Here is a 72,089-nt window from a genome sequence, read left to right on the forward strand (position 1 = left end):
TCAGGAGTTAAAATCATGAAGACATAAATAAAAACTATCAAGTATTATTTCTGTCAGAGTACCTTTTTTATCACATCAAGTGTAATTCAGTGTTTCTGAGGTGAAAATATATGTCACATTGAATACCTGGGAAAGCATGGTCTAGAGATAGATACTGAAACTGAGAGTGAGGTTTGTGTTTGTCTTAATAAAGGGTATGAAGTGCAAGACAATATAACAGGAAAAAGGTTAACATGTTCTTGTCATACTGACAGGTAAGATACAGCAACTTAAAATAAATGCGAGTTTGTATTGGATGTGTATGTTTAAGAGGTTTTAGGTGTGTATGTATAATGGATGTGTATAGTGTTTTGAGTGTGTATGTATAATGGAGCAGAAGTCTCATTAGCCCCATGAGTGCTTTCAGACTGTAAGACACCTGTTATGTATTAATGAACTTAGAATATCTAGGCTTTGAGCTGTCTTCTTTGCCTACCTCTGAGGGCAACTTCGATTTGTTATCTCCACATCTCTCTACATGTCACTGCAATCCTAACTCCAGCTCTTCCCCTGGGAAGTGTTCCCCAAAGCAATTATATTTATCTCCTTGTATTTGCTGATGCTTGTAGCTTCCAACCCTGATCATAATTTCCTTTTTTGTTTTGGTTTTCTGGAAACTGGGTAAAGTTTAGACTTGTCTGGTGGTCTATTGGAGGCAAGAATCTGAAGTGTTGCCTTTTTGTTAGCCAGTCTCATTTTCTGAAAGAATTAAAAATCTTTAATCATCTTCTCTCTCTCTTAGATTCTTCATTTTTCAGAAGCAATTGGGTGTTGCAAACAATAAAAGGTGTTGTATGCAAACCCACATCACTTCAATCACTTAAATCTGCAGCTCAGAATCCCAGTTAAGAAGAATACGCAAATATTTGCTTGGAGTCCTTTTGAGACCTTCTCTGATGTTAAGGCTTTTTCCTCCACCTGCATTTTGTAGGCCAGCCTTAACTGACACTGAATACATATGAGGAGAAAGCATGCATCTTATCTCAGGAAAGAAAATTTCAGAAATTCATGATAGCAAATGTAAAGAGTATGCAATCAACAAGATAAATAAAAGTAAATAAATAAAATTGAATTAATTTGCCCCAAGGAAGGTATCTAGTTTGGAAGTTACATTTTCTAATGGTTAATCCATTTGAGAAACAATTCTGAGTTCCTAAATTCAAATAGAACTTCTAGATCTATTTTTTTTAAACTTAGAAATGAAGACATATAAATATTATCTTTAAGGCAGCATTGTTGCCTAGAAAGTGCTTAACCTTGTCTCAGGCACATAGGCTGGAATTGAGGTTTTGTATGAAAAAGAACAGCTAAAATGTCACAGACTTTCAGTAATAAAAATAACAATTTATTTCATTAGTATTCAAAAACTAACAACAGGATTTTCTATAATGAGTGCTGAATTTAACAGCAAAAACATACATAGTTTCAAAAAAATTCTTGTATCCTATGTAGTCATGACATTTTAATGATATGCCAGAGGTTTGTGTTGCCATCCAAAAGGACCTCAAAAGTCTGGAGAAATAGGCTGTCAGGAAACTTAGGAAGTTCAGCAAAGGAAAGGGTAAACTCCCATACCTGGGGAGGGAAAACCCCATGCATCAACAAATGCTGGGAGCTAACCAGCTAGAAAGCAGTTTTGCAGAAAGTGACCTAGAGAGTCCTGGTGGAGAGCAAACTGAACACAAGCCAACCATGTGACCTTGTGGCTTTATCTGGTTGATGTGGCAAGGTTTCTGGTAGTGGGGTGTGGGGAAGGGCTGCAAGGGTGGCTTCTGTACAAAGACAACAAAAGCTGCTCTTTTGTCAGACATAGCCATTTTCAACTGGTTCCAGGATGGACCCATAGCTGGGAAAAGCTGAGACAGACAGTAATAATGGTGGAGCCTTTGTGATAACAAAGTTAAGAAGGGGGAAATAAAAACACTGAACAACTGCAGCAGAAGAGAAGAGTGAGAAAATGTGAGAGAAACAGCTCTGCAGATGACAAGGTCAGTGGCAGGAGGTGATCCAGGTGCTGGAGCAGAGATTCCCCTGCAGCCTGTGGTGTCAACTGTGGTGAAGTATGCTGTTCCCTGCATTCCATGGAGGTCCACAATGGAACGGGTATCCACTCTTCATGCTGTAGGGGACCAATTGTTAGAGCATTTGAATCTGATTTGAAAAAAGCTACAGTCTGTGGAGAGCCTACACCAGAGCAGGGTCCAAAGCAGGAACTGTGGCCCATGGAAAGGAGCCCACGCTGGAGCAGGTTTGCTGGCCAGATCTGTGGCCCATGCGGGACACATGACAGAGCAGTCTGTTTCTAAAAGCCTACCCTGTGGAAAGGACCCCCACTGGAGCTGTTCTTCAAGAGCGACAGCCTGTTGGAAGGACCCACATTTGAGAAGCTCACGAAGGACTATCCTGTGGGAGGAGCACCACACTGGAGCCAAGGGAAAAGCATCAGGCTGAAGGAACAGCAGAGGTGAAGTGTTATGAACTGACCCTGATGCACCATCTCCCTGTGCCACTCAGGATGAGTAGAAGTGTTAGGAGTGCAGGTAAGCCTGGAAAGAAGGGGAAAAATTTCACTAAGAGAGTCATCAGACACTGTAACAGGGTGCCCAGAGATGCTGTGGAGTCTGTATCCTTAGAGATACTCTTCAACCAGACATGGTGCTGAACAACTGCCCTAACTGGATTTGCTTCAAGCAGGGATTTTGGACTAGATGACCTGCAGGGTCCCATTCCAGCACAAATTATTCTGTGATTCTATGCTTATTTCTGATCATTATAATATTACACTGAATATTGTATAATACTATTATTACATTATGCAAGGAAAGTATAGATGAGTTGAAATGTAGCACTGAATCACACAACAATTCTGTTAAGTCTTTTATGCCTCCTACAACTCTCATCCACCCCATCCTAAATTACTACTTTTTCCAACATAAAGAGGAAGGAATTCTGCAGCCAGGAGCCAGTGAGTACATGCTACCACTCAGGAATGATTACTGTTCTGTGAATTATTTCTTGAAGATGTGTATTTTAATCCAAACATACATTTTCTTAACAAAGATCTATCAGCTTATAATTTTCATCTGTATTAAAAGATGAATGCTATTAGCTTATTTCTCATGTCTGGAAGGAAAATATTAATTTGGTTTGTCCAGATAGATTTGAAACAATTTTACCACACCAATTAAGATTTTTGTCTGCTTCAGACAGAGTGCGTAGGGGATGGATTATGATTTCATGTTCACAAAAAAAGACTGTAAACATAATTCCTCCCCAAACAGATCAAAATAGCTAAACATAGATGCTGCTCTAACCTTAAACATGTACACACACACCCCCCACCCCCCCCCCCATTATATGTGTTTCGTTCTTTTTCCTTTCAAATCTCTTTATCTTCAGTTGATAGTTGTAAGGAAAAAGATGTGCACTATAGCAGTTGTTTATGCCTTCTACCAGGAAGGCACATTCTGTAACTTAGTATTCCTGAACTGCTGTGGGGCATTTCATTATAGTGTATTTACTAACCCTTTAAAACAAATTTTATGTGCGCTAGCTATGTGCTCTTAGTGGTTTTTGTACTGCAGTAAGAAGGTTTCCTGGGACATGGTAGAGAAACCTACCATAAGTAATAATTACGATCTCAAAGATACCATAGAGTAAGCATTTGTGTGATTAAAAAAAAAAAAAAAAAAGGGTAGACTACAGTTAAATGGAAAACCGAAGCATTACTCTACACAGAAAGTAAAGGCAGAGAATGGTTCATTTGCTCTCTTTCCATTTGCACAATAGTAATAAAAATGCCAAACAGACTGATTTTCAGGCAAACTCTACATTACAGTAAAGTCAAGATTACAAGAGAAGATGTATTATTACAGCATAGTTTTCTTGCAATACTGCATTTTTACTTCTCTTTCAAGGATATGCGTGTGTGTGTGTTCCGTTTAGTTATAATTGGGTACTGCCATTTAGTTTTTAATATTTATGAAATGACATGCCTTTCTGTGGGATAGCTGCACAGAATTTGCATTTCAAAATTTTATGTATTAAGCATCCTTTCCGGAGTGGTTCAGAATTTACTGTTAAAAAAAATATCAACACTGCTGATGAAGGGAAAAAATACCTATTCCACTGAACTGGTCAATGGATGCCTTCTTTATGTTTTTTAAAGCTGTTATAGATCATTTATATATTCTGAAGCTGTTACAGATTCAAGTCCTCTTGGAAAGAGAACATAGCAGAAAATGTCACTGACTGTTTTTGTTTTTTTTCCCAGATTCATTTTATCGTTATCTTAACTAAAATTTGATTGACAAATCTAAAAGGAAACCATTTCTCCTTAAAGATGTCACAAACACTTTTTTCCCAAAAAATGAAGGGGGAAAAAAGAAGAAAACAAAGAAACAAAACCAGGCAAAAAGCCCCATAGACCAACCTTCCTCCCTCCCCCAACAATCCAAACAGCTCCTATAGGATAACAAAAATCAAAGCACAGAAGAGTTACAAGGCCAAAGACAGAGGGAGAAAGAGACAAAATGTAAAAGGCGGCATTCTAGGTATGTGAGGAAAGGATCTTCCCTGTGGGAACTCCTCCTGGAGTCTGAGAATTGCTTAAACATATTCTGTTTAAGAAAAAAAAATATCATTATATGTGTTTGAAGTAAGGAACATGGGATCCTCCTAATCATCATTTTACAGAATCGCATCCTTTCTTGCTTGCTCCCCTAAGCTACATAAACTGTGCATCCTTATGTTCACAACTGCAAACCACAGCAGGAGAATGGGCTTTTCCTTGGCTACTAAGGCGTAGAGAGTGGCGTATTGGAAAACTGAAGTCTGGATACAGCCAGTCCTCCCTCTCCTTACCACCTCACCCGTCAAAAGTTCCCCTCGTTAAAATCTAAAGCTTCTGATGTTCTAAAGTTTCTTGACCTGAAGCTCAAGTTTTCTGTTTTTCAAGTAGATGCAGTAACTGTCATGCAAACAGATCCAATGGTAACCCAGTGTAGCTAATGAGATAGCAGAGGCTGCATTTCAGAAGAAATTCAGGAATCCTGGGTCCCAGCTGGGTGAGAGGGTAAAGGTCAATGTGAAGCCAAGGACCTCTCATTAGTTGGCTTCGCAGTCATTACAGAGTTGAGAACACACATTTCCTAATAATTTATACTAAATAGCCCTGTAGAGGCACATAGTCGATGGAAAATAGGTGTTTCAGTTGTGGCCTCTGAATTGCTCCTTAGAGGCACTTCCTTCACTGTTGACTTAAGCCTAGGAAGCCCGTAGGTCTTACGTTCTGAGTCACTGTGTTGAAACCAAGTACCTGTCTTCCAGGCATTGTGAGACACTACACATGGAGCCTTGAGATGGTCACAATCTGCCCCATGGTATCTGCCCCGTCATCTCTTTTTTGGGTGATGTGGTGGAGTCTTATGTGAGAAATGGTATTTTTTACAATGTTTTTATTAATATCACCACATCACTCTGCTTAGGGTCTGGCTATGTCCTTACTCATTTTGACTAGTACCTGATTTCAGTAGTCCAATTAAAATAAACAAAATCACATGGTTATTTGCAAAAGCCAGGCTGCAGACAACTTCTGTTATTAAACAGCTGGAATAAATGCTTCCAGATGCAAGACCCTCATTCTGGTTTTATGTCTATCCTTTTGTACTCTTCTTTCTAGCTACTGCTCGCAGTGTTACTAAACAACTTTTTATGCAAGGGCATCCATTCTAGAAAACGGTAGCCAGATACTTCTGCCATAATTGTCCAGAAATGAGCACCTTATTGATGAGAAACAGCTAATAGGACAGACTGCTCATCTCATTCCCAAGAATGGAATGCCAGAGTCCTGAATATTTGCAGAAATGGAGGAAACACCAGGAAACAAGACCTGATGTTATAAGGTATACCTGATGAGTATATTTGCGTGAACACAGTCTCAGCACAGCATATATTATGACATTAACACATTTTATCTAATACTGTGAATCAAATGAAATACTGTAAGGTATTGAACAATGGCAAATTCATATTAATACACATAAAGATGTGTAACCAAGGCTTTAGTTTTAAAACTGCATTACATTTGAGCATTGATTAATCTGCACAATCTGCACTTTTTTATGTTACTTTAATCAGATAGCAAAATACTAACTCGGGAAATTTAAAATTGCTAAATAACTGCTTGTTTTCCTTTGGGTAAGAATAGTATTGAAATCCCTGAGATACTTTAAATTGGCAGTTTTCCTTGAGATAAATCTCTGAACAGTATAACTTTGTTTCATGGAACCTGACGAGCATACATTCACATTTTCACATTTTCCTCTTACTGGAGGCAGAGAATTTAATTGCACGAGCCAGAGTCTCTTAATGGGGTAAGGTTGCATAGTCAAGGAGAGAAATTATAGCTGGTTATGAAAAAAAAAATGCTGTGTGTTTAAACCAAATTGAGTTACGTAATGAACAGCTTTAGAAAAATGGATGGTACCCTATCACGCCACTTAAGCATACCGAGTAGCTCAAGGGGAAAATGTTGTGTGTAAGCTTTAATTAATTTCCACTTTCAAATCCTCAGAGACACCAACAAAAAAAAGTCTGACACATGCTGTTGACAGTATATGCAGGTTCCAAGGTCATTTGATGGAATACAGCTATTACAATCACGAGAACATGTTTATCAGAAACTTCATTTCACGTTCTATTGTGTGCATATTAACCAATGATTTTATAGTCTTTTCATTAGTATAAACAAATAAAGGGTTTTTTTGAATTTATTCTCCTCAGTCAGTACAATTTGATTACGGTAGCTCAAGTTTTACCTCATTATGTATCTGTGAGTTTTGGAACTGTTCCACCTCTTTTTTATATTGGAGCACACAGAGTGTTTAGTCTCTAAGGCTGGATTTTACTGGAACACAAAATAATACATTAGAAGAGAGAACCTCTTTATGTAAGGAAATCTCAGATAAGCTTTGTGAGCAGAACTGAATAAAACAGATGAAAACAAATCTCACCACTGCCAGCTCTCTCCTTGCAGGGTAATCTTTTCCACTAAACTCAATCTCTGTCCAGCTAACTTTAGAAGTTCCATTGGTTACAAAGATCTCACAGTCCCCTCACATTAAAGATACATTAGTTTTAGTTTCTGAACAAGCAAATTGCTCATGTGCTAGCTGATGTTTCCTTATGATGTTCTCTGAAAAGAGGACAACAGTTTCAGTGGATGAGGAGAATAGATTCATACTAGCAAGTAGTTCAGTAGCAATACCAGTACACTAAAACTGCTCAGTTTCTCCTTCTCTGTCCTTCCATCCTAAGTCTCAGAAGCCTCTTCTTCCTTTGAAGGCAACATACATCAATGGACTTCACATTTGTCTTCAGTAGTTTTGAAATTCCTGTCACTTCAGCACAGATTTGAGGGGCAGATTATGGAGAAGGCAAAGAGATTCCCACCATTTTTCATTTTCTTGTGGATTCAAGGGGTGTGCTTCTTCACAATGTCTGGGAAAGTCCTTTAGCTCCAGAAGAGTGCACCCCCCATTCCTGCAACTCTGCTGCATTCAAAAGATCGGAGTGGTTTTTGAGGAGGTGTTGATCTTTGGGTTATCCTCTTCAGAAGAGGGGCTTCCTGAATGTCAAATGACTTGGTCTTTGCAGCACGTTCTGAAGACCAAGGTACACCCTGAGCTGCATCCAGTGGAGAACATAATATTTCTCCTTACCTTTTAACATAAGGGAGAATTTCCAGTGCTAGCAAAGCACTTTGCTGACTTATGGCTAGGGTACACAGAGCCTTAAAGGGTAAAGACCTTCTGGTCTTTACCAATGGTTTGAACCCTCTCCCTTGCATTTGATTCAGAAAGAGAACAGCAAAATAATTGGCACGTTACATATTCTGGCACATTACATATTCTTATTGCAATAGAGAGATTAAAAAAGATAATCTTATGCACATCATGGAAATTTCAGTATGTTAGCTCCCAGCATTAACACTTAATGAAAGAAACAGCTACAGAAACAGATAGGAAGATGAAATGGTGCTGAAAGGATCAACCTTGTATGTTTATATAAAACACTTTTATCAAAATCCTGACACCCCATGGCACTTTTCACACAAGCCTATTTTTTACAGAACGTCGTACCTAATACTTCCGCTATCCTCCAGACTTTTATCTTAAAAACAGAGCTCAGAATCAGCTAGTATGCATTCAAGTATCAGTTGTACGGGTATCATTCAGAGCCTTCCTATCACAGTACAGGCAAACACTTTCCTGGCCATTAAATACATGCATGTATTTGTGTATATTATTCCTTTTTTTTTTTTTTTTTTAATCAAGATTTGCATGAGTAGAAGTTTGCAGATTTTGGACCACAAAATCCCTGAATGCTTAAGATCAAATACCTTTAAGTTACAAAGTATGTTGCTCGTCAAGCAGCAACTTCCTACTTTTAGTTTTATTATGATTCATTCTACTAAAGGGAATTTAAGCATAACTACAACAAACACTGTTTTATCCATTTCTGCTTGTTGTCAGAAAAAGCATGTTTTCCCCAAAATATTGGAGCAACATACTTTTTTTGTGCACCTGGCACTGAAAAATACTATTGCGTCCAAATTACTAAACTTCTATAATATCAGTTAAATTTCTATGTAAACTGTGAGCAGTCTAAATATTCTAAGATTTAGAAAATGTCTGTTACACAGCAACTGAGAATTTTTCTCTGAATAAGTTCAGAATTATTTATATTCATCATAAACTTGTAGTGATAAAAGAAAATTAATTGGCTTGTCAGGTAAAATTTTATTATGGAGTTACTGCAAAATTCTGATCCGCGGCAGTTGTTAGGAAAAAAATACACCCTTGTGAATCTTTAATTCTGCTACTGAATATAATTTTCAGTTTGTGTGAAGTTGACTGCTGTGGCTTAGTCTGATTCCATAAAAGAAGGTAAGTATTTTGAGGAAGAAATGAGAGTGACGACTATGAAGGAATGCTACTAGTTCAGATGATGTCTAATCCTGTGAAAGGAAGAGCACCCTCAAACTCCTTGATAAGACCTGACAATTTTAGGCAGAATTGTCAATAGCTGGCAGAATTTTGCTCAAGAAAGGAAACAAGAATATGCCTCTGCTTGACAGTGAAATTAATTTAACGACATGACTTGTAGAGTAATGAAGAGTAATTCAGAAAAGAGTAAAAAATTGTGAAACATTATCTGTTAAACAAATGATGATCTTATATTCAAACAATATTTCGATATATGGCAAATTTCTCTGTGCACTCTAAATAGCTGAAAAATTAGCTACAGATTTTAGTGTATTGTTTCCATATCACAGAATTAATATGTTTCATCCAGAGAGGATATTTAGAATCATTGAACAACCCAGGACCTGAAAGATCACCTGGGCTAACCTTTTATTAGATAGAATGAGATTATCTAGCACCCTGACCACATCCCTGGGCAGGTTATTCCAGTGAATGCTTGTTCTTACTGTAAAAAACTTCTTTCTTATGTCAACATAAAATTTCTCCTGGTGCAACTTGTACCTGTGGGCACTTGTTTTCTCCATGTGACTCTTTGTGAAGAGAGAGTCTCTGGCCGTTTTGCTGTCACCTTTTAAGTACTGGGATATTGTGATGAGGTTGCCCCAAGCTTTCTCTTCTCCAGGGAGAAAAGGCCTGCGAACATACAGACGTTACATCCAATAAGGATATCAGATAGAGATCACAAAAGGGCTAGGACCAAGGCTTTAGCCTTCACAAAAGGTTTACTTAATTGCTTTCACAAGTATGATGAACAAAAATCTGTGACATATAAAAATGTCTCTGTACTCAGTGCTTTTTTAGACAGTATTTTATTGGTGTTAAAGTTTAAGAAATTAGAAGTGTGATGCCTCTCTTACTTTCCACAAGGTTCTTGAAAAGAGATCAAAGTCCATGAAGACTAATAACTCTGGACACTGCACATTAAAATAATTCATAAAGGGCATAGGCCAAGCTAACACCTACAATTTCAGGGAAGCAGTGTATGAAGCAGTCATCCTTGAAATGCACAAAACATTGAGGTAAAAGGCTGATCAGCTACAAACCAAACCCAAAATATGATCCAGGGGAACATATGAAGAACAGATGCCCCTCCAGCAAAACAGTAGATGTATTATAGGTAAAAACACATCATTGTCCACATCTGTGTAAATCCAAAAGAATGGATGACATTAATGAAGAGTGCAAATTATGTTTCAGAAGAAGCAGTCAGTATATTAACAAATTCAGCAATAGGCAAGCTGGCTATGTCAGCAGGTCATAGACATGATCCATGGGGAGAGATGTCAACAAGTTAAGATTAATTACACATGAATATGCAAATTACTGTAATCCAACACAATATATACGAAAGTATAGAGGTAGGCAAACATCAACAAACACTGTCCTGCCTGTCCTTATGTACTGATTGCATGCACTGCTATGAATAACGCTGAAAATGTATGTAAGCATGCTCATAGTAAGTGCAAATGTAGAGCAATACCAGAACTTCTGTGTACGCACTGGGGGAAGTATCACTTTGTACTTGCCCTGTATTTGTGTCACATACTTCAAACCATTACAAACTGATGCTCTCAGAACTAGTACATAGGTCTGTAGATCTTGGATCACGTCATTCTGTAGGTATTTTTGTCTTTTACAAATCTATTCTCTAATGCTTCAGTTTCAAAGAACATCTACTTCAGGATCCGTCAGGTTCATCAGCATAGTACAAAATATGCCCCATATGGGAGCTTCGTAAGTCTACAGCAATTAGATGGAGAGGATATGAAAAAGAGAGATGTATTTCTGCAGCATAGAAAACAAATATCTATAGAATAAAAAGGCAGCACTAAGGATTCTTTAGAGGGTTGTCCCCTATTGTAATTACACAGCAAGCTAAATGATAACTTAGTTATTTAGGTTTCAAGCTCCAGTTCTTAAAGTGCAGTGATTACATATGACTTTTACTTTATTTGTTGGTTTGTTTTGGTTGTTTGTTTTTCCTGTTTGGGTCTTTTTAGTAAAGTGTAATTCTAATTCTCCTGGTTTTAAACAAATGCACAAAAATGTAACTGTAGTGTCATAGGCTTAAATGCTAATTAAGCAAATAAAGTGATGCATCGTGCATTTTAAAGAAGGAGTTAGTGTTCTAGTTTAGAAGTAGCCTCCATGATTTCAGTTCAGATTTCTTATATTTGAAATCTATGGTATTTGAAAAAAATCTTCACTTATCTGAGAAAATGTTTAATACTAGGGACTAATACTAGCCAAGAAGCTTCTTTTCTAAGCTTTTATTTCAGGCAGGGATATTGCAAATTGTTTAACCACAAGCCATATTTTGTTCAGTCACAGACTACATTTGGCTGATTTGGCATCAGGTCTCGTGCATACTGATAAGAGTAAGAAATTTGTACATACATCATAATCGTTCATGTTTCTGATTTTATTTTTTAATTAAAAATATATTTTCATTCAAAAAATTGAATACTAATATTGGATGTCATCAGAGGTTAAAATTCAAAATAACAATTTGAGAAATACTTTTTATAACTGTGGTATAGATGTTTTTAGACTTTGAGAAAGTTTATTTTGTGAAGTGACTCTATAAGGGCAATTACTTTGTACAGCTCATGCCAATATTTTACACCCCTTGAATCAAATAAAACATTAGATGGTTTACTTTACTATTACAAAGCATGCAGTGATCATCGCCATGAACGGATTAGAGTTGTTTTTTTTTTTTAATTTACATGGAGAAGGAAATAATACCTATCAATTGCTTTGTTTAATTTTGACAACTACAGGGAAATAAGGCAAATAAAAAAAAAACAAACAAACCAAATACCAGTGATTGCAAGCCTAGCTTCATCCACATATAGCTGGAAATAACCAGGGGGGATACTGACACATAGAAAAATGCATTCAGTCTTCCCATGGGCAAAAAATCTCATCATGTACCTCTCCCGTGAAATGTCAGAAAATAATGATACCTCCATTGTCTCCTAAAGCAGGCCTGGGGTCCAAATTCAAGGGAAAGCAGTGCATCAGCAAACCCAGAAGGAATTTGAACTCATAATAACTGTGACAATATTGTGCAAAATGGGAGCTACTTCTCTATCATCATGAATAATTTATTTAAGTATTGGTCAGTAAGTACAGGACAGTACCTCACAGAGTGTGCACTGAGGGATGAACAATCTAGCTGGTATTGGAGTCTCTTGAACAGTTGTGCTGTACACCATTCCCAGGTAAATTGAACCTCCTCACATGTGTCAGTAACTGAAGTAGCTAAGTGTACAAATGGATTCACAGTTCTGCTTCTTGAGTTTGGTCTGACCAGTTTTATTAACTACCTTTCCCCTCTTGTCCTGAGTTTAGCAGTAGCAGTCAATTTTCTCCTTCTTAGTAGCTGGTGCAGCGTTGTGTTTTGACTTTCAGCCTGGGAACAGAGCTGATAACACTGATGTTTTTAGTTGTTGCTAAGTAATGCTTACTCTGACCAAGGACTTTCTGAGTCTCATGCTCTGCCAGGGAGGAGGGGAGGCCTGGAGGAAGCAGAGACAGGACACCTGACCCAAGCTAGCCAAAGAAGTATTCCATACTACAGCACATCATGCCCAGGGGGGTAAGGGGAGTTACCTGGAAGGGCACTCGTTCTTCTGGGTTGGGATTGTTTTGGAAGGTGGTATCGTATTCTCTTCCCTTGTTATTTTCTCTAACCATTATTATTACTGGTGGTAGCAGTAGTGATTTGTGCTATACCTTAGCTACTGGACTGTTCTTAACCCGTGGGAGTTACATTCTTTCAATTCTCCCCCTCATCACTCCAGGAGCAGGGGGGAAGAGGGGGGGCTAGGAAAGGAAAGAAAGCCGGGGGGGGGGGGGGGTAGAAACTGTGTGGCTGACTAGTTTTAAATTACACCTCTGTATCAGTCCTTTTGCCTTGAGGAGCAACCCAGCAATCCTTCTTCAGAAGAGCCCAACAGGTTTGGTTCCTGCAGGTTCAGGGAAACCACTTGCAACCTAGACAGCTGGAGCCCCGCAAACAAGTTCACCAAAGGTGGGTCCCAGGTGGAACTGCAGGAGGTGGGAAAGGGTGTAAGTAGGCACAGTTCCAGTTTATGCATCTGTGAAGTAGCTTTTATTCGAAACATTGGAATATCTTTTTCTTTTCTTGGTCTTTCTTTGCTCTCTCTTTCAAGTCCCTCTTATTTCTTTTGGTTTTTTTTCTTTTCAGACTTTTTTTTTTGAGTCTTATATCTTCCTCAACAATGCACTTTTCCAGCCGACTGACATCATAATTTCTAACTTGGTTTTTTTTCTGCTTTAGGACATAGCAATTAGGGTTATGTATTGTGTGTTCAGATAGAAGAAATGTGAAGGGTGCATACACTCAAAGTTGGTGAAGCATTTAATTATAAAACATAAAATCAGCCTGAAATGAAGCATTTCTTTTAGGGCAACCCCACAAATACTCTTCTTGCTCCCTAATAAAATTTTGGTGTGACAGAGAAGAGTGATATCCAATTTGTCCAATTGCTCTTAATACCAGTCTCTGCTAATAAACAAGACTGCTACAGAAAACTCCGTTTTGCCTTAGACAGGCATGACACACAGTTGTATCACAGAAAACTGCTTGTGCAATTTCATTTTATTATAGCATTCATAATGCCATGTCAGAAAAACCCTTTACACTACACAATGGTAGTAATGGGATATTGTGGGGACCAACTGTAATCAGGAAATGCTACTCCAATTTCTATCATTTGTCGAGCACTTATATCTGCTTTTCTGCAAGTAGTGTTTCAGAAATATACAATATGCTCTGCTATTGAAGTCTTTAATTTAGGGATGGACAAACCAAACAATAGATTTGCAGAAGAATATGAATTTTAATGGCTTACCATCAGATAAATGCTGCCAGATAGAAAAAGTCATATGGTACATTTAGGAAGGAAATGTAAAAGCTGAATAAATCAGAATGACACTTAACTGTAATGACTCAATCGTTCTAGAAATAACTGAAGGAAAATAAATGTTCACAATGCAGACATGGAATGAAAAGGCTTATGGGTTCTTGACCAAAGCCTATAAATTATTTCAAGGTGACTATAACAAGGAAAGGGAGAAAGAGTCACTGAAACTATATGGGACTGCCAAAACATAAGCAAAATGCAAAAAGAAAACAAAACCGAAGTAATTCATGCAGCAAGCAGGTAGATAGTAAGTGCAGGTTAAATGCAAGTATCAATATGGTTTTACTTGTACAACTTTTAACTAAAAGTCCCTATAACCCTTCTATAAACAGGTAAAATTAAGTCTAGAATAAAGCAAAAAAATCTTAAGGAGAGACTTGTTCTCATTATAGAAGTAAACAAATTAATAAATTATCCTAATTCAGATGGTGAGCAATAACTAGTATTTCATGTAATGAGTCTATTTTTCTTATACAATCAAGACAATATTTTGATTCTTTTAAGAAGCTGTACCTGTGAACGTAAACATAATCTTCAGCCATATTTTTCTGCATATATGTTTTAATGGTTTGCTTGTTAAGACTTTTTTCTATTTTATGAAAAATACTGAATTTTGGATCTAAAGATTCTGCTTCATCTTACAGAATAAGAAAACAATTGATCACTTTGATACCTCAACAATGATTATGATTTGAGGTAAAAGCATAATTAACCTGCTCAATTTTCTTCCCATTCCATTCTACATTGTCCTCTGTATCCAGTATCATAAGGACTAGGAGTTCAAAAACTTCAATTCTGAAAAAAAGCTTTGTGACCACTACTGAGCTGGCCATAAATCATCTCTCCATGATCTAATTAAAAATACATTCTTTTTGAAGACCTTAACTATGTCCATTGTTATTCACAATACTGTTCTAAGTTCTGTGTGACTAAACATAGAGTATGGTGATACTAGGAAGCGCTAATAATTTCTGGCATTAGTAATGTAATGTTTAGAACTAATATGGTAAACTTCATTGTCAGGCAAAACATTATCATCCAAAAGAGAGGCTTTTTTTCCTTTCTACAGTAAAACTGATACTTGTAATTATCAACTGCTTTGCGCTTTCGGACAAAAATATGCTTCTCAGATTCTTTTTTCCTTCATTTCTTCAAAACATATTTGACGCTAAGCATTGAAATTCTTTTATGTCCACTCTTAGGACTACACATTTTATAACAGTGGCAAAACATGTCCAATAAGAGGCATTTTGAAACATTTCACTTAATGAAATAAAAAAAAAAAAGTTAAAAATATCACTTGACAGCTAACATTTTCACACAAATTGGACAGTTTACAAATGTTTGGTCTCCAGATCTGGAAGAGAAAAATAACAGAGCTGAGCTTGAAGCTGAGCCATTTGGTGTAAATGCTTGTTATGAATACCCATACAGAGGATTTTACTCCCTATAGGTATTTTGCCAGTCTTTCAAAAAATCTCGCTTTTTGCCAGTGATAGTTCTTCTCCTTGAAAATGCTTTGAAACACAGGCATCAGTGTTTCACATGAATGAGTTGTTACATTTATATTTTGGAACTGGGGGATAAAGATGGGTGAAATTATTTAAGTTCTACCAAAACATCCGTAAAGACTACTCGGGAAATTAATTTTTATTCAGGTATTTTTATAACCTTCCCATGAATTGCAACCATGATAACGTAAGAAAATACATATAGCAATAGCAAAAATATTCATAACATAAGCAAACAAGATGTTGATATTGGTAAATTGAGACAAACACCCCTTTTTGTCAGTTTGTGGGGGTTTTTTTGCCATCTCTTTTTCTGTCATACCGGTGCAGTGATAAAAATATGAACAATGACTATTAAAATGGTCACTAGTTGCTTTTTCTCAAAATTCGCAAAATAATTGCCACAGACAGTGCAAGATACGGGAGTAGACAGGTTCACGCATCGGAAAATGTCTACAGATACTTGTATCTTGCTCTTTGCATTAAAAAAAAAATCTACAGCTGTTCTTATCTTACTCTTTGATCCTCAGTGAACTATCCCTACATCCTGCCAACATTTGCTGTTGAAATAAATGCATTTCTGGTTCATACTTGTTAACTTCTTGCTGTCTTGGGAGCGGAAGTAGATTATAAAATCCGTTGTTCTAAGCTGATTATAATACCTTGTGTCACAAAACTTCAGCAACCAAACTGATGTACCAGTTTTTAGGAGAAAATAAAATGCAAATAATCTTGATTTTAGAGTGTTCCCTGAAGAAAGATCTAACACCAAATTGACAATATGTTCCAATGATTTGCACTCCTAAAAATTTGTCTTTCTTCGTAGTCTGATTTAGTCTAATTTTAGCTTCTATTATCTTGTTATATGACACTGCCTACTAGATTTGAGAAGCATTTTATTACAGAGATACAGTTCAATCAACTTTTTCTTTGATAAATTAAGAAGATTGAGCTCCCTTAGTTTCCCAAAACTTTAATTATTCTGCTGGACTTCTGAGCTATCTTCAGTATTTCAAAATTCCAATTGAACTGTGAGCATTTGCAGGCTTGTAACAGTTACACCGTTGTCAAAGATGAAGAAAGCACATTGTTTCCATGTTTCATCTTTTCTACTTTCTATGAGGGTTGCTGTAGCACAGAAAAATAAGTTCCACAAATGAGGCATCCTGACTTTTATGTTTGGTTGTGGGGGATACAAGGTACTTTACAGCATTTTCTAAGTATGTCCAGGTTTCCTTGCTCTGACAAAGAATTGATCAAGCATTTAAAAGCTATATTAAAAAAAAAAAAAAAAAAAAAAAAAAAGCACCAAAAAACACCTTCCAAAGCTGAAACCATACATTATAACTATTTAACAATTTATTATTTCTCCTTTAAGTGTTGTCAGTCTGACATAGAATTTTAGGCCCTTAAAGGAGATGTGCATCAGTAACCTTGTTTTCACACTACCCAAAATTAAAAAAAAAATCCAGTGTCTATTCCCTGCTCCACTTCCTTCAAAAGCCAACTTAAGCAAGAACACCACAAAAATAGCCATAAAGATATTTTATCACAGCATTTGTATTAAATCTTTAACGTCTACATAGAAATGGACCTAAACTTATGCAAAGCTTTTTGATTCTAACATCTGTTGCTTTTATCCTTCTTTTTCTTTTTTTTTTTTTTTTTTTTTTTCCCTCGACTTCCCTATTTCCAGGTCTTGTTTTTTTCAGCAGTTTCAAATCTTAATTATGATTGCCATCAACCTCATTCCCGCTTCCCATTTGTAGTATCTACATGGGTGGCATAAATATTCGTGCTAAGTATGACCCAAAAGACTACATGCTAATAGTTTTAGGTTAATGTTGTAGAAGAAAGTCTTTATTTCTGTGTTTGTAATTTTAGGTCATTTTGAATATATTATTATTGCAGAACAAATTTCTCCTAGTTCATGCCTTCTCCTAGTATTTTTAAATGCCAGTACTGAATGTGACATCAAGGCATTAATGACAAGAGATGAGATATAAACATACTGTTGTAGAAAGTATGCTAGATGACATGAAATTCCTATGTCAAACAATATTTGTACTTGAATTCACCAAGATAGCCTCATTTTTTTTCACTTTGTGAATAATGAGTGTCTCAAGATAATGGATATTTCTAATATTATTTCTAGATTAATCATAACAGATACCAAAATATATTTTTGAAGACTTCTATAAAGAGATTCTCTTAGATCACTGAATATTTTTCCTGATTTTTTCTTAAATTCTTGACTGAAATAGCTATTTTAATTTTAATTTTTAAGTAGTATAAATGTATAATCTAGCCTGTTGCAGTGTATCTTAGAATCATAGAATAGTTAGGATTGGAAAAGACCTTAAGATCATCAAGTTCCAACCCCCCTGCCATGGGCTGGGGCACCTCACACTAAACCATGCCACCCAAGGCTTCATCCAAACTGGCTTTGAACACTGCCAGGGATGGAGCATTCACAGCTTCCCTGGGCAACCCATTCCAGTGCCTCACCACCATTACAGTAGAGAACTTCTTCCTTATATTGAATCTAAACTTCCCCTGTTTAAGTTTGAACCCATTACCCCTTGTCCTATCACTACAGTCCCTAACAAAGAGGCCATCCCCCACATCCCTACAGACCCACCTCAGATACTGGAAGGCTGCTATGAGGTCTCCATGCAGCCTTCTCTTCTCCAGGCTGAACAGCCCCAACTTTCTCAGCCTGTCTTCATACGGGAGGTGCTTCAGTCCCCTGATCATTCTCGTGACCCTCCTCTGGACTTGTTCCAACAGTTCCATGTCCTTTTTCTGGTGAGGACACCAGAACTCTGCACAATACACCAGGTGAAGTCTCACCAGAGCAGAGTAGTGTTGCAGGATCATGTCCTTCAACCTGCTGGTCACGCTCCTTTTCATGCAGCCCAGCATACAGTTGGCTTTCTGGGCTGCAAGCACACACTGCCGGCTCATGTTCATTTTCTCATCGACCAACACCCCCAAGTCCTTCTCCGCAGGGCTGCTCTGAATTTCTTCTTTGCCCTACCTGTAGCTGTGCCTGGAATTGTGCTGACCCGGGCGTAGGACCTTGTATCACCTTCTTAGTATTCAGTATGATATGGGTGCCTAACTCCTGGAATTTTTATTCCCAAGTCAGAATTTTATGAGTGAATGCAGCCTCATCTGACCTGGTCAGTGATATATTGAATTAATTCTATCATTTGTAATGTATAAGCTCAGTAGCATTTTTTTCTACCTCTCTTTATACAAGAGAATTATAATTTTTACTAATCTCATTGAATTTCATGAAAGCGTAAATGGTGTAATGTCCTTAAAAAAAAAAAAAAAAAAATAGAATTGCTAAGAATTTCCATTATATACCTTCCAAAGTACAGAAGTGATGACCATGCTGGGAACGCAGGCCAGATCAGTTTCATGATCAATGATTCTATTGTATTACAAGTCATTACAGTGACAGAACACTGGAACAGGCTGCCCAGGGAGGTTGTGGAGTCTCTTTCTCTGGAGACATTCAAAACCCACCTGGACACGTTCCTGTGTAACCTTATCTAGGTGTTCCTGCTCCTGCAGGGGGATTGGACTAGATGATCTTTTGAGGTCCCTTCCAACCTTTAACATACTGTGATACTGTGATTACCATGAAGTACAGTGAAACAAGATCCCTAGCCTAGGCCACTCAGTTGATAAGCACTAACACAGCAAATACCAACTGTAAGTAAGGTACGACATGTTGAAACTCCAAGATCAAGAACAACATCTTTGAGAGCCAATAAATCAGCGTTGTGACAAGTGACTATTAATCCAAAATAATGAATGCTTATCACAAATATGATTAGACACACTCAGGTCAGATCTGTCATCTCAAACCTTTGTGCCTCACCTTGGGCACCACGAATTGCTGTCACCACTAATTAAGCCCAGCCGGAGTGAGCCGCTCACTCACTTCCCCCCCCCCCCCCCCCCCCCGCTCCCGGAGGGATGGGGCAGAGAATCAAAAGAATGTAACTCCCACGGGTTGAGATAAGAACAGTCCAGTAACTAAGGTAGAAGACAAAACCACTGCTGCTGCCACCAATAATAATAATGATAAGGGAAATAACAAGGGACGAGAATACAACCACTGACCACTCACCAACTGATACGCAGCGCAACCCGAGCAGCAATCTGGGACTTCTGGGTAGCTCCCCCTAGTTTATATAGTGGGCATGACGTGCTGTGGTATGGAATACCCCTTTGGTTAGTTTGGGCCAGGTGTTCTGTCTCTGCTTCCTCCCAGCTTCTTGAGCACCACCCCCCCTCACTGGCAGAGCATGAGATTGAGAAAGTCTTTGAGTGGATTAAATATTGCTCAGCAACAGCTAAAAACATCTGTGTGTTATCAATACTGTTCCCAGACTATAGTCGAAAACACTGCACCAGGTGCCACAGCTGAACCCAGAACGTATAAGACAGTGTAAAACTGGGAGAATTCAATAGTTAAATCATAGTTAAACAAACATATCAAAGTAATTTGAAGATAATAAAGTAATTGTGTGCTCTTTATTAACCTAAAATGCTGGTATTTTCAGTTTACAGTGTAGTTTTAGACTTTTTTCTTAAGTGTAGTGGGGATAAGCAAGTACATTATTGTGCTCTTTCCATAAAATAAAATAATAAAAAAAAAAAAGAAATGCATAACGTATACATAAAATGTTAATTTTGCCTTTAAAGGCAGCTATATATTATGGCTTCAGTTATTTTATTATTTGCTATCACTGTGTAGAGGGTGAAAGGCTAGCACAAACGTGCGCATGTGCGCATAGATTGCTTATTCACTGAAGGTGTACAAGCACCTAGATGTACATGGATGACTTGCTAGCAAAGAACAAACACCCCCAAAGTAACATTTTTTATGCAACATGAAACCCAAAGCTACACTTAATAACAAGAATCTCCTAATAGCAATGTTGTGTAAAAATGGGGAATTTCAACTTCCAACCACAAAGTTAGTTTTTAAACAGAACACAAACTGGTTTACTTACCCCTGAGAAGCACCTTAGTTTTTAAATAGATCACAAACTGGTTTACTTACCACTGAGAAGCATCAGAAATGGCAAGAAAGGTAGTCAAGAATGTCTGGAAAGACATGAACATGACAAATGCTCTGAACTATGCTTATTAAGTAGCTGTAAGGAACCAACAGAGTGTTACAGAATTTCACCTCGTAATGAGCAACTTGTGCTTATTATGAAAGATAATTGTAGTCATATTTAAAGCCATTAATATTAAGACTTGTCAGTGGTAGTCTGCTTCAGCATGTATTGCTATGCATATGTGCTTATATTTCTTTATAATCTCGAAGTAAAGAAACAAAAATGCATTACAATATCTACTTTATTATTTCATAGTACTGTCAGAGTTGCCACAATTTAAATGAGCTTCATGGGATACAAAAGAAATAAATCCACTCATTAAGGGGTCAAACCCATTTGATTTTTTTTAAATTCATGGAAGTCTCTGTTACTTTATCCCAGGAGACAGATTTTCTTTCTAAATAAATTAACCCCCCTTGAGAAAGAGGTGTCAAGCATAGCTTACTCAATAGGGTCTGGCAAAAAATGCAAAGGGTTGTAATTTTAATCAGGAGGGCTTTTAATGATGGGGGTTTAACTCAGCTTAGAAGATAACATCTGACACCAGGCTGATTCCTATCCACTGCCCTTACCCCACTAACCCCCCAAAATGACAAAATATTATACTGTTGGTTCTTGAATTTAAGAACTCCTGCTACTAATATAAGGCAGCTTATGAGAAAGAGTATGAGATTAATGGCAAGCCATTAAGGAAATGCATTGGAGCTTACACAGGTATGTGCTGAAGTATGGACGAGTGAAACATGAAATAGTTGTTTCAACTACTGTCACTGTGTTTGGGCTGGGTACAGGTGCTGAATGCACATGGTGTTTTCATAGAAACCTACAATCATAGAATGGTTTGGGTTGTATGGGACCTTTAAAATCATCTAGTCAATAGCCTCCCAATATGGAGAGGGACACCTTCCACTAGACAAGGTTGCTCAAAGCCCTGTCCAACCTGGCACTGAGCACTTCCAAGGATGGGGCTTCCACAACTTCTCTAGGCAACCTGTTCTATTGTCTCACTATCCACCCTCATCATAACATATTTCTTCCTTGTATCTAATCTAAATCTACCCTCTTTCAGGTTAATACGATTGTCCCTTGTCCTGTCACTAGAGGCCAATACCACTATTGCATTGGTAAAGATTAAACAGCACCAATTCCAGTACAGACCCTTGAGGGATACAACTTCTCACTGGGTTTTTAAGAGTGAAGGCACTACTCTTTAGCTCAGGTCCAAGCATGATCAGAACACTCCTGTTCCAGTGGAGTGGCAGAGGAATGTGCCATACCTTCCTAGGGGATTGCAGGAGTCATATCTAAAGCTGACTCTTTAAGTAAGCATACAAAAGAATTTTCCAGAAAGTTGCACTCAGTGAAATGTCATTTCTAAAACACATTGTTGAGAAATTCTGCTTTCTTTTTCCAGGTTGTAGATCACAAAATAGGGAGTCATGGTCAAATTTGTCAGAGCAGTTAACATTTCTTCAAGCATTATGATAATCCCTGAAATTATAAATACATTAAGATTACTAAAATGCTTCTGTTACTTCATCTAAGTCTGCACAAAAAATGTGGGAAGGGTTATAATGGAGTTCGCTGTCAGAATGAGGGAAGGAAGACAACTTGATTTCGTGCTGAATACCTAGCTTTTTGAAGTCCATTTTAAGATTGCAAACCTTCCTAGCCACGATCTTCAGGTAGATCATAAAGCTAGAACAGGCCATTGCAGTATTGGAGAGAAAAGACCAGAGGGGTTTGACAATCTCTACTCTGGCATGTACAAAATATATATATTTTCTCATGAAGCTGTCAGAACAGCTGGATATTTCTTGACATTTACGTGAGAAAATACAGGTTTTTCCATTAATTCAAAATCCAGGTCAGCTCACCATGTCAGATTCCTTTTTTATATCAGGAAGAGTTACGCATTTTGCTTCCAATCCTTGACTTGGATTTAATGAGCTGCAAAAACAGTTCAGGAATCAACATGGCCTAAACAAAGAGTTCTGCCCCAAATATGCATAGAAAATGCTTAATATAAATGAGGATAGTTAGTTTATTTTTGCTTTGAGTGTTGCAAGTTATTGAAAAGGCTATGTATATTCAAACATGTATTAGCTAGGAACTTTTCAATTGCCAAGTAAAGTAAAAATGACTGTGATGACTTATGAAGTGAAAGAGAGAAAAAAAAAAGACAATGACACATAGAGGTTTTCATTTTGTTACAGTCTGAAATGGAGTTCAGCCAGAGGCATTCCCTAAATTGGCACTAGATCATGAGAAAAGCAAAGAGTTAGAACTCCCAGTACCCACTAAGGAAACAAGAGCGGCTGTTAAATACCTTAAAGCTCAAGAAAGGCTCCTGGGATTGACAGTCTTCTTCCTGTTTTGCATTTTCTATAAAGCTATTATTTCTACTAAACTCCTAAGATAAAACTCAGATTTTTAGTATAAAGCCCCACTTGGCTTGTACATTGAATAAATTAATTGTTTATTGAATATAAACAGCCTGAACACATTTAGCAGAATGAAAAAAATAAAAAAAACCCATAAATACAACTTTTATAAAAAGATATATACTGTGTTTTTGCAGTGATGTTAGATGCTATAATGCAGAGTATTTAATTTTAAAATAAGTTTATTTTAATGTATAATTCTGTGACTCTGAATCTGAATTCATAAAGGCAGTTTAAGCTAGAAAGGCTTTTTGCTATGCTATAATGGCAAAACCACCATATTTTCAAATGTTTTGACTGGAAGCAAAATTTCACTGATTCCTATGTTGTATAGTTACAGTAGAACAACAACTGATGCATGAGACTTATCTTCACAGGATACTTACCAATTATTCTGTCTTTCAGATTTCCCATTTACTTGTGTGGTACTGGATTTGGCAATCTCTTGTAATATGGCTGATTAGGAGAGACTTGTTTGTTGGTCTGCTTTTTTTCACTGATTGTGTTCAAGTACACCTTGCTGCTTTGGTGCATCCATATATCAAGTGAGTAAGCTGTCTTTGTACAACCCTGTTTCTCTTCTCTGTGTACCAGTCCAGCTGCAGGTACCACAAAAGATGACAGATAACAGTCAGTTAGAAATCAGGGTCATGAACTCAGTGTTGAAAATAAATACGGAAAGGGAGCTGGCAGGACTGTGGTCAAATAAAATGTCACAGGTCCATCTTGAACCATTCCAGTGGGTTTCAGTTTCTTATTAGTGTTTGTCTCAAATTCTTAGAAAATCAGCAAAAAAATGGTGAATGCTTCCAGTTATTAATATGCAGGAGTTCAAAACGACTTAAAACTTACAAAAAAAAAAAAGTATTTATTCTGGAACATAAAAATCCAAACTTTGCCTTGCTTTTTCCTGAAGATGATCTGCTCATCTCTGGACAGGAGATCTGTATTATCAGAGGAATGTGTTTTCCATTTATACACCTGGGAAACTGAGATGATTTCTATCACATGTTCCAAATTACATTAATAAGACTAATAATGTTTTGCAGCATTATTTGATATAAAAATATCCCCCCTTAGGAACAAAATAAATATTGTTCCTGCCTAAACACCACTGAGAAGGTTGTAATAATTTCTGAGAAATTCATATTTCTACATTCTGAATCTATTAAAATGTGATACCTTTCAGCTGAATTAATTACATTTTTACAGTGTAATGTATAAATATATGTATATGATGTAAAATTATTTTTACAATAAATTACTTGTGCCATTATTGACTTTAAAAAATATATGTGAAGTTTTTCTAGAAAAGTTTCTTCCAGTTTTACACCTGCTCTATCTCTCTGATGTGCAAATTAATACATCTTAGATTCAAATAACAAACACATTTTTGGCCTTGAAATGCATTTTTGTGCCTAAAGTAAGTAAGAAGATGTCTTTGTGCACTGTTAAACCAATCAGAGCAACAAGGATAAAATAAATAAAAAAAGTACCAATAATATCACATAATATGCTTCTTCATTGTACCTACCAGCATTTTTTCAAGAGCAATTTGATTATTTACTTTATTTAATCACGAGTTCTATCATTTCATCTTAATTAGCATGTCTCCACTAGGAAAATGTGCAATACTTAGTGCTAAAAACATCTGCTAATTATCTAAAAGCACTAAAGTTAACCATGTACTAACTTCTTACATAGATACAATCTTTAAACCAGTTAATCTTTTTTGTCGAGTTCTACTTTCCAAAAACAGAGTAGAACCTGCCCTACTGCCCATGGCACTGGGGTTGGAACTAGGTATCTTAAGGTCCTTTCCAACCCAAACTATTCTATGATTGTATGATTGTATGATTCTACTTACAAGTGTTTCTATACAAGAAGGACAAGTCATCTTACAGGAAATTGCTTTTTTTATGTATTTATAAGTTTGTCTGTACAAACAAAAAAAAATCAAGAATCAATAATGTCACCATCAAAGTAATTGAAATGTTTGGTTTAGCTCTGGGTATGACATTTTACTTAGTTGCATTTGTCGTGGCTTGACATTAATATTTTTTGTATATGGCTTGAATGTCTTCTTTTTCTGCTTTCTATGTACTTGTGAAAACAAACTAACAAAAGATCAAGTTTCCTAAGAGCATATTTAGAGTATTGTTTTAAAGTCTAGTTCAGAATAGATGTCTGTATATAAGATATATATAAGCGATATGTTCAAGATGATTGAAACACTTTGTCTCTTTTGAATGCCTACGCATTATTTTGTAGTTTGCTCTGTTTCTAGTTGTGAAATCTGAATCAACATTTACACCATTTGAAAGGATTAAAGTAGGCCATATGAGAAAGCTGCTGTCATTGCAAACAATGAACGTTCTTTAATGTTTGGACCAGAGATACAGCATGACCCATAAAATTATCTTACTGTTTCTCGTTTTTCCTGACACATGTCCAGGCAAGAGCAGAGAAAAGGGATTACTCGAGAAAATCACACCTTGCAGCACAATGGCACCCAAGCTTCTCTCAGGCTATTAGAAGAAATAAATGACATCAGAATATCTAAAATCTTTATTTTCTATCCAAATCTAAATTTTGAGTGTTTAGATTCTAATTGTGGAGAGGTTTTAGTGCATTAGCTGACTTCAGTTACCATAACACTACGTAAAGAGAACAGACATATTTCAGCAATTGAGTGGTTTAAGTTACTGACTCAAGGAGAGCAAAAATCCATACGATTCTTGACGGAATGGTGCACTACATAATAAAAAAAAATAGTTGCCACGTTCTGTTCTAGGTAGAAGTTCAGAATATCCAAAAAGTAGGCATGGGGGGGGGGGGGGGAATTAAAGTAAGTGCAGGAAGAAGAAAAGCTAAATGGTAACTGATGACAATAAAGAGACTACAAATATCTGCAGTTGCAAAGTAACCCCCAAATGTCTTTCATGAAGAATAAAGAAATTTCTTCAGAGGTGAAAACAGAAGCATTTTAGCTTTCTAACAAAGAACACTTGTCTACCTATTACCACATTGCAAACTTGCCTAGCTGTTGAAAAAGCAGAAGCATTCACTTATCTGACCCTGGCAAGGCAGAACCAAGGAATGTGAGAAATGAGATGTTTTCCTGGAAGCTGCCTGATGTCTGTACTATATTGTAGATAAAGGAAGAAAACTGGAGAAGGCTTAGTCATTGTTCTGAGAATGGTACAAGAGAGGAAGGCTAGAGATGAAAAAAGGAAAGAGGGAACAACTATACACGGAATGCTTTGTACTACCTCTTATGGCATTAATCGTGTATCTTATAACTGACATGAATAGTAAGTTTTTAGAAGACAATACAATATCTAAAATTTCTTCCTTTTTTCTCTTTAGAACCGTGAACAATGGCTGAAGACCTTGCTTTAGTTGGACATTCATCACTGTTGTCTGCTGATTTTACCAATACCTTGGTAACCATGGATTCAAATAAATCACAAATATGAAAGGGGTCTCTGTGATTGTAGTAGATTAACCTTGGCTGGCATTAACCTGAGCCAACACAAACCCACATTACTACACCCTCATAGCATAGTAGAGGTTAAGCTTGTGACTCAAAAGTAGTAATATCATCGCAGAAAGATACTTAGATTAAAACAATGAGCTTTAGGTATTACAGGATTGTATTGGGTTTGCCTAGCACACTGTTCAGTTTTATGGGGCTTGAAAGATGCTAAGAACATTTTTTAATGGTCTAAAATGGATTATTTTTTAAAGAGAGGAAGATATTATGAATATTGATCTGATGTCTTCTTGTCTTCTGGAAACTGTGACATTGCTTTCTGGGAAATAAGTATTTCTTTCATGTCAAAACCCATAAATCAATCAAGTTTAATTCCAGAAACTCATAAAACACAAAACATGAAAATCCTTCTCAAACTGAATTTTGCTCCTAATGGAAACACTGTTTTCAGCTGAGTTTCCAGAAGAACTGGGAGGGTAGTGAAGTAAGTCTGTGGAAAAGAAACAGGATTTGTCTCTATTGAATTTTAATTCTAAAGGTATTCTAGTAAATGCCGTTGAAGGTATCAATGTGACACAAGTTAGAGATGGATTAATGGTGAGAGGAGAGTAAGTATAAACAGCTTATGAAAAACCTACTTATAGAAATTTTAATCCATTGTGCACATTTAAAAACAAAAAGAATGTCCAAATTTATTCTACTAACAATACTTTAAATAGCTTTCTGAATATTTATTACAGTATGTTTGTTTGGAACATGGAAATAATTTCAAATCCAGCATTTTAAGTGTTTCTTAAACAAAGCACACATAAAATTAACCTACTTTGATTTTAATAAATTAAAAATCATATACAAATTTCAGTACTATAATAACACTGGTCATGCATGGCCCAGCTGAGTAAACTGACAGACATTAAGTTTGAAATTGCAGTCCAGTCAATGGGGAAATTTTGTGCATTTGTATTTATGTATTCAGGAAATACTTCAAATTCATCATTTTCTGCTTAACTGCTGGAATTTATTTTAGCTTTTTTCTTAAATTGTAGCTGGAATTGTCAAAAGTGCTGAAGAAAGAGAAAAACTTACCAAGGTTTGGTGTTCACATCTAACTTGTATGGGGATTTTTGAAATTCCTGTCTGTAGTATTATAGAATTTTGTCTGCAGATATCATAAGAGTCCTGATGAGATCTTGAAAACCCAAATCCTCACAGTCATCTCATCATAAAGCTCCAAAGTGTAAAAAGGAAATTATGTTTTTACCTGGGAAAGAAAGCATTAACTGAGTTAAAAGTCTAGCCACTGATTGAAGGAAGTTTTTACAAAGAACAGTGAAAATGGCATTTGTGTGAGTGCTGCATGAGGGAGTTCATACGTTTGACCATTTCAAGGCAGCAATCACGGTAAATCAATAGTTTGAAAGACTAGGGAAAGGAGAGGGAGTAGTCAAATGATATCTACAGAACTGAGAATATTAAGTTTAATCTGCAGCTGTAATTCTTGTGGGAACTTAGAATAAGAAATAGCAGGAATTATTAAAAAGGCTTTGGTCCGAGCTCAAGATCAGAGCATCCCGACACGTAGGAAGTCAAGGAAGAGGGTCAGGAGACCTGCGTGGCTAAATAGGGAATTGCTGGGTATGCTCAAGTGGAAGAGGAGAGTTTGCAGGTCATGGAAGGAAGGGCTGGCCACTTGGGAAGAATATAAGGCTGCTGCTAGAGGATGTAGGAAAGCTGCTAGGATGACTACGGCCTCCTTGGAATTAAAGCTGGCGAGAGGGGTCAAGGACAGCAGAAAGAGCTTTTTCAAATACATGGCAGATAAAACTAACACCAGAGGCAATGTAGGCCCGCTGATGAACGGGACGGGTGCCCTGGTGACAGAAGATACAGAGATGGCAGAGTTACTGAATGCCTTCTTTGTCTCTGTCTACTCTGCCGGAGGCAGTCCTGAAGAGCCCTGTACCGCTGAGACCTCAGATGAAGATAGGTCAACGGAGCGGTCTGCCTTAGTCGATGAGGAATGGGTTAAAGACCAGTTGAGCAATCTGGACATCCATAAATCCATGGGTCCAGATGGGATGCACCCGCGGGTGCTGAGGGAACTCGCAGAGGTCATTGCTAGAGCGCTCTCCATCATCTTTACCAAGTCTTGGGAAATGGGAGAGGTGCCTGAGGACTGGAGGAAAGCAAATGTCACTCCTGTCTTCAAAAAGGGCAAGAAGGAGGACCCGGGTAACTATAGACCGGTTAGCCTCACCTCCATTCCTGGGAAAGTAATGGAACACCTTATCCTTGGTGCCATCTTAAGGCATATCAAGGATAAGAGGGTTATGAGGAGCAGTCAACATGTCTTCACCAAGGGGAAGTCATGCTTGACCAATCTTGTAGCCTTTTATGAGGAAATAACACTGTGGATGGATGATGGCAGAGCGGTGGATGTGGTCTACCTTGACTTCAGCAAAGTGTTTGACACAGGCTCCCACAGTATGCTCACAGCTAAATTGAGGAAGTGTGGTCTGGATGATCGGGTAGTGAGGTGGACTGTGAACTGGCTGAAGGAGAGAAGCCAGAGAGTTGTAGTCTATGGGGCGGGGTCTAGTTGGAGGCCTGTATCTAGTGGAGTGCCTCAAGGGTCGGTACTGGGACCAGTATTATTTAATATATTCATCAACGATTTAGATGAGGGAATTGAGTGTACTATCAGCAAGTTTGCTGATGACACTAAGCTGGGAGGAGTGGCTGACACGCCAGAAGGCTGTGCTGCCATCCAGAGGGACCTGGACAGGCTGGAGAGTTGGGCGGGGAATAACTTGATGAAATATAACAAGGGAAAGTGTAGAGTCCTGCATCTGGGCAGGAACAACCCCAGGTTCCAGTATAGATTGGGGAATGACCTGTTAGAGAGCAGTGTAGGGGAGAGGGACCTGGGGGTCCTGGTGGACGACAGGGTGACCATGAGCCGACACTGTGCCCTTGTGGCCAAGAAGGCCAATGGCATCCTGGGTTGTATTAGAAGGGGGGTGGTTAGTAGGTCGAGAGAGGTCCTCCTTCCCCTCTACTCGGCCCTGGTGAGACCTCATCTGGAATATTGTGTCCAGTTCTGGGCCCCTCAGTTTAAGAAGGACAGGGACCTGCTGGAGAGAGTCCAGCGCAGGGCAACTAAGATGATTAAGGGGGTGAAGCATCTCCCTTATGAGGAAAGACTGAGGGAGCTGGGTCTCTATAGTTTGGAGAAGAGGAGACTGAGGGGTGACCTTATTAGTGTATATAAACATATAAAGGGGAAGTGTCACGAGGATGGAGCCAGGCTCTTCTCAGTGGCAAACAATGAAAGGACAAGGGGAAATGGGTACAAACTGGAACACAAGAGGTTCCACTTAAACTTGAGAAGAAACTTCTTCTCAGTGAGGGTGATGGAACACTGGAACAGGCTGCCCAGGGAGGTTGTGGAGTCTCCTTTGGAGACATTCAAAACCCGCCTGGACACGTTCCTGTGTAACCTTATCTAGGTGTTCCTGCTCCGGCAGGGGGATTGGACTAGATGGTCTTTTGAGGTCCCTTCCAATCTCTAACATACTGTGATACTGTGGTACCATGTGAGCTTACTTTGAATGAAAAAATTATTTTGTTGATGGAATAAGCATGCTGAATTTCACAGCATAATGTAAGCTCTCAGGTTTCTGCTATGTATTTATTTTATTTATTTGGCTTGTTTATAATAATGCAATTTGTAGTCTTTTCCAATCATAATAATTTATGTATCTTATTTCATCGATCTTTTGCTGAGTTTTAGTAATGCCATCCACACCTCTTGCAGCCAACATCAAAAATACAAAACAAAAAAGTGAATTATGAAGAGTTTTTGTTTACTTGAGGTGGCATACATGAAATCTTCTGTGCAACTTCCTCTTGGAAAAAAAGCCTATCAGAGTCTTGTGTATGGAGCTAAAAGTTATGTGATAAATTTGTGCTCAGGCAAAAGAATGCCTAGAGAAAGCAAATGCAAACATTCCAGCAATGATGAGGTATCTGAAAATGCGAAGACTGTACATTCACTTTGCCTTGAGATCTGGGCTTGAACTGAGTCCACCATACCTGCCTCTATGCATCTGTGACTTTCACTGTCATTTGAATATCTCCAAGCAGGGAAACTTGATCGCTCAGCAAACATATTCTATTCATAAAAGTGCGAGTGCAATCAACCTAAACTATTTTATTCTGAGACGTTTAAGCTAAATGAAGAACAGGTACTAAAGCAGTATACACATAAAGTATTCTACCTTTTTGAGACAGAAGGTTCCCCCTGAGACATTTGCAAGCTGTGCAGTATTCCTATAGGCCATATTTCTGGAGTGCTCTGTATCAAACCCCCCCCAAATATACGTTACATACGGAGATATAACTCTCAAAAGTCAGTATCTGTAGAAAACAATGCTGTTTTCCACAGATAGATAAAGCATTTGGCATTCTTTTTAAGAAATATTTCTGCAGATTTTTTTTTTTCAGTTTTCTGCTTTAAATTAAAATAAACAAATAAGGCATTCAAGAAGAAATGCCTACTTGCCAGAATTCAAATGGTGAATTTGTAAGGAGACTTATACATGAGAGAGTAATTGAATCCACACCTTGGGGCATTTTTATACTTTCAGACCTTTCAGACATCAACCAGAATTTTAACAAGCCTTTTAGAGTTCCATCCTCATCCTGCTATCAGGCCTACTTCATCTTTAGCTACAGTTTTTTCCCCTTGAGTTGAAGTTCTCATTTCCATTTTGATGCTTAACAGTTCAATGCCTTACTTTCATTTACCTTACTGTCATTTACCTTCTGTCCCACAGGAAGTATTTTCACCTTTTTATCGTTTTTTTTTTTTTTTAATTTATTTTATTTTTACTATGTGTTTGCCCTTTTCTTTCTTCTTTATGTATTATCTCTTTTTTCTGGTTACACAGTCTCGTTCTTTCTTTTTCTAATGTTCACCATTCACTGTTCTGCAGCTATTCTACACAACTCGCAAGTATGCCCAGGTCAAGAAACACTTCAGAAAAATGTTCAATTAAAGAGCATTTATTACTGTACCTGGGTGTTCTGGTTTAACCCCTGTAGGTAGCTAAGCACCACCCACTCCTCCTGCAGTGGGATGAGGGAGAGAATCAGAAGGGTAAAAGTGGGAAAACTCCTAGGTTGAGATAAGTAAAGTTTAATAGGGAATGCAAAAGCTGCACATGCAAGCAAAACAAAGCAAGGAGTTAATTCACCACTTCCCATCAGGAGGCAGGTGTTCAGCCAGCCCTGGGAAACCAGGGCTCCATCACATAAAATAGTTGCTTGGGAAGACAAATAATGTAACACTGAACATCCAGCCCACTTCTTCCTTCCCCGCAGCTTTAACTGCTGAGCGCTATGTCATACAGTGTGAAATATCCCTTTGGTCAGTTGGGGTCAGCCGTCCCAGGTGTGTTCCCTCCCAGCTTTTTGTGCACTCCCAGCCTGCTAGCTGGTGGGTTGAGGAACAGAAAAGGCCTTGTCTCTGTATAAGCACTGCTCAGCAGGAACTGAAACATCTCCGATTTGTCAACTCTGGTCACAAATCCAAAGCATAGCATCATAACAGCTACTATGAAGAAAATTAACTCTATCCCAGCCGAAACCAGTACACTGGGAATATGGCGTCTTCCCACATTCACCTGCTTTACATCCCACTGACTTCATTTACACAGTTCCTGTAAGCATAACAGAGAAAAATCTCTGTGAAACATGACTGGAAACATTTTAAGACGTTTAACACATTAATAAAGATACCCTGAAGTGTTTAGTAGGGTATGAGAAAACTGTGCTCCATGTCCCTGTGTTTCTAGATTTGATGTCTGGATGGGAAGAAATATAAGCTTGAGATTATTCTCAGGGTGAGAGTACAGACATGCTCAATGATATTTTCTGCAACTGTAACAAGTAAGTACTGAAACCATCTGATTTAAAGTTATGTGGCAAATTACTTGAACAATGTATTGGCAACTCTTTTTATGGAAGCAAAGCACTCGTACTCATTTATTCTAGCCCCATCTCAAAGCACTTTGCACTGTAACAATTGGCATTAGTGTTACTTCCTTTCAAATAATTAAATCTTTAATTAGCGAAGAAGTGAATCATATACTGTAGGTTGCATTAGTTTTCAATATTAATAAGTCATTTAATAGTCATAAAAAATAGATACAAATAAAAGCTTATAGACAAAAAAAATAAAAATCTATTGAACCTACTGTACTTTAAAAACATTACTTTTCCCTAACTTTAGCCTTGACAGGCTTTAAAGGCTATTTCAGTCTTGCAGTTTTCTAACCAGCATAAAACATAATTCCCAGGGCCAGACAGGTGTATTTAAATCTCAGTGAACAAAATTTGACAACCAGGGCCTTAGCTGCTTTTAAACAACTCAGTAGTATTGAAGCTGACATTTCACTATATTTACTAATGTTAGAGAAAGAAATATATTTTTCATCTAGATGGTTCCTTTATGGATTCATATAAAGAAACAAGTTTAAACTGAAGTTAAACAGGTTATTCTTACCATATTATGTATCTCCAAAAGAAGAAAAATGTTTGCCACGTAGTATACTGTAGATTGCATTGTCCTTAATTTGGGAATAAAGCATTCAGTAGATTGCGTAAATCATAGGATTATTGAGTGGAAAGTTCTGTATATCACTCTGGAAGCTGAACTGTAACAGTCAGGGGAAGTACTGAGAATACCTCTTGGATTTCCCTCTTTTCTCCCAGGAAAGGCCACATTTAAGGAAATATTTCAGAAATGTTATGTTACAACCCTTGGAACCTGTTATGTACAGAGCTAACTCCAGTTATTCTCTGATCTTTTTTGCTCTTTCTAGCCATGTAGATAAGAAATTAAAGCTTGAATGACTGCATTACTCACCTCTGTGCTTAATGAAAAGATGAAATAAATGGCTTGGTTTTATATTTGACAACATATGGAGAAAGATATCAAATATGATCTGTTTGTCTTTCTGCCTTCTTTGACTGTCATCACTGTGGCATGAATGTCAAATGTTATGTTAATGTGCTTCTCTTCAGTAGAAGTCTCCAGTGGTTAACATTTTAATCCTATATGGTAGGTATCAGTATTTTACAGGTGACTGATGCCATATCATCACTACTGAAATCAATCAGAATTGTTTTCCCACTCTGGTAATTCAGCTCTTAATGAGTTCACGGCCAGCAAAAACAAATGGCTGAGATGGAGCATGAGATAGAAAATGACACCTATGACTTTTGAGCTTTCCAATTACAACATCTTATGTCTGAAACTTTTAAGTTAGTGACACTGAGTACAGTTCCAACAGAAGTAGAACAGTTCATACTCACTAGGGGACAAATTGCTAAAGCATGCCAGATCCATTCCAGCTTGGGCAAGCAGTGAGCAAACTGGTAACATCATTTAACCTACCCACAAAAACCAGGAAATATAGGCACACACTTAAGAGACTAATCCCAAACCTGGCTGATGGCAATTGGAGTATTTTTAATTACCTTCCATAGGTTTTGCATTAAACCCAGAGTGCAGTGAACAAAGATAATACAGATAATACATTTCTCTTTTACTAGAGCTGACGGATTTGTGCATAACTTATGCCAATTAAACCTAAATATACTTAATAAATTATCTGAACAAATTTTTCCTTAAGCAGACAACCTGTAGGACTTCCTAAATCATTTATGACTGTTTATGCATGTGTATGTCTCACTGACGTGTTTAGAAAAGTTGCAGGCTTCTTCTTATTTACACATATGGTACTACAATTTAGGGACGAGTAGGGATAATACAGGACAGAAAAAAAATATCCCTGCTTTTGATGCTTTCAGCTGTTGAAATATAGAGTTGTGAAAGCTATTTACTAGTGCTTGTTATGGTAAGATCAGTTTAAAATATGTGTTTTAAGACCAAAAAAAAAAAAAAAGACTCAGTTTTTGGGCACTGAAACTGTAAAGGACCAGCTGTATCAGCTGAATGTTCACAGTTCCATTGGGCCTGATGGAATTCTTCCCAGAGTACAAAGTGGATGTTATGTCAGGACCTTTCTCAATCATCTACTAAAGTTCTTGGGAGTCTGGGCAGGTCCCCACTGACTGGGAGCTAGCAAATGGTATGCCAATCAACAAAAAGGGCATGAGGGAAGACCCAGGGAATGACAGATCTGTTCAGTTCCTGGAAAAATTATGGAGAAGATTATACTGGGTACTGTTGAAGGCTATTTAAAGAATAACATAATCATCAGTCTCAGTATGGGCTTGTAAAGGGAAAGTCCTGTTTAATTAATCTGATACACTTCTGTGATAAGGTCATCTGCCTCATGGATGAAGGGAAGACAGTGGATGTAGTTTTTGTAGATTTTAGTAAGGCATTAGATACTGTCCCTCACAACGTCCTTCTGGGAAAGCTGTCCAACTTTGGGATTAGAGGGTTCATGGTGTGCTGGATGAACAACTGGCTGAAGGGCAGAACTCAAAGTGTTGTGGTGAATGGGGCTACATCTGGCTAGCAACTGCTCACCAGAAGTATTCCCCAGAATTCAGTTTTAGGGCCAGCTGCATTCAGCATTGGTGTGGCCTCATCTTGAATATTGTGTGCAGTTCTGAGCAGCACAATTTAACAAGGATGTGTAGGTCCCTGAATGCATTCAAAGGATGACAAAAAAGCTGGAGAAAGGGCTGAAAAGAGTGTCCTGTGAGGAATGGCTGAGGACTTTGGGCTTGTCTAGTTTGCAGAAAAGGAGGCTGAGGGTTGACATCGTTGCTTTCAACAGCTTCCTAAGGAGGTGGAGAGGGATATGCTGATTGAAGATTTCTTTTCCCTGGTGTCCAGTGATAGGACATGTGGGAATGGATCAAAGCTGTACCGGGGGGTTTTAGACTGGACATTAGGAAGCATTTCTTTACTGGGAGGGTGGTCAAACACTGAAGCAGGCTTCCTAGAGAGGTGTTCTATGCCACAAGCCTGACAGTGTTGAAGAGGCATTTGAACAATGCTGCTAACAATATGTTTTATCTTTTAGTCACCCCTGAATTGCTCAGGAAGTTGGACTAGATCATAGAAACATAGAAAACCGTGTTGGAGGGGACCTCAAGGATCATCTGGTACAACCTTTCTAGGCAAAGCATGACCTAGACTGCATGTCCCAGCACCCTGTCCAGCTGAATCTTAAAGGTGTCCAGTGTTGGAGAATCCATCACTTCCCTGAGGAAATTATTCTAGTGGCTGCTGTTTTCACTGTGAAAAATTTTCCTTTTGTGTCCAGTCCTACCTCCCCAGGAGTAACTTGTGCCCGTTATCCCTCATCGTGATTCCTGTAAAAAGGAAGTCTCTGATTGTTGTAGCTCCCTTCCAACTGAAATAATGTATTATATCCTATCATTATCCTATCCCAAGCCTAGCCATTCCATTCCATTCTATTCTATTCTGTACAGAAGCGTTTAAGTGTCTACAAGAGTGTTGCAGGGTGATCACGTGCCCTGCTGAAGACTGTGGCAGTCTCTTCACTGTGGCAAAAGTGAAAGTTAAATCCTATATTCCAATGCTGAAAAACAGTTGTATCACCATTAAAAATATTTTGAGACAGTGAATATCTTTTAGTATTTTAAAAGTAATGCATGTCTGATATATAAAAAATTTCATAGGTGAATCCCAGTCAAAACTTACTGAACTATTAGGTTTGAAAATATTCAAAATAAAATAACCTGCCTGAAAATAATACAGGATACTATTGTATGTTTTGTTTCTGAAGGTAATGGCCTTTTAATACTGAGTGCTGTATTCTATATATGCTGTACTAGGCTAATGAATTAGTGGGATATATTTAAAAAAGATCCACAGTAAGTGAATAACATATATTCAAGGCAGATGGATGGAGAGGTTGTAGTAGAGTATAAAATTTTCAATAACTTTCAGTTTGAGATAATTATAGGGTTAGGGTTAGGGTTAGGGTTAGGGATTTATTCCTTGTAAATTGGAAATCCACAAGTGAGTTCTGTCTTTTTAAAATGGGATAGTCTACTACATAAAAATGTTATTCATTCTCTTAGGTTTGGTTTTTTTTTTATTAGAATATTTCTAGGATTCTTTCAAACTTTTTTTTTTTTTGGACCTTTATACACACATCCTTTCTATTGGAAAGCTTCACTATTATGAGTCCAGCTTGGAAGGCCTTGGAGACAGACTAAATAACTAAATATTAAAATCTCTGAAAGAGCCAACCCCACCCCCACCCCCCCCCTCCCCCCAGCAGCAGTAGTATATGCATAGTAGAATGTTTTCTCCACTTATCCCTTTCTCCCACGCTCCATTTGCAAGCATGATAGTCCTTTTCATCAGTTTTGAGATACCAGAACCTGTATAAAATGCTTTCTTTTTGCTGGTCCACTATTCAGTACTGCAGAATGGTTTGGCTTTTTAAAAAAAATGGAGGAGATTTTTGTGGCTTCTGTCTTTAAAAATGTGGTACATAACTGAAATTTCCACACTGTACATGGTGTTCGAATTAGCTGAAGAAGGAAGGCTTTCAGTTTGTGGAATGTATAACAGATGATCGAACAGAAGAAACCTGCTTCATTGTGTGATCCCATTAGCTCTTACCTAGACAAAATATATAAAGAACACTCTTGCTTTGCTTGAAATTGCTTTATATATGTTGTTTTTCCCTTTTGCTATTCAAAAGTTTCAAACATGACATTAAATACATGGACTGTGCCTGACAAGCAATAATATGTAAGATACGATAGATCTCCCAGTTGTTTCTGAGTTGCGTAAGTAGGGATGAAATTACAAAAACTGCTGTAAAGTATGTTTCAAACTCAGGTGTCTTGCATAGGAGTTAACAGGATGTATGTGTGTTGGTTCTAAATCTCATATCATCTGTAGATGACAAACAATCTAAGATTCAAGGAATTCATAAAAGGGAAAAGATGTGCTAGAGGACTTCAAATACTAACAATCTATTGGAATTAGACAGGTCCATGATTTAATTCACTGTGTGCTTTATTGCTTAAGCAATAAAAGACGTACACTTTGTCAAAGAAAAAGCATGTTACAGAATGAGTTGCCATCAATGAAAAAAACACCAACAAAACCCAAAAGTAAAACCAAACCAAAACCAACCACACAAAAAGAGGCTATGGTCAGGAAACAGGAACCAAGTCAGTGGCAGTATCAAAACAAAGAACAGTAAGCCTTCAGTGAAATCTAATCAATGTGGGGAACCCCTGCATAATCAATTACCTATTCAAAGAAAATTAGAAAGCCCTTCCAGATAAAGACAGTTAAAACTGTTCTGATTCGCCTCTTCCACATAACATGAATATTAAGCCCCTTCATGAAACCATAGCTGTTTAGCTATGACTTTTCAGAAGTTTCTGTGTATTTACAACATGCTAGATTCTCTATCCAAGATTAAGTTTTTCAAAAATAAAAATCAGATACATGCTTGACCAAATAAAAAATAATAAAGCATGACTGATAAAAATAGAAGTTCTTATATAATGTTCAGTGTGCTTTGCAAGCTGACAAGGTGCTATAATGATACAAAGAACATAAAGGGATATAATAAAGATACAGAATGCATACCAGTCTGATGGGTGATTACTTTCTCTTATTAGAATGTGATCTCAACGGATGGAATCAGGTTACTGTGAATTTTCTCTTTGACATTGCAGGCAGAGTACCCACAGGTTGCTGGATTATTCTTTCAAGGTTGCTGGAAGCTTGGTATTTGCTTTGGTTCATCATATACAGTCTTCTGAGTTACCAAGCGTAGTTTATGATTTTTTTTTTTTTTTTAATGGTGACCGAAGAGCTCTCTGTTTCCTTGCAATTTTTACTGATAATGAAGACATTTGCAGTGCAAGCCATTTGCATGATGGCAATAACAATAAAGACTAGGAAAGTAATAAAAATATAATGGCCTAATAAAATTGAGTGAATAGTGGTAAAGTTATCTATTCACAGTTAATAACAGCAACAAGAAAATAAATAATGTATGATAATAATTACAATCTTAGGGAATCTAGACAAAGTTAGTAAAAATAACCATGCCCATAGTTGCAGAGACATCTTCCGCTAGTGTAAAAATTCTTATTGTGTTACTGTATTTGGTGAAGAGTTTTGCCAGAAATTCATCTTAACATCTGAATGCATACATATCACATGTATTAAATCTTACAAAGCATATCTACACCGCATTTATAAAAAGAAGACAACCTGTATGAGGGAAACTGTAGGAGTACCAAGTATCTCTCAACTTTCACAGGTACATCAATAAGCAAATCTAAATACCTAAGTTGCCTAATGAATTCCTGGTGAAATCCTGTGTCTTGTTTATGGTGAATAAGGTCTGAGGTTTGATGAGTTTTATACCTGAAATATGAGTGTATTATCAAGAATGTGATAGAACACCATTTAGGCAGATAAAAAACACTGACGTCTTCATTTTACATGCAGCTCAAGAAGTGAAAAAAAAACCCCACAATACAGACAGCTGACAAAGAGCAGGTGGAAAGATAGCAATTGTGCCTCAGTGGTTGAGGGTTGAGTTACATTTGGACAGCATCTCAATAAACCTGAAGAAAAGAGTACTGAATTCTAGGAACTGTTACAGCAGCTGGGGAGAGGCATTGGCAAAGAAGAGGAAGAGCTGTGAGAACAGTGAGAGCACACTGGGAAAAAGATTGACCTCTACAGCAGTTCTTCAGCATATGGCTGAACTGAAGCAAGCACACACAGAATTGGGCCTCAATTCTTAGAGCAGAATCGTAGCCCTGCATAGAGCAGTCTGCAGACACAAGGTTAACAACCTTCTAATCCTCAGTAAACTGCAGGAGCAAGAAAGTTCATAATCCTTGCCTGCAATACTTATCTTGCTGTTCTTATATCACAAAGGGAAGAAGAGGCTGAAGAGGAAAATACGGCAAGGTGGAAGTGCAGGGAGCAAACCTGATCATTGCTGCTGGTATCTCCAATCTCTTCCTGACATTTGGGATTGTTGGTTTTGGTTGGTTGCTTGATTTTAGTTGGTTGTTTTGTTTTTTTTTTTCCACAAAATGCATCTTGCTTTTAGTGTTTATTTCACTTTTTTTTTTTTTCATGTTTTAATTAGAATAATGATTTTATCTTTGCTTTGGCTTACAAACCATTGTGATGTCTACATGTTCATTTCAGATAGTTGCACTTCTTAAATTGCTTTCATTTTGCTCAATTTGTTGAACTTTCTTGATTGCTGAATGTCTTACATTAATCCACTCAAATTTAACGGAATGAGAAGCTAAAATATTTGGTTGAAATGCAACAGTAAGTGAAGCACAGATCCTAGTGAACTGATGCCCTGTTAGTCAAAAGTAATTAGCATAAAGAGGCACAATTAAAATCATTACCCATGTCAGCAGACAAGTCAGTATGGTACCTATATAATCAGTTAGTTTCTCTCAATCCATAAAATTAATCAGGGACAAAATGGCTCTTACTTCACCCAAGAGATGCAGTGAATGTTCAGAGCAAGTAATTTTGAAGTAGCCAGTGTCCAAGCAATTACTCTTCAGTGTTAAGTGTGACATGGAAGTAAAATTACTTGGCATGCCTTCAGCTTTCTTCATCTGCAGTGCTCCCTGTCTGTGGGTTGAGTACACCAACGTCTGCTTTTTCTCCAGTCCTTTCTAGCTTTGTAAATAGGCCATAGGAGTATGGCCTTTCATACCTTAGCTTTGAGGCAATTTTGAAACAAAACTTTTTGTCAACTTTGGTTTTCCAGATAGGCATTTCCAGTCAATGCAAGAAAAATGGAAGATTTCTATCTCTCTAAACTGTAGGAAAAGATTTTTTCACTGTACCAGGAATAATGTCTACTGCCAAGAAAACCCTAGGGAGTTAAAGGACATCTGGTGTCTTTGGTTCCACTTTTTCAGTGTTTCATATTACAATTATCTGCCACTACTGCTGAATGTAGAGGAATTAAGAGTAAACAACGTCATGTATCTTTTGGTTCCCTCTGATTCACCATGGCAGCTAAGCTAGATGAGGAACAAACCCAGTAATTAAATATAAAATCATCTGCAACCTTCCCCATAAAATAAAGTTTAGAAGGAAAACATTTGTTCTTGTTGTCCTTGTTGAAACAGAAAGCCTGAAGAGGTGGTAATTCCAGCATTTTAATCAGTATGACAGGGACTGAAGTTCAGATTCATGTAACATTCGTGTATTCATGTAACATGCATAGAATTGTGCTGGGTGAGCTGAGGACTTGAGGTTCACTGCTGCTATTTCAGCCTGCTGAGGGTTCGTACAGAGAGATCCAGACAGAAAGTTTCACAATTGAGGTTCACAATTTTCCTATAATGAAGGGCATCTGCATTTCTTTTTCTTGAACTTCACTCTCTACCTTGTGGGCTGGAGAAATGCCACATTCACATAAAGAAATTGCCTGTCTTTGCATTGGCACTCGGCAGATTTTGTATCAAGATTACTCTTCGGAACAAGTAGAAATAAACCTCAGGAGCCTCAGAGCAAAAGTAACTATTAACCCCATTGTTGACATGCTGTGCAACAACAGTGGTGTCTCTTAATGGGAAAGTTCTAGGCTATCTCACCCCTCCTGCATATTATACATATATGCATGAGGACTTAGGGCAGAGAAAGTAGTGCTCATACCCTACATTTCTTCATGGTAATTTTACCCTGTGTATTTCTATATGCAGAGTCAAATCTTCCTTCTTTGCTATGTAGCCCTGTAGCAGGCTTGTGTGAGCTTCAAGTTAAGTTAAATGACTGATATTGAAGACAGTTACCTTGATGGAAGGAGATAGGTATAATATGAACCTAGGCTAGGAATATCATTAATGAGAATGAAATTGCTGCCTCAAAACCACTTTTTATGTATATTTTCTGTAAATTCTGCCTCCAAGGAGCTGTGATGATTTGAGATCTTGAAGAAGAGGGTATTTTGAGGAAGATGAAGGATGGACAGTGGAACATGGGAGGGAAAGAAGAGAAGACACATTCTGTTTGAATAAAACCAAACATGTTATTCTGGAAAGCTTTGAATATCCCTGCAGGTTTCTGTTACTTTATCTTACTTGTCCTGAAGTCATGTAATTTATTGGTTATGTAAGCATTGTTTGAAAGCAAATCACTGCATGAGAACAAACCCCAGACAAATATGTCCAGGATTTGCACTGTGGAGTATGTTGATGTATGTGTACAGGCATACACACATACATACGTATAATGATCTACAGATTCTTAGCTTAGCTTTTGTTTTGGTTTGGTTTTAGCATTTCATTGTGTAACAGTAAGAATCTAGGAACATGAAGTGAAGAGAGATACTCAGAGGAGGAAAGCACCACAAATTCTCGCTGACTTTCAGTGGGATCTGTCTGTCACCATTCTCGATGTATAAAAATCCTTCTGCAGTATAGAGAGCTGTGTAACCTATTCACTGTTGTCATGGTTCAAACCCAGCCAGACAGCTCGTTCACTCCTCCCATTTCTTGCCCTCTGCCTACTCCCAGAGGAACGGAGAGGAGAATCGAAAATATTGCAACTCCCACAGGTTGAGATAAGTAACAGTTTAGTAACTAAGGTATAAAACAAATCACTGCTGCTACCACCAATAATAATAATGATAAAGGAAATAACAAGGGAAGAGAATAAAACACCTCAGCACCAGCAGACCGGTAACTCGCCCCCCCCCATCCCGACCAAGCACCGACCAATACCTCCTCCAACCCCACAGTCTCCTAGCCATTCCCGGTTACATCCTGGGCATGATGTGCTGTGGTACGGAATACCTCTTCGGTCAGTTTGGGTCAGGTGTCCTGTCTCTGCTTCTTCCCGGCTTCCCCTCCTCCCTGGCAGAGCATGAGGCTCACAAAATCCTTGGCCAAACCAGAACATCATTGTTATCAGCTCTGTTCCCAGGCTGAAAGTCAAAACACAATACTGCACCAGCTACCAAGGAGAAAAATGACTGCTACTGCTGAACCCAGGACAACTGTGATCCCCATATTGGCTACTTGCAGTATTAATATTCCAAGACACTGCAGTAATGTAATAAGAAAGACGGGGTTTGTGTTTGTTGTTTTGTTGTGGGTTTTTTTTAATTTGTCAAAAAATCCATGAGCCTGATACTGATTTAGAGTACATGCAAGTTCTCACAGATACAAGGTCACTATGTACTGCAGATATTTTTCAAATGGATGGCCTTATGAATGATTTTTCCCTGCGTTACCTCACTATTCACCCTCAGAGGCTCCTAAAGGCTTCTTGCTGTTCCATACACGTCTTCATCTGAAATGCCCTCTGAAATGAAAAATATCCACCTTGCTGTTAGAGTTGTGAACATACTGTGTGATGAGAAAAATCACGCCGCATTATGAACTTTGAAGGGAAGATTACTTCTTCATTAAGTTTGTTCCCAACGTAAAGAACAATGGGATATCAATCCCCCTCTGAGGTCTCCAGGCACTACCACAAAATCAAAAATATTTTAATAAAACAAAAGATATTGAGACAAGTAGGTGAAATTTACTGACCTGCAATATATTAGTTTTAGACAACATGATCTGGCAGATCTTCTCTACTTATTCTTTAAAAAAAGAATCATCAATGATTAAGAAATGTTTTTGTGGAGGTAGCTATTAAGTATATCTTCACCACGGAGTCATTGTAAGCAAAATAGTGATAGAGTCATAATTATGTCAGATCCCCAAAAGGTTTGTTCTTTTTGCTCACTATATTTTAAAATGACAGTATTTTGTGTTCTTAAATTGGCATTATACTGTAACTGTCATGCTAGCACTTCTTCCTTATCACCGGAAAAAAAGGACTGCTTAGACACTGAGAGAGGAGTTCTCCAAGTTTGTACTATAGTGTTACAATATATCAAGGTTTTGGTTCCACTAGGTGGAGCATTATTATCACAGCAGAATTTTTTAAGTTAAAAGAGGCTTTTAAAGTCAAAGAAGAGAAAAGAGAGACTGAGCTGCAGAATTTGGATCCAGATCTGGATAAGTTTTTGTGAAGTGAGGGTTAAAGTCTGCAGACTTCTATATTCCATCTTGACTGGTTTGCCTCTTTATCTCATAAATGCTGTCTCCCTAGCCCATCATTATCCTTTCAGGCCTTTACTGAAAAAGTGAGTTTTTAAGGTAAAATACATGTGGTTCTGCAGCTTTTTATCTTTCCAAGGGAAAAAAAAAAAAAAAAAAAAAAAAGAAGATGGCTGCTACAATGCAGATTTCTGTGTCTAAAGGACGGGTTGGCAAAAATCAATACATGTAATGACTAGTTTTGTGAAAACATTGTGAATTGTATGCCATTTTGGTTCTAACAGACTCCAAAGGGAGTAAAATTCAAAGCTACTAATTCATTCCTAAGAGATGCCTTTTTTGAAACAGTGTAGGATGCAATTGAAACTAGGGGAAGAATAAGAGTAGCTTATGGAAGAGCAATCTTTCTGAAGCTGCTCAGTCCAAGCTGTGGGAATTTAGAAGCTTAAAAGGTCACTATTAACTAACTGCACTCAAAAGCACTAAGGCAAGTGCACTAAATGTGTGACAGAACTGGTGCTATATTCAGTTCTAGTGAGAATTGTGTGTATGCATGGCTACCACTGTTGGCACATGTCCTTTTGTGTTTTCAACTTTACTCTTGGCTGAATTTAGCTGAATATTAGTGGTGAATAAGTTGTTTCTGCTGTCTTTGGGATGGAACTTCATATGCCCAAGAAAGTCTTGTGGAGGCTTGTATCTTTTCTTGCTGCTTTTTATTAATTGGTTGACTTTTTCTCAATTGTTAGCCAAGTATACAAGAGTTAAATAACTTTGCAGATGCCTGTAACTATTTAGGTGCATTGAACCTAACACTTTGTCCCACAAGAAGATACAAATGGGTCTGCAGTACTGTAGCTCAGCTACAGCAGAATTTCTGAAGGGATGAACCTGGCCACACAAGCACTTTCACTTTCCAGTGATTTCAATCAGAAATGGCACCTGCAGCAGAAGAGTAGTCAAGAGCAGCTGTTTCGTATTGTGTTGTTAAATAAGCCATTCTTCATGCAGCAGCTGGTGGCAGGTAGGTTGTTATGGCTGAAGTAGGCTATCTCTGCTGAGCAAAACAGACAAGTTTCTTCTTGCTAATACTATGCATATGTGTGCATGCATCTATGCTGCAGTAAAATATCTGTGTGCAAATACATGCAAATTAGCTTAAAGCTAGTTAGTTCACATATCAATGGTATTATGGACCTCAGCCTTGGCTAGAGGTCCAAGAATGAATGCGCTGTTTGCTGAGATGTGTCTGAAGGCATAAGCTGATAAAGCACTGAAGTCCTTCATCATTTGCTACTGTGCTTTCTGACTCCAACTGAAGACATATTTTATGTCCATTAGAAAATACTTTGTCATGTTTATAATATCTTTGGGTTTTGATACAGAGTCCACTGTGAAAAACTAAGTGAGTATCCTTTGGTAACTGCAGCATATGGTTCTTCTGAGGGTAAAAGAATAGCAATGAAGTGATAAAGAGAACATTGACAGACTGAGGCATATTAATTTGTAAACTTAAGCAATGTAATTTATTAATTACATTTCTCCTGCACATTCTTATGGCAGTGCAAAAGAAAAATACATTGAACAACTTCCATATTGCTTTAAATATGTTTTAGAATAGGCAGCTTACACCTGCATTATGATTCTTTACAACACAGGTCCACTCTGCGGGACTAGACTGTCAGTACCTTAAATTCAGCTTCTGTAAAGACAGCTATGTTTTGTCATCGAACAGTTGACAAAATGGTAGATACCAGCTAAAATTCTTTTACTGGGCTCGATGTTCTTTTCTGGGATATTCATTTCTACAATTTATCTGACAGCCTATTATAATAGAGCACTATTGAAAAGAAGAGCAACATTTTCAAATGGTTTCTTCAGTTATGGCTTTTTAACTCACCTAAATTGTCCTAAATTGCAGGAAAATGTGTAGCTGGGAAAAATGAACTAGGTATAGATTGAATTCAAAATTAATGTTTTGCCAGATGAGAGACGCTCAATGTGAAGAAGTTTTTATGCAGCTATCCACAGAATAAAAGGTTTGATAATACACAGCACTCCAGAAGACCTAATGAATAACACATTGTAGGTTAAAAAGAACACTCCAGTTTCTGTAGCCAGTTTGGTTCCTGTTTGCATAGTATTTTGCTCATTATCTAATGATAACTAGATACATTTTGTTTAATGACTTGGAATACAATTAAATCAATAAAATGTTAATGGATGTTGTTAAAAGGGTGAAGTACCTTCCACCTGTTGAAATATAACTGACAAAAGTGAAGTGTGAAAGACTATAAAAATATATATTGCCATTTGTTTTTATCTGTCATTTCTAAATGTGTCTTAGAATATGTGAAGTATGGTTGAGCTATCTGTTAGCAGGACAATGGGAAAGACAAAATATATGTTAATTTATATCATAAAGATACTGTGTAAGAAACTGCATCAATATATAATCTAAAGAGGTTAAGTCAAACTAGTTTGAACACACAGTGACTGATCAAGGACACATTTTACTATGAGGCTGAAAGATTATGTCAAGCTCTAAAAAGGGTTGGGTATTATACCTTAGGGGAACTAACAACAGTCTTTCTTGGCTTTACAATGTATGTCTCTATAAACTGTTTTAGGTGCTACTGAGTATTGTCTACTGGACAAGCACTATCAATAGCGGTTTGTTTTTACTATCCTGGCCTCTAAGTGTGCCTTACTTCATCCCAGCTGAATGCTGGGAGGAAAAAATCACTTTAATGTCCAACTTTTCTGGAATGAATTAGAAGAAGTACAATTACAAGAAGGGAAATATGTTTATTTGTAGCTTTTATTTTACTTTGTAGGAAGAAGGTTATTTGCTCCAAGCCTTTTTCATTTTTTAAATTCGGGGTATTTAATTTCAGAATTTTTACTCTCAAGCCCTTAGATTCCTATTTTCCCCTTTACCTTAATCTTGATCAGGACCATTTTTTGGCTTTGAAGAGATGACTGCTTCAAAAAGTGAGGAACAATTTATTTCCCTCTGTGTCAATGACCAGAGGTCCCGTCTCTTTTGCATATAAAAGACATGGCTGACAAGGAAGCAGAAGTTTTTCCACCAGGTGCTTTTGGGACTAGGTGATGATATGGTCAGAGAAGTCTTTTCACCTTCATGCCTAAAATATAAGAGTATCTTGTGTAGTTTTTCTTTACCTTTTTTTCTGGGGAAAAAAAAGAAAACAACATCTTTTCCTGCTCTTCTCTTGACATCTACTTGAGCACAAAGGTAGTATACAGGTAGTGAAGGTAACATATTTTTTTTCCCCATGGAGTTAGAAACACAAAACAAGTGTCATTCCCTTGTCTATGGTTCTAATTCAGTAGAGGGCATCAGCACACGTGCCCACTAACCAGTTATTACACTATAATGTACATTTTATCGATGTCTTAAAATGGATGGCTTGATATATTTATGATAACATTTATTAGAGGACATAGAGTTCATCATGCTGGAACAAACCATTTAGTTCATCTTGTCCAGTAAGAGGTTGACAGTGGCAGTGAATAACTGATGTCTCAGAGCAAGCATAAAAATAAACAAGATGCACTCAGCCAATTGTGCAGTGTCAAAACTCTGCAGGCGATTAGCTAACACCCTCCAGCATGAAATCTGATTACTTTGTTATCATCTTAGCTTGCATAGGCATGGATTCTTAGCAATGCTATTAGTTATCTGCTCCTCTTTAGAAAGTAACTGTAGTATTTGCCTCAATGAATTCCTGGAGCAATGATTCTCACAAACATCATGCAAACCCTTTTCTTTTTTATCAGTCTTGTTAACTGAATTTTAGCAGCAGAAGCATATGTTCATATTGAAAATATAATGCTGATTGAATAATTTAAATACATTTTTAGACTAGAAATTTGGTCAAACCTTAATTAAAAGCAGTACCATAATGAGTTTTCCTTAGGAATCATGATCTTAAAATAACAGAATGTGGGGTTTTTTTTTTCAAAGGAGGGAGAAAGAACTTTTCTCCATGCCCTACAAGGACTGAAACTCATGCTACTTTTAAAATGAATCCTGAGATTCTCATGTTGTCACATGGAACTGAGAGCTGGGAATTTAAGATAATGATGAAACACAATGAGACTTGCAAAATTCTGCAAGTTGATGACAGTAGGTTTATAATAGCTACATAAAAGGCAGCCCATCCTAAGCTACAATGCCCTTGACAAACTTAAATGCATTTAGTAGTCCTAAGCAGGCTCGATCGATTAACCACTGACAGTTCTACCAAAGCAAATATGAAAAAAACCTAACAAGACTTGCAGTCTGAACAGCTATAGTATCTTGACTTCAATTCCTTCACTCCTCCCCTTTGCAAGCAAGCTGGGAGAAAAGATATGCCTTGAAGAGCAGCTTATAAGAAACCAAGGCTTCTGTGTAGTCAAACTTCTTACATTACTGTTGATGAAATTTGCATATTAGGACTTTAAGGAACATGATTGATTTTCTTCTTTTTGGCCATTTTGTTGGAGTATCACCATGACTCACCACCCCCGACTCCAAATCACTCATGGTCTGGTAGGAGCTTAGAATCATACATGGTTAATGTTGCAGCTTGACCCTGGCTGGATACCAGGTGCCCACCAAAGCTACTCTATCAAACCCCTTCATCAACTGAGCAGAGCAGAGAAAATATAACAAAAGCCTCATGGGTTGAGATAAGGACAGGGAGAGATCACTCACCAATTACTGTCATGGATAAAACAGACTCAGCTTGGGGAAATTAGTGTAATTTATTAACAATCAAATAAGAGTAAGATCATGAGAAAATAAAAACTAAATCTTAAGACACTTTCCTCGAACCCCCTCCTTCTTTCTGGGCTTAACTTCACTCCTCATTTCTCCACCTTCTCCCCCCAGCGGCACAGGGGAATGGGGATTGCAGTTAGTTCATCACATGTTGTCTCTGCTGCTTCTTCTTCCTTCCACGCTCTTCCCCTGCTATAGCATGGGCACCTTCCCATGGAAGACAGTCCCCATGTACTTCTGAAAAGTGGGTCTTTCCCCCTACGGGCTGCAGTTCTTCACAAACTGCTCCGGTGTTGGCTTCCCAGAAGGTCACAGCCTCCCTCAGGCATCCCGTTGCTCTGGCATGGGGTCCTACATGGGCTGATGGTGGATATCTTCTCCATCATGGACCTCCATGGGCTGCAAGGGGACAGCCTGACTCACCACGGTCTTTATCATGGGTTGCAGGGCTCTTTTTGCTCTGGCACCTGGAGCACCTCCTATCCTCCTTCTTCACTGACCTTGGTGTCTGCAGAGTTTTTTCTCTCACATATTCTCACTCCTCTCTCCAGCTGCTGTTCCACAGCAGGTATTTTTCCCCATCTTAAATATGTTATCCCAGAGGTGTTACCACTGTTGCTGATGGGCTTGATGCTAGCCAGTGGTGGGTCCATCTTGGAACCAGCTGATACTAGCTTCTAGCAGCTTCTCACAGAAGCCACCCTTGCTACCAGAACCTTGCCAGAAACCCCAGTACAGTTAATAACTATTTTCACAGGTTTCCTTATGCTGTATATTCTCCTTTAAATGCTAGGGAAATAGCGTTTCACTGTAGACTTTACTGCATAAATCTGTCACATTTTCTGCTGTAAAGAAGCAAGGAAGTGTCAGATGTCAGGTTGCATGTAATGTCATAAAAAGTCCATGCAGGAAAGGCATCAGGGAGTTAAACATCTGGTTAAATTATTTCTTCTTTTTTTCTTCTCTTCCCCCCCCACCTTTTTCTTTTCCTTTTGGTTTCCTATGGATGCTAAGACAGCTCAAAAAATAAGTATAAGAATGAAATGGGAAGCTCTGTTCCAATTGCACATGGAGAGGGAGCATCAGCATGCTGAAATGAAATCTTACCCTCTTTGTACCTGTACTTCACAGCAAGAAAAGAGAAGCTGACAAAAACAGTGCTTGCAGTATCCTAGAAATAATGGAGATACTCCTAGATGATAAGATAAGGCACATTAAAGAAAAGGAGAAAACGAATAGCACACATCCCTGTTTTACCTCGTATATATCACTGCTTTCAGCAACACAAACATCAGAAAAGCAGACACAGTCTTGTTGCTTATTCTTATGGTTACTGCTCCCAGGATAGTATGTACTTCACATTGAACAGTTGTGGATTAAAGACAAAAGCAGTCCTGGGTGCTGGAGACTCCTACTCTCACTTGTGTGTGCTGAGCTCCAAGGTATGGAGTCAGATGCTCCTTTTCTCAACTAGCCACAGTGAGTATTATGTTGCATTATGCATATTCAGCTATTTGGATCACAGTATGTATATTTTTGTAGTTCTGAGAGCCCATATTACTGGGAAAACATAGTTTTCTAATGTCCACAGGGTAACTCCACACTACCACTACTTTCTAACATTATTCATGAATGTATATATCTGATTTGGTCCCTTTTACAGCCTGACAGGTAGTATTTAACATCTGTTGCCACAGTGAAATTCCATACCAGCACGAAGTCTCCGTTTCTGTGCCATTTTGTTAGCTACATACACAAAACTTTGTCCTTTGGCTTTTGCAACTCTGCCTTATGTTATAAAGAACATTTCTATAGCCTTTCCCTGGAATGTTTTTGGTCGCTTGGGGTGTGGTGGGGATGAGTGCCACTGGGTTTGGTTTTGTTTTGTTTTTGAGGGGTGTAGCCTTTCCAGTAACATACCAGCTGGGGTCTCAGATACTATGAGGATCTTTCCCATTAAATTTCAGGTCAGATGCTGCTGGCTGGAAGGATATACCAGGACTTTGGATATCATACACAGGTCATATTTACACATATGTCATAGTTTCACTATTCTAGCCACTGCTTTTTTCAATCTGGACAAAAAACCGGGTAGAATTACCAGACTTCTGATATTTCCAGCAGTAGGCTCATTCTTATGTGTTAGTTGCTACTCCACTTCCGAGCCTGCTGAATCACAACCGGGGAGCTGTCTGCTTTCTCTTCACTGGAAAACTGCCTCTCTCAGACTCTGGTTGCTATGGAGTTACTGGCTCCCTTTTAGTCTAGAGATGTCTGACTTTGGCCACTTCTACCTGTGGCATTTGATTCTCGTGTTAATGCCTTCACTCTCAGCTCTGTGTCCCAGCTCCTTGGTACTGGTCTTTTCCAGCTTACAGATCCATTCCATTTCACTTGTTAGCGTAATGTCTTTATTAAGCAGCACTCAGCCAATTTAGGCTACATAACAGCTGTTACAAGGGGGCTGTGTTTGAAAGAGACACACATTCCTCAGAAGGTGAGGCCATGCATTTCTAAACAAGTAAAGGTTTATATAGAAACAGAAGTTTGTTTAAAAATACTGAGTTTTTTTCTTTTTTCTTTTAATAATTGGACTTCAGATAAAACAGAGAGATAGGAAGGACATAATACACACAATACACAAAAATAAGTGGAAACAAGGGGAGTGATTTGAGAAGAAAACTGAAAACTTAGTTTTTCATTTCTGTAGGTTTGGTAATTGTCTTCAAGAATATAAATGCATTTGATTCTTCTGAGGGAAAAAGATTTCTTTTTAACAGTATTTACACCATGATATTTTTTCATAAATAATGACTCTTCAATGCTTCAGTTTATTCCTGGCATACCAGATAGTCTCATCTTTCCATTGTATTTCATAGTTGTGTTCAGTGGTTCTCATTTGCTAGCTTGCTACTGTAAATGGAATTCATTAATCTGAAGCAAAAGTAATTATAACAAAGAACATAAAATATCAAATTATTAAGCTGATATCCTTCTCTGTCGAGATGGGTTACTTCAATTCATTCATCATCTCATAGAAACACTAAGTTATTTTAGAAGGAATATGTCCTGAATTTAAATCCGAGATCATATATAAGGTTATGTCTTGTACTTAAGAAGAAAAAAGAAGCACTCAAAGATGATATCTGCACTATTCCAGATACATTAAAAGCCGACTGTTAAATGTCCAGATATTTCACTTCTGTTTTAAAACATGACTCTCACATTGAATCAAAATTCACAAAAGTGAATTTCATCCCTGTCCAAAGTGCCAAAATGAAGCATGAATGGTGTGAGGGTATTCAGCAACCTGTGGTAGCACCTGTTTTCAGTGTGCGGAATGATCAGTATTTCAACCTCTACCTGAATGAGATTGAATGGGAGAGGATCTCCTCTGCAGTGCAGGAGTGCCCAGGAACTGCCTGATTTCTTTGAATTGCTTCAAAACTGGGCAGGGGAGCCCACTTCACTTTGCCTTCCTTTCCTGAGTGCCATAGAAGCAATCTTTTCAACTTCCCTCCTCTTGTCACAGTCAGGGCAAAGAGAGAGCTTAGCAATACAGAGTACCAGCTTTGTTTCCATGTCATAGAATCAGCTAGGTTGGAAAAAATCCTTATGATCATCAAGTCCAACCTTTACCCTGGAAATCCATGGGGGATAAACTTTTCTAGTACTTCTCTCCCCAAACCTGCCAAGGACCTCTAAACTTGCTGTGCCCAGACGGAGGTGGATGGCTTTGCTGTGGCTCGTGGGGGTACTGCCATGAGCACCAAGGCAGAATGAGCAGCATATGCTGAGTCCCTTTTGTTGTGTTAGCAAAAGGTGAGTGCACATGGATGCATGCTATCCTGTAAGATGGCAGTTGTTCCCTTTGTTACAAATTCTTTTCAGCACTGGAGCTACTCTTCATGGAAAACACCACAACTGAAAAAAAATCACATACAATATAACTTTCTGTAACCTCCATTTTCCCCTGATTTATTTGGATGTTAAATTAACTGCATATATAAACATTGCACAAGACTCACTCTTAATTTTTTCTGTACTGACAGAATGCCAGTACTGACATGGTCTTTCTCACAGCAGTAGTGAACTTTTATTTCACATATTGAATAAAATCTGATGTAACAAAAACCAACGAAAACAACCCCCCAGGTGAACCCCCCCACCCCTACACAAAACCCTCTGAAAACATTTTTAATTGTAGCTTTGAGTAAACCATAGAAGTTGTTGATATTCTGTTTTAGAAGTAAAAAATGAAAGCCTCAGAAACTCAGAAACTCTCAGATGCTTTTGAGAGGTCTGTTTACTATCTTTACATGTATGCATAGTTCAGTGTTTTTACATATCTGTACCTATTCAAACATATTTTAAAATTGAGATGTATGCCCTTGAAATTGCTGAATCTGACAATGCCAAGAGAACGTCTTCAGAAACACTCAACTTACAGTATTGTGCTGAGAAACCTTGCTCCTTTTTCTAGAAGTAAGGCCTGGTTTTCACAATTGAAATGATTTCAGGAAATGGAGTGTTTTGCCCTGCCACTTGGATGGGACTAATCTAACATTATAATCCACTTGGAATTAAATCCTTTTGTAGAAATATGTGTATTTATTTGGAGCAGACTGAGAAAGTCATGATATGAAGATAAAAGTACTTCAGTTATAAGAACATACTCAAAGGAACACGCAGTGCAATGCTGGAAGAGGACCTCTTGTTTGTTATAGAATCTGCTAGTTCAGAAAGGGATGTGTAACACTACAGGCAGTAATGCTACCCTTCCAGCTAACAGAAGTCATGAGTACCCAAACTAAAAAAAATAATAATCTTGATCAGAAACCGTGACACTCTCAAAAAGTCTGTAAAAACCTTAGGGCTCTTCAGCTTTGAGTTAATAAGAGGAAAAAAACCCCACTGTATTTGATGTCATAGCTGAAATTCTAAATTTGCATGACATATCAAAGAGAAGAGCAAGTGTCATTGCTCTGTCATTAAAATAACAAGAATAGACTGTGTGGGACAGATTAAATCATCCAAAACCAAGGCAATTTGTTTTTTTTTTTTCATTTGAGTTCATGTGCTATTGCAAATTCTCAGTGACATGCTACAGAATTAAGGGATTGCTTCAGTAAAAAAAACAACAATAAAGTGGCTATATTTGCACTTTTAAAAGGGATTCAGTTTGTGGACTCTGTTAATTTTAATTGTCTCTGTATTGAAATAGAACCAAAATGAAGTTCATGTGAAGTCTGTTTTTTTATCTGTAGTCTGTTTAATTTCCCATTTTCTGCACCTGATTGTCAAGAATAAATAGAAAAATATAAACAGCTTCCAGAGGTAGTTCAGCCAGGTGAGAATTAGAGCACATTCCCTTAGGAAGTCCTGAGATAGTGGCATTCATGTCAGTCTAATTCAACTAGTCAAACTTTTTTATAGGACAGACTGTTCTGAGAGATAAAAAAAAAAAAAAAAAAAAGATTTAGAATTACATACTTCCCTGTTTTAATTGAGTTTGGTGTTCAGCTAAACATTGATGTGTTGCCACATCACTGCGTAAGGGCATTCTTCATGCTTTTCTTCTCCATTTCTTGTGCTGTATGACATGGCTTTATCAGAAAATACATTTATTAGTGTCAGAACCTCTCTAGAAAAGTCTGGGACCACAGGAAACCCAAACAGCATTGTATGCTTAGCACCATGATATCACCAATATGTAGAGCTACATATTGAACAATCTGTAAGAAAACTGTACTTGTGATGGATGGTTTAGAAGATTTTTATTAGAGTCACTCTTATTAATCTAAACCATTTTTTTTACTGCCATAGAAATTTCAATTTAGAAAAGTCTTCATTCACTATTCCTTACCTAAGTGCAATTTCTCTGTTTAGCTCACACTACCTACATATAAAAGGATAATAAAATTGAAAACTATGATTGAAACTGTGGTTCTAGATATTTATGAAACCTGTTGAAGGGAGGGAATAACCTCTGTCTCTTGCATCAGGTTTTGCTCTGTGCTGGATGTCAGTAGAATTATACTGGTATTTGTGGTGAAAGGGAGCCAAATGTCAATCTGAAGGGACTTAAGAGTAGAGCACAGTGGATCAGAAACTGTGGTCTGTAAGCGTGCTGTGGACCATCCTTTGGGTACATCCTTGCCAAAGCAAAGGCCAAGATTCTCCATTTCTTTACTTCTTTGTATAAATACTAACTGTAAAAGGTCTCTACAGAATTTTCTGAGGCCTGTGCCAGTCCCATTTGCTTAACGGAAGGATGGTTGTTGATTTTGCTGGAAAATACTTTTTTAAATTCATGAACTAGAACAAAATCCAATATCTAAACTGACCACTAAAACTCAAATCACTATTAGATGTAAAGTTGTACTGTGTTACTGAAATACATCTTTAAAATTAGCAGCACAACATGTTTTCTTGCAGTCTTTCTATCACATATACATGTCTTAGCGGAAAAAAAGAAACCCTAAAATAAAGATTTTGGCTGAGGAACATTCATTTGTTACTGTGATTGTTTTGAGAACTGGGTGGGAGGTATTATTATTATCATTTTTTAGATTAACAATCTGAAAACTTTAAATTACCCATTTCATTGTTTTGTTTTTTTTTTTTTTCTTCTTCAATATTTTTAGGTGACAATTTGCCACATGAATCACTCGTGAGTCAGATACTCACACTGGGTTAAGTAGTGTACAACTGTTTCCACTTCCAAAAACCAGAGAGAGAAATAATGCAATTTGAGTGCTTTATAGAATGAATGACACTTCATTTAGTTCAGAAAAGTCCTTCCTGAAATTATAAAATTGTGAAATTGATGCCTTATTTCACCTTCCATCACACATCCCCACCAGACATTGAAAAGGAGACTGGAAACTTAGATGCCTATACTTAAATGGTCTGGCCACAACTTCGGTAGCTATCCCTGTATGTAATTATTTTTAAAGACGATTTTAGTCTGTTGAAGTCTGTAGATACCCGTGTGTACCGGGTGACGGTGCCCATGCGCTGTCAGCACCAGCAGCAAAGAGGAGCGCCCAGAGCACCGGGCGTCCCCTGTGCGCAGTGGTCGGTGCTGCCCGGTGCCGGACACAGCCGGTCCCAGCCGGTTCCCACGGCCCCACCGCAGGGCAGAGCTGAGCCCCTCAGCCACGGGCGGGCTCCTCAGGGAAAGCCTGGGTAAGGAAGGGCAAACGGTGCCCGGCAGCCAGGGCTGAGGGGAACCGGGTGCGAAACAGCCCTGCGAGCCCCGAGGGCAGAGCGGGAGGAGGGCAGGAGGGGCTCCGGGAGCCCGGTGGAGATGCCCCTGCGGCACAGGGAGGGACCCCGGTGGGGCGCGGTTTCCCTGCAGCTCCTGGGATGGCCCCAGGCTGGAGCAGGGAAAAGCGTGACGAGGAAGGAGCGGCAGAGAGGGGCTGCTATGGGCTGACCCCAGTTCCCCATTCACCATCCCCCTGCACCACACACACCTGTGGGTGTCTGGCAGCCAGCCCAGGTTAACTACCACACCATGGAACCAGGGATTTTTAAAAGCACTCAGCGATGCTTCCTACTCTCAGGTTTGAAGGTGGTGTTGGTCCCTGTCCACTAACTCCCCCTTTACAACAATGATGATCGGATTTTGTGACCCTTGGGGCAAACATGCATTGAAAAGTAAGTCAAGAGACAATCTCAGGATGCTAAGCATTCTGGTTTCTATCCGACAAAGCATTGTAACACACTCCCTGGCCTAGAGCACTTGACCTCATTCCAAAGACCTTAAAACTGATGACAGTGTATAATACCATAATCATAAGGAGCACTGTAATATAGAGTTTAATTTTGAATGGAAAATATGTATTAAAAAAATGCTTCACAGTAGACAAATTTAATAAGTATTTAATAAACAATAAAAACAATAAAAGTTACAATTAGCTCTCTTCGTTTTTCTGTATTCATTTAAGCATCATTTGTTTAAACATAATTTATTATTGCCATACCATTGAGATATAATTATTGTGCTCAGAGCAACCACATGCATTGGCAATGAAATGCTGACAAACATCTCAATTGTAAATCTCTGAAGATTTCATTCATATTAATATGGAAATTAAATTTTAAAAGGCTAATGATGGACTTTGTGGTCTGTTATCCTGCATCCTAAGCACTTAGATCAAATGTTTCATCAGTATTCCTGAGGAGATTGCCTTTATTTTATTTCAGAAAGTAATGGCCTATTTGCTTAATCTATGTATGTTAGAGGTATTACTGTTTTAGTACAACACTGGAAATTGCATCTCTGCTAAAGCATTCCTGAAACCACTGACTCATACCTGGGTTATTAGTCAGAGTGGATGGGTCATGCAGCTTGCACTGGGATTCCAGAAAAGGGAGTACATGTTGTCTATGGCTAGCTGTGTGCCAATGGATTTTCTTCTTCTTCGTATCAGATATGGCTACTGTGAGGGCAGGGATTGCTCTGCAGTATGGTCCAGATCCTCCTGGTCCCTTCCTTACCCAGGTCATGGCCAGACAATACATAATAGCAGTGGAGAGTTCCTCCCACACCAAACTGGTCCCCATGGGCAACACGCACTCCTGGTTCTCACAGTTACAGGTACATCTTTTTTCTCCCTAAAAATATTCAAACTTTGCAATGGCACATCTTCTAGAAAGCACTGGATTTTACTTGGACTTTACTCTAGAGATAACTTTTTTCTTTTTTTTTTTTAAGTACTAGTGTCATTTGCATTCTCAGCTTCATGAGGAGATATATATTTCATGAAGGGATGCTTTTAAATGTTCCTCTTTGACTGAAGTTTTCCGTACTCTGTGGATTCTTAAAAAGTATCTTTAAAGAAATATTGAGCATAGGCAGGCAGGTAGATAATATACACATCTTCAAGGTATGTGTCATTTTCTGTCTTAAGCCAATCATTCATTCAAAATTGATAGTGTATTATAATTCAGGAAATCCTAGTGGAGAAGTTATTATAATCAGCAATCCTAAGTACCAGAAGAACAGGTTTGTGTTCATGTAAGATAAGATTATTTTTTTTAATTTGGGAGTCATTCTTTCCTCCTCTCTCCTCCTTATCTGAAGCCAAAAATTTTCAAGCAGCTTGTCATCAGATACGTCTAAAGTACATACATCCCTAATGGATGGCATTTGGTAAATTCTTTTCAATGTCTTACAGTAAAGAGCAGCTGCAGCAAGCAGCTGCAATTTGCTTGATGTTGTTCATCAAGGTTTCATTAACAACAATGACACATACCCAGGATGCATGAATATTATCTGTCTTTCAGTATTCTTGATAATAGGGCATAACAATTTTTATACTATTGGATTAGGTTAGAAAGAAGCACTGTTTGAGTAATAGGGTTTATATAAAAATATGCTCAGATGGCCCTTCAATTTAAAATTAGTCTTCAGAAGTTTCTTCAAATTGTTTGAGTTCACATGTTGTCAACTGAGGCAGTATTTTCTGTAGAAAGACTTAAATAATAAGCCAGGATTTAGAGGAAAGGTAAAGAGCTTTGTTTTTCTAATGTGAAGCCTCATGAGGATATGAGTGTCGTGGTTTAACCCCAGCCAGAAAACTTGTACAGCCACTCCCCCCGCTTCTTGCCCTCCCCCTACTCCTGGAGGGACAGAGAGGAGAATCAGAAAGAATGCAACTCCCACAGGTTGAGATAAGAACAGTTTAGTAACTAAGGTATAACACAAATCACTACTGCTGCCACCAATAATAGTAATGATAAAGGAAGTAACAAGGGGAGAGAATAAAACACCCCATCACCAGGTGACCGATAACTCGCCCCCCCCCAGCCCGACCAAGCACCGACCGATACCTCCTCCAACCCTGCAGTCCACCTAGCCCTTCCGGGTAACTCCCAGTTGCCTCCTAGGCATGACGTGCTGTGGTATGGAATACCTCTTTGGTCAGTTTGGGTCAGGTGCCCTGTCTCTGCTTCCTCCTGGCTTCCCTCCTCCCTGTCAGAACATGAGGCTCACAAAGTCCTTGGCCAAACCAAAACATCGTCATCAGCTCTGTTCCCAGCCGGAAAGTCAAAACACAGCACTGCACCAGCTACCGAGAAAAATGACTGCTACTGCTAAACCCAGGACAATGAGTTATCTTAATGTCATAAAAGCCTTGCCACCAATATTAATGAATGCCGTTATCAGATTTTCCTATCTGGGTTCACCTGTAGGCATAGTGACCAGGCAACGTGTATAACAATAAACACCTAGACTACATAGTGATAGCATTACATAGCATTTTTAAAACCTAAATTAGTACCTAAAATAGTAAATTAACGAAGTTCTACAAAGAAATCTGCCAACAGACTCTGTTTAAAATAAAATCTTTGATTCAATAACTAATTAGCAGCAGATAGTATTTTCTTACTGTCCCATTTGATATATTTGTATATTATGACAGACTTTACATATTCATTGTTCAAAAAGTAATACTTAAAACTGAAAACGTATGTTATTTGCTTAAGTATACCATTAAGAAGGAAAGCAAGCATACTAGCTGTGCTTACAGTCATTTTCTAAAGACTGGATACTTCAGGCATAATTACTATTTTCCTCTTCCTTCTCTTTCTTATCCAAATCTTCATTTAATCAGTAATCTGCAGCCTCCTTTATTCTTAATTTGGCTGGCACACGTTTCCAGCTGGATATGTCTATCACTTTACTTCATTACTAATACGTAATTATTCATTAGTAGTGGACACGTATAAGTTCCAGAGTAACACCAGATGTTGATGATGGACATCTTCATTTCTTTTGGCTCCAGACATGACTACTTCTTGTAATCAGTATGATGGGCTCACATGGCATTCTTTTCCAAGATTCCTCTTGATAATCCACATGTGGAAATGAACTCCCTTTACATGTCAGAAATTGTTTAAAGTCAGTTGTGTCCATTTTTGCAAAGAAAATCTAGCAATGGCATTTATGGTTTTACACATTGGTACAGTTCTAGGATTAAAAAATGAGTAATAATTTCCTAATTCTTCCCCAAGAAGTTACCTAAGCTTGGGAAGGTCTGTTTTGAACTGCATTCTGAAGTTTCTTTTTCCTGCATGAGTACCCTCAGTATCAAACTGGAAAACTGTATAATCCAGTCAGTGCTCTGCATATGGGGGGAGTGTCACGAGGATGGGGCCAGGCTCTTCTCAGTGTGCAAATAATGAAAGGACAAGGGGAAATGGGTACAAATTGGAACACAAGAGGTTCCACTTAAACCTGAGAAGAAACTTCTTCTCAGTGAGGGTGACGGAACACTGGAACAGGCTGCCCAGGGAGGTTGTGGAATCTCCTTCTTTGGAGACATTCAAGACCCGCCTGGACACGTTCCTGTGTAACCTTATCTAGGTGTTCCTGCTCCGGCAGGGGGATTGGACTAGATGATCTTTTGAGGTCCCTTCCAATCTCTAACATGCTGTGATACTGTGATACTGTGATATATAAATGCTAAGGAAGTTGTCTAATTTGTTAATGTAAAAATCCTGTCTGGGTCACTGTTCCAACATCATTACTACACTCAAAGTTTAAAGCAGTGATTATTATTGATTTAGTGTTAGTATTTATGTCATGATATACATGCAAAATAACATATCTCTGCCTAAGATGATTCCAGAAATTTCAGTTTTCCAAGATTAGTCTTTTATTAGTTCTTGTCTATAAATTGGAGAGACATCATTTGATGAATGGACCACTTGGTAGGTAAATAACTGGCTGGATGGCTGCACACAAAGAGTTGTGGTCAATGGCTCAATGTCTGGCTGGAGACCAGTAACGAGTGGTGTCCCTCAAGGATCAGTGTTGGGACTGGAGTTGTTCAGCATCTTTGTCAGTGACATGGACAGTGGGATTAAGTGCACCCTCATCAATTTTTCCGATGACCCCAAGCTGTGTGGGCCAGTTGATACGCTGGAGGGGAGGAATGCCATCCAGAGGGACCTTGCCACGCTTGTAAGGTGGGCTGATGCCAACTTCATGAAGTTTAACCATGACAAATGCAAGGTCCTACAGCTGGGTCCACGCCATCCCATGCACAGCTACAGGTTGGGCGGAGAGGAGATTCAGAGAAGCCTTGTGGAGAAAGACTGCGTGGAGACCTCAGAGCAGCCTTCCAGTATCTGAAGGGGTCCTATAAGGATGCTGGGGAGAGACTCTTCATTAGGGACTGTAGTGATAGGACAAAGGGTAATGGGTTCAAACTTAAACAGGGGAATTTTAGATTGAATATAAGGGGGAAGTTCTTTACTGTGAGGTCGGTGAGGCATTTGAACAGGTTGCCCAAGGAAGCTGTAAATGCTCCATTCTTGGTGGTGTTCAAGGCCAGGCTGGAAAGAGCTTTGTGTGACATGGTTTAGAGTAAGATGTACCTGCCGATGGCAGGGGGGGTTGGAAACTGATGATCTTAAGGTCCTTTCCAAACCTAACTATTTTATGGTTCTAAGCTACATGTGACTGATCCTTGCCATGTAATTTATCTCTGTATTTTTTAGGGTTTTTTTTATAGCTGTCAACAAATAATTTGATGAAGCCTGATTTGTTGGTGAAGATGCACAAATGATTCCACTATTGCTGGACCTTTTGATGTGCAGCTTTTTTCCTTGAAAACAGTGTTTATGCTGGCTCTTTGTTGCATATTGTAGCATCTTTTATTAATGTCTCCCAGTGCATGCTGAGGTCTATATTCATTATTTGACCTACATCCTCTTCTTGACCTGCTAGTCACCAGGAGTGTTCTGACAGTTCTATATTTTGTTAGCATTCAGAATGCCGATATAATAAAGGACTTGGGATGGTTCCTATATGGTTCACAATCTATACTATCCCTTTACCCAAAAATGTTTGTTTCTCAGTGTTTTACCTAATATTGTTGATGTCTAAAGAAAAAGATTACAGTAATTCTCAAATATCCCACCATCTGCTTTGAGCTCCAGCAAATGCGTTTCGAAATATATTCCTGATAGCTTTGAATATAAATTTTTTTCCTGAGATATTCACAACTGCTTAATTTTTTAAGCTGATATCTGAAAACATTGTAAGGACATCTGGTTATACAGTATCTGCAAGGAGGATGAGAATCATCTCACACTTGAGATGGCTCTTTGAAAATCATGACGCGCTTATCAACCCAGTGTCTTCATTAAGTTATCAACAACATCTGGTGGGATTATTTTACCATCTGATAGACTGGCAAGGTCTTTCAGGTAATACTGTCTGGATTATTCAGTTTTCTTAAATACTTCATGCAAGATTTGAAAGCGTCCTCTGTCTTTTCAAATACCAGAGTCCTAGATATTTACAGGAATTATTAAGGTGTTACTAAGTTATGTCAGATTTCTAAACAGTCTTGTAAAAGTTCATCATTGCTTAGAAATTAAGCAGTACCAATTAAAAAAATCTGCTTAAGACCTGTAGTCTGAGAGTTTTTGTTTGCTGTCTTCTCTGTTGCCTGATATATTGAGATTCTCCAGTCTGAGCCAAGAAGCTTCTGTTACCATCCTGTCTTTGATAACTGAGGTGTCCTTCAAATAGATACATGCTTTGTGAAAATGAGCAATTATAAAAGACTTAATCAAAAAGCACTTAGCAGATGTTATATCAAGCACTGCTGATACATTTAAGTGCATCTTCCAAGTGGGCAACATTAGCAATATAATTATCATGTAGGCAAGGAGAAAATTCACTCCGTGTTAATCTAAAGAAGTGGTTTTTATACAACTTCAGCACTTACATGTTCTTCAGTGACTGGTTCATAGCAGCTGATTATGAAGGGCAGGTTTATTTTAGGGGAATGAATAGTAGAACAGATAGAATTTCTTATCAAAGCTAACTAAAATAACACCACCAGCCATGGGATTATCTCATAAATCAACTCTGGGATTAGTTTGCTGTGGAGGCAAACAGACATAGAAAACAGTATGTCAACCTTTTTTCTCTTTATTACGTGCACTATGATGACAGTGTTCTTTTCCTGTACGTTAAATGGAGAAACTTCAATCCTTTCGTAGCATTTTAACAGGACAGAAACAATATAGTTGCATTGAGTATTCCATACTTTCTTTTTGCAGTACTAGTTAATGTCTTTCTGGATGCTGATCTAGTAAAAGGAGACAGAAACATTACTTCCTTATATGAGGCAGCATTCTTTCCTCAGACATGTCAATTTTATTCCAAGATGGAATTCTTTCTGTATAGGAAAGGTTGAATACTGGTTGTGGAATTAAATGGTTATATCTGTCCCTGTGATAATTCAATGACATGAAAAATGTTCGGAGTGTTCAGGATGTTCTTGAGTGTTCACATTTTGCATGTTCAATCCAAAATACTTTTCATACTTGTGATTAACAATCCTAAATGAGGAATATGAAGATTTATTATACCTAGATTAATAAACTGGGCACTTCTTCTGTCCTTATGATAGTGTTTAAAAAAGCTTCTATCTGGAGCACTTACATTTATTGAATCTTTAGTCAGTTTTTAGAGGGAAAGAAGCCATGACTCATTAACACTTAAATGTCATCTTTCAACTATAAACTTGTTTACTTAAAATTGTTTGCATTCCTGCTAGTTTTGATTTGGATAATTTCAATTCCATCTTTATGTCTTTAAGAAAACTTTTTGGACAAGCAATAAATTCCATTTTTTTGTTTGTTTGGTTTTTTTTTTCCAACAAGATGTAACCTTCTTTCTAGTTTATGATTCTTGAACATTTTTTCAGTACACTGGGTTTCATGTTTTCTAAACAACATTAATCCTTCTATGAGGTCAGTAATTCTTAATATTTTTATACTAGCAAAGATATTATTTGTGATGAACAAACCCATTTCTTCACAGTGTTTTTCAGAACGTACATAACATGGATTATGCCACTCTTTTTTCTGTTGTTATTTTTGCTTCTTCACTGCTGTTACAGAAATGTACTTTTTGATGAGAAAGAGCATCTTCATCAACAATCTGTTCACTGTGTAAGTTGAGGAACCCATCTACCTTTTTCTTCATGATATAGGTTTGTACATCTCCGCCTGCATATAAAATATTTTCTTTAACTGTGCTCTTGTTCCTTCTCCTTTCATTTAGGTACTCACTTTTCTTAGCCAAAACATCTATCTGTTATGTTAAATCTCTTGGCCTCTCAGTGACTTTTCTCTTCTCAGTGTAATACTATATCTGCCCTTTTGACAGAAGAGTAACCAAAAGTTGGTTAATATGGATATGCTTACTGATTATTCGTCCCTTGCTGAAGTTGTAAGTAATGCCAAAGCTGGGATATGACTGTGAATCTCCAAAGAGGATGCCATGAGTTTATGTCCCAAAGTGACATTCAACTGGCATATGAATCTCCTGAATTTCTGACAATTTTTCATGCCTGTCACGCACATTTGAAAGATGTATATAGGATCTATCTTCACTGTCTAATTTTATAGATGAGACACTTATGCTTCAAATCTGCAATAAAATACTGCATCGATTATAACTTACATTATGCAAATGAAAGAGAGAGTAGCAATAAATAAAAAGCCCACCCTTTTGTTGTGGCATCAGATTTTAAATAGAAACTCTGCTAACACATACAAATAATCCTTCCTGCCTCAGAGTTTGCCACCTCAAATGATAGTTGTTACAATCGCTTCATTGCCTATAGCTCTGAGTGAGTTAAAGAGCTAGAAATAGTATAACCATAATGAAAGTATATTAACATATCCAATCCAAAAACACGTTAACAGAAGCAATAACCCTCCTCCTGAACAATTCCTGGGATGAGATTCTCAAATTCATTTTATTTCTCATGGTCTAAGGAAGTATAAAAAAGCTGGAAAACCTGCTTATCTGAATGTGAGCACTTAAATGTGGTTTCATGATGCACCAGAAAGAACGAAAGTCCAAGTAAGGTATTTTTCCCTTTGGCTTGTCACTTGTGCAATGAGGGGATAGTTTGTGAGCACTGAGGTAACAGATGTTTTAAAGTTTGGACCAATTATATTTTGTCTTGGAAGATCAGTTCTACTTCACAACAAACATATGTTTTCCATGTCCTAAATGATTGGTTTCCACCTTTCAAGCATATTACTTTGCAAAGACATCATTTTTCTTTGTGATAAAAATTATAGGAGGTAAGAGAAATTGTCTGTATAGTACAAAAGAAAACAATCACTAAAAGAGGTCTTAGTGGCTACCAACCTGCTAAGAGTGCAATTGCCTGAAGAAAAGACTTAGGCCTATTACAACTATCTGCCCACCTTTTATAAAGCCAGGATTTTCCTAACGTCTCTAAAAACCACTCTTAGTTGCAACGTCTGTTGCCTTGGGGACAAAAGAAAAAAAGAGAAAGAATATGTTTGACCTGCTGTCTGTCTCTTTGAATTTCTTGACTCTGAAATCCACAGAGTGAGCAATGTGGTGTTGGTGAGAGCCCTGCAAAAGCTCAAGGATTTTGCTGCAGTAGGCGAGAAAAGTATGCCCACAGGAGAGCTGCCAGGGCCATCAGGCCTCCCTGTGGAGAGCACCTGACAAGCTGCAGATCCCTGAGGAACAGGAACCACAGCAGTAGCAGCATGCCTTTTTTTCTCTCAAGGCTCTGGCATTAACGTTTTTACAACTCCTGCTTTGTGTTGTCTTATAGGCAGCTTGCTGTAATCAATATTACTTCTTTTGCCTGTATGTACAGCTGGAACTGAAGGGGATCTGTACATTTGAGACAATATAATAGCAAGATATATACATTAAGTTAAGATCTACTCAAGGACAAGTCACAGATAACTGGGACATTAACTGTGTAAAGTAAGTGCATTTGCAGGGTGAAGAACTTCACTCAACTAAACCACAGAGCCTTGACAGCCCGTGAATGGTTTAAGGTTGGAAGGGACCACCAAAGATCATTTAGTCCAAATTTCCTGCTCAAGCAGGGTCACCTAGAGCACATTATTCAGGATTGTGTCCAGATGGCTCATGAATATTTCCAGGAAAAGAAACTCCACAACCTTTCTGGGCAACCTATTCCAATGCTCAATCACCCTCACAGTAAAGAAGTTCCTCTGGTTTAGTTTATGCCCAGTGCCTCCTATTGCCTGGTACCACCAAGGAGTCTGGCCCCATCGTCTTGACACCCTCTCTTCAGATACTTATATACACTGATCAGATGCCTCAAGCCTTCTCTGCAGGGGACCTTAGATACTATGATTTTTTGAAAATAAAAATCCAATCATACATTTTACACAATTCATTAAAAAATATGATTGCACGTACTTTCCTTCCAGACAAAATGTGATAACATATCGCCTGCCTGATTAGTGCTTCTTAACTGACTGCTGTATGTGATCATAAATGACACATGAAAGGAAACTATGGTGTAATACTTCGTACCTGCTTTCACGTTGCATGTGAAGTTCCTCTCAAAAAAAAAAAAAAGCAGAATGATAATGTCTGATTGTTACCTCTATGAAAATATTAACAAGCTCATAAAATTCTAATTCAAGCAAACAGAATGCATTGGCAGGTGTTTGTATGACGTAGTATACTTCAAGAACATAGAAGTGCTTGGTAAGCCTACTATACAAAGCTGTTTGTGTCAGACTGGTCAAAATAAGTATAAATGTATCAGAAGAAAGGATTAAAAATTAAAAGGAAAGGAACAGTCATGGAAAATTTGAAGATTATTTGGGTAAACAAAGCTTTTGTAAGCTGATTCAGGTGAACATTCATGCTTTTTCGTATTAAGGTAGCTTCATAACTCAGTTGTTAGAGAAGAGGCTTAGCTCTCTGATTATGATTCGCATTTAGAAACTAAACATATAAATATATATTTTTAATGCAGAAGCTTATTTTATACATGTGAGATTTTCAACTTTTCACAATACGTTTGAATCACTAATTGCTAATTGCAGATTCTCTCACTGCTCTTTTTAGTGACATATTTGCACCAGCTACTGAAAGATTACATCAAGAGCATCAATTGGTGCATAAATATTTATGAATACTTAAGTGGAATAATCAAGTGTAATAAACTCTCCAGAGATACTGCTGGTATCTGAAGTGAATATTAAGAATCAAAAAATGTGTACACATGTGCTGTGAAAAAGGTTAACATTTGCCTTGCCAGAGTCCCTCTCTTATTAGAGGAATTAATTTGCTTTTGAGATTTCCAAACAAACTTTTAACTTGAAACACTTTTTGAGATTGGGAAGAGATCTCTAGGCTAGTAAGAATTTTACCCCCAATTTACTTCTTGAGAGATAGCAATGATAGATTGCTTATGAGTTAAAATCTTATTAGCTCTACAGTTTTTTTTTCCTTCAGAAATATAGAGCCACTTTAATATCTTATGGTTTTATTAGCAACAGACAGTAAACAAGAAATCAAGCACATCAGGAGTCACCTACAAGGCACATTATTCCACCCTATAAAGATACATGCCTTTCAAGTCCAGAAGCCTTAAAACTGTGCAAAGTGGAGAGAGGTATTCCTCATTCTTGCTTCCCTTTAAAAGGGCAGCAGGATATTGCTGATGGATATCTAGAGGAATTTGATGTTGTTGCTAACTGTCTGAATTTGACCTGTTTTTTGACTTGGACTAAAATTGAAGTATTTATGAAATTTCATATCAGAATGTCCCTGACAACTCACTGGCTGCTAGGAAGCACAATTAATGGTAACAACTACATTACATTATATGTAAAATACAAAAAAACTGATTCTGCATCATGATGACATTTATGGAAAAATTCATGGAAAAATAAAGTTTTTTTTGGCAGAAGCAAAGATCTGGAATGCAGATACAGCCAATCCCTCATATTTTGTCTTGCTGCCAGGATGCTTAACCTCTTTAATTCATTATTTTAAACTCCAGCCAGTCTAAACTCTTTCTACTAACCTGCTGCTTCCAGAACTGTCAGCTTTAGGCTTGATAGACAGCTGTAACGTATCTGCTCCACTGGAAAGAGAATATTATCCAGGAACCTTGCCTTTAAGCTTTATATCACCATTCCTGAACCACAGCCTTGTCTAAGGGCTTTACTTTTACTATAGTCCTTCACATTTCTAGTCTTAATGGACTGATTTGTCAGACTTTAAATCTAGCAGTATGTTATTTAGGACTGATAAAAATCTTAATTTAAATTCTGCAAGTGATTCCCCCTAGCCTTTTAGTACACAGACTGGAATTTTAGTTCCAGAAAATAATATTCTGCCCTTCCCCCAATAAAAAAAAAACATGAATTAAATATAAAGCTAGCAATTCAGTTGACTTATCCCTGTGTTACTCATTATGAAACCTCTTTCACTGTGCTGTCAAGGCTTTCAGAGTCTTGAGTATTATTTTTTGTTGCTGCATAACAAAGCTGGAGGCCCAAAAATCCTGGTTCAATTTTGGCAGTTCTAGGCTATGGTCTTGCAATGAACTCAGTGATGAAAGAGATCATTGCAAAAGTTGAAAATCAAGAATTCACACAAAGTAAAAGAGGTTAGTATCAATGATGTGTATGCTCTAAAGAACTGATTCATGTGCTTATATTCTATTAAACTTATTTCATGTGCTTATGTTCTATTAAACTTATTTAATGCTGAAGTGATTTGCTGAGTTTGTCCCTGGAAGATTTTCATTTCCGCTTATGCCAAGCAATAATCAGCGCAGGATGTTTCCATTGATCTTACAAAAAAAAAAAAAAAAGGTAAAATATTGGAATTCAAAATGATCCCAATCACTATATCAAATAAAACATAAAATATTGAGGTTTTTCATGATAATCATAGAATCCATTTTGCAGCACATCCCCTCTCTGTAGTTCAAGCATGTAGCTATTATGGGTAAGGTACTCAGAGGGAACTGTCATTGCATGTGCTATCCCTATTCACTGAATAAGAGTCTTCAGCATCCGAAGTTTGGTCTCACATATTTCATTACCATTAAACACAAAGATATAAATAAAAGAGCTTTGATGTTCTGTTTTGATTTCAATTTCCAAAGGCATTTCATAAAGCTCTGTAATGTATGTTCACCCAATGATGCTGATTCTCTTTAAATACCTTTTTATATTAGTAGTGACATGATAATTATTTTCCATTGAAAATGTTTTCCTCAGTGATAGTCAATCATTTTCAATGTCAATTATTTTTACTCCATTGTGGAGAGATGGATTACCATATACAGTTAGATAAATAGTTGCAGAACAGTTTTCTATAAATGTATAACTATATTCTATTAGTACATATCCCTAAATAATAAAAAATATTTATAACTATTTTTTTTCCAGTTCTTCATATAGGAGGAGCATCACTTAATGTGTTACTTTAAGAGAAAGGAGCAGAAATACTTACTAATCAGGCGTTAAAGCCTTCATATAATTTCCTTTTCTCTTGGGCCATAAAATAACTCATGAAATATGAGATATTTAGTATGACTAATTAATCCCCATCTGATGTTTTTGCTAATATTATTACCATATTAATTAGTTAATTACCCTAACATTGCCAATGGTAATAAAATGAAAGCAATACTGCAACCATTCCTGTTAAGTTGCAGTCTGGCAAACTTCATTGCATGCAAAGTAGTTCTGAAAAAACATACAGTTTTTTTGGGGGAAAACAAGGTAAGAGTTGCACCCTATATCAAATCTATATGTTTGATACAACAAAAAATCTAAACCGCAAGGCAACTGCAAATCAACATGCTTATTATCACATACTGATATGTGTTACTTTGCATGCTGATACTCCACTTCCCACATATAAAAGTAAAACAGGTACCAAAATAAAATTTTATTTGTAAGACTAGTAGAAAATAGCTCAAAAAATCACCATATTGCAACTGAATACATGGGTAGCTAGATTTATAGATATCATTTAGGTACTCAAGAGATTATTGTGATGGGGCTCTTCAGAAGACTGACAAATGAGGCCAGTTTTTGAACTTTACTGAATTTTACAGTGGCACACTTCTTGCTGCAGTTGTACTTAAATTTGTTAAACATTATCACTACATATGCAAAACTGTTAGTCTTTTATACCTATGTTCTGAATTATCTAGGGGGTATTCAATAACATGGAGCTAATGATGTATAGCTGGCAACAAATGCTCTGCTTCTTGGTGTTTTTAGTCACTGACATCCAAGAGATCAGGCTGGAGAGTTCTTTGATGAGAGGCCAAAAGCAAAGTGGTTTTGTCTTCTCCGATTTTCTGTAGTCATGTCTGATGTTTTTATATCATTCTCCTCTCCCCCATGAAAGGGGAGTCTAATTTGTCCCAGTTCTGCTGAATTTCCTTTGTTTTGCCAGTTATCCTTTTGTATATCCAGCACATCCTATTTGCACTCCTCTGTATTTTTTTTTGTCTTGTACGTCTGTGTTAATTGGATGCCCTTTACATGCCACCACATCCCACTTTGTTTGCATCTTTGTGGTCATACTGCTTATATAATTAGTAAAATGCTTGTACACTTACTAAAATGCTTATACATTGTGTCTGGCTAGGCCATGATACAAAATATGAGTATACTGCTGTTAAATTACTTTAGTTTACTTATAATTGTATTAAAGGCAAGTTAATATTATTTACACATAATTATGAATACGCTTTTAATTTGTAGGTGTTTTAGTTACAAGGGCTAAGCACAGAGTGTTAGCTCCTGTTGGTTGTGACAGAAAATGATTGCCCTGACATTTTGATACGGGAGTTATGCAAAGCATGTTTGGTTAACTCACTTCAATGAATAATGAAAAAGTGTTAATGTGTATTCAATGGCTCAGGTCTAAAATATAAAATTATTATATTTCATGTTGGTTAAATAAAAAGGCCGTCACTTTTCTTTGACTAATAAACATATTTTAAAAACTACTTCGTTCTCCACAATGTTAGCATTAGACTTAGTTGTAGTTTTAAATTTGTGGAGATAGTAGAAAGCCTCTTTGATGAGTTCATATTTCTGGCCTAATAATCTAAACTGAGTCCATGAAAATAAACTTTTTGGATTAATTCCACAAGAAGGAGGCTGTGTCGAAGTGAGACTTGTCCTGGCACCAGTTAAAGGGTCCACACAATCATCACTCAGTATTCTGTCTGGGCAGTTCCGTAGCTGTCTTCAAACCGCTCATGCAAACAAATGGTCACCACAATATGAAAGGATCGAGACAGCAGAAAAATGTTCAATGTTTACTTCTCAGTTTCATAGTTCTCCTCTGAAACAACCTGAGTCTCACCAGACCTCCTGAAGTGGGTGATACCACATTATCAACATGGAACACATGCACTACATTAGTCATGCTACAGTGGCATTTATACTGCACTTCCTTATCTTAAGGGAAAAAAAAAAAAATCATAAATCCTACTTGAAACTTTCCAGAACTTCCTGCTTCTAGCTTTCCCTCTGTGTTTTCTCCCACACTGGCAGATAACCCTGGGACCTGATATATTGCCTCCACAAGCACATGGCAAAACTTGCTTTAAATGAAATGTTTTGTTTGGGTTTGTGTACCATTCCTGTGGACAGCTGAAGGAAAGTGTTTCAATAAGTAGTGTTATTTTCCTTCATTATGTTCTACAAGACACCCTGAGAGATAGTCTTCTCTGATGATGAATGCATTCAACTGAGGGCACTGTGAAACAAAACACCCCAGGAACAACAGAAAGCAGTCTATTCTCTGACTTTTTGCTAGACTAACTTAGGGGAAAATATGGGGAATCTTAATTGCTTGTTTGTGCAAAAGCATTTTATGTTCTTGTGAAGTGTCATAGTTGAATCTCATTCATTTACAGCATTGAGAGTTATTACTGAATATGTCTAAGAACAAGATAGTAATGGGAATGAATTTAATTTTCCATAAGAAACTACATAGGCTGTGTAATTACAAGGTATTAATGCTTTAATCAATAATTGTGTTTTTTTGCACTTTGAAAGTTGGCATTAAAATGCATTGGTTTTGAAAGGTATAAATGACTTGGAAAAAAATATTTATTAACTTCTTTATCTTAAAAATGAAAAAGCAATTGCCCTGTCCATGTGGGCATTCTGGAAATGCACACACACAAACTATACTATAGCTAGCAATGACCTTTCTCAAAAATATCTCTTGAATATGAGCTCCATCTTATATCTATTTCAGTTAGACGTATTTATAAAATGCTCTTAATAAAGTTCTTCAACTTATTACATAACATTTGAAGTTCAAGGAGATTTTCTTGACTGTTACTGAACAATGTTATCATGGCTATCAATGCAATGAAAATGGGTATATACCATGTGCTGGTGATTAAACCTCTTTAAACTTTCTGATATTGTGGGGAAAGAAAAAATATCTTTAGCAGATTGAGGGGGAAAAACGAGTTATTACTAGAGCTGTCCAGCAGGATATGGTCACTTTCAGTTAAACATTCTCTCTTCAGTCTACTTGCCAGGGAAGTTCTGTAGCTTATTCCCACATCATGCAGGAAGCCCTTCCCTTCTGTGTCATGCCAGAACTCCCAGATGATATGTCATTGGATTGGACATGTGGTCCTTTTGGCTCAATATTCATTCTCCAACAATGTCAAAAAAGTTGTCAC

Source organism: Neopsephotus bourkii, unplaced genomic scaffold, assembly GCF_033783945.1.
Source record: "Neopsephotus bourkii isolate Nb327-2 ecotype Australia unplaced genomic scaffold, CSIRO-AGI_Nbou_v1 NB_272, whole genome shotgun sequence".
NCBI classification, from domain to species: domain Eukaryota; kingdom Metazoa; phylum Chordata; class Aves; order Psittaciformes; family Psittacidae; genus Neopsephotus; species Neopsephotus bourkii.